Genomic DNA, 72,089 nt, shown 5'->3' with positions numbered 1-72,089 from the left:
GGTACGTACAGTAGCGATACTATTACTTATTCTTGTAGAAGGGTACAATAGTGTAGACAGTCTGCATGACGGTTGCGACGAGCAGGATAACTGCCGCGACAAGCGAGATGAACACCCATAGGTTGCTGAAGTACGTGTGTATAAAGCTAGCCCGCAACTTGTTCAATGGTTTTTTGTAGTAGGCATTCACGTCACTTAGCACGTCCCATAGACTAGAGTCTTCGCTTAGAACTACACCTTTAGTTAGGGTCTTATTGATCAAATCTGCCGCCGTCTTATCGCTACCCAAATCATTCTTGATGATCTCTTTAGATCTCAACAGTGCCACATCATTGGCGGTGTCGATGAGAAGGTCCATGAAGAACACGAACGCCGTCACATCATTCCGGCCGCCTGGGTGTAGCTGCTCAAATGCCATTAAGTTGAGGAATATGCACTCGGCATCGTCGTCCAAGAAGATATTGGGGATGTTTAGCACACCACTTTCAAATGTGACACCCCCTCCGAACCCCACTTCCGCACTCAACTTAAAATGAATTCCTGCCTCGTGGAGTTCTGCAGCACAAGGCATGAAAGTAACTGTGATAGGCCTTTGGCGATGCCGACGCATACCAGTCATGCTTTTATGAAGAACATCAAGGGGATGGAGACCCAAATCATCATTAACAGGAGTTTCGCTCGTGACAATCAAGCAAAGGAAACGTAGCACCCAATTGTTAAGTTTTGCTCCATCATCCTGTGGCCATCAATCATAGAGCAACAAAGCAGGTAGCATTATTAAACTTTTCCAACATGTACACCGCATTCTCTTTCAGTTTAAATTGATATATAGAAATATTAATTATTGTGCCTAAATATTTATATACGTACTAATTGGAGGCTCTCTCGAAAACAACCCCTCTCTCTCTCTCCACATAAGTACATAACTAGCTAGGCTTCTTACCATCTTATCTATGGAGCGCACATCTTAAATTATTGATTACATATGGAATATATATGGTATTCCATCCGTCCTAAATATATTCACTTGTGGTGTTCAAATTTATCTTAAATATAACAATATAGTATTGGTAAAAGATGATTTTTATAACTAAACTACCTATATTGCCACTTGGCTTCATTACCATCTAATTAGTTCAGGCCCACGCCAAACCCACCCCCAAGGAGTCAAATAACTAGTCTTTTGAATTACTTTATTAGTCACCCCAAGGGCTAGATCTTATATTTAGCGATGGATATAGAATATTTTGGGTGTAGCTATATTTATGACGCCATATTTTTCATCAAAAAATAGTCGGCATGTATTTACATTGTAAGTCCCTAAATTACATATGCAATTTTAGTGTATTTACAATGTACATTGTAACATTGTAAATATACTAAAATTACATATGTAAATTCGAAAATTACATACTAATTACATATGTAAGTGGGGTGTAAATGAGGTGTAACTACCGTGTAAATGGCTGAAAAAATTGACTGTAGCATATGGCGCCATATTTCTAGCAACTCCGAATATTTTTACCATTTCAATCCGATCGATATGTATTAATTTTACATCTTAGATAACTTCAAATAAGAACGGTAACTATAAATTAAAGTTTTAGTAGATTGGTCTAATCGAACTCTCACCATCCGAAGTTTTTTTTCAAAAAATTCTTAATTTTATTGAAATATCGAAGTACAAAGTATTCGAACACATACATACAAACATATATATATATATATATATATATATATATATATATATATATATATATATATATATATATATATATATATATATATATATATATATATAAACAATCTCGAAGTACATAGTAATCGAACTACAAAAAAGTAGAGCTTCATATTTTGGATAAAAACCTTATCTTCATTCAACTTCATTTGAAATTCTTTTTACCGTTTTCCAATATATAAAAAAAAAGCTGCCATGAGTATCACCGGCAGTTTGACACAAACTGGCAATGATACTTACGACCTATACATCTCAGCAATTATCACTACCGGTTGTCCATATCAAGAACCAGCTATTTATAATTTGTTATCACTGCGAGCAACAAGTTACTCCAGCTCATGAATATGTACCTTAAAATCGTCGGGATATGCAGTACGCATAAGTTTCTGGAGAAGGAGAAGAGGTAGTTGATTCTCCATCAAGACCACGTCAGATTTGATACCGCTGAACAAGTACAAACGGCCGTGCTCGCTGAAGACAGGGTCATCGGGTTCATAGTCCTCAACTTTCCCATCTAACTAAAACACCCTCGCCATCCCTAACAAGAAGCAGCCATCCTTGAGCATCATCTCCACGAAGCGTGTACCTTGGTACCATTTGTCTTCTATATTTTCGTACACGTCCTGAAGCTGCAACTTCATCTCCTCGACGGCAGCGATGAACTCCTACAGAGGCTTCCCACTCCGCTTGACCAAGTTCGCCACCGCGCGGCACTTGTGCTTCTCCATCGGCAGCAGGGCTAGATCGCCGTGGTGGAAAGGTCCCAGCGACACCACCCGAGGCCGGTAGGCGTTGGGGTTCGTCATATTCTTGATGTACTCTGGCACCCGGTAGATGGAGTGCCCCGGCTTCGATCCTCGCGCCATCGCTCCAGACGTGTCGCCGCTGATGTATCTCTCGATCTCTACCAAACAGCTGGCCATCTCTTCGACAGTCATGGCTGAACTCTCGATTTGATTGGTCTGTCGCCCTTTATATACTGTGTCCAGCAGCAGCGTACGTAGCTACGGCTATATACTAGCCTATAATATACTCTCTCCGTTTCTAAATATTTAACGCCGTTGACTTTTTTAAATATGTTTGACCGTTCGTTTTATTAAAAAAAATAAATAATTATTAATTCTTTTTCTATCATTTGATTCATTGTTAAATATATTTATATGTATACATATAGTTTTATATATTTCACAAAAGTTTTTAAATAAGACAAACAGTTAAACATGTGCTTAAAAAAAGCAAACAGTGTCAAACCGAGGGAGTATACCAGTTGTTGACCCATCCAAGTCGTCGCTGTCCCACAGTCATTTCTCATGGCAACTAGCCCATGCATCCAGGACAACTCGAGAAATCAACATTGTTAGTAGACTAATTAAGAGCGCACAGCGCAGCAATCTGTGTCTCAGGACTAGACATAGCGGCCCAAATGGCGACGGCGACGGCAACAGCTAGCAACTCAAGAGGGAAGCTGCTGGTTAAACCAGTTACAAAAGGAAAACCGCCACACACGCGCGCGCGCTACAAGCGCACGTAACGCTGGACTGGCGGCGTGGCGGGCGTAGACCTGGTTTTGCGGTTAATTTCCATTAAACAACGGGAACGACTAATTCGCGCGCTCAGATGCGCTTGTATAGTTGTATTTAATCCCGCACAGACGACACTACTATAAAACAATTTTAGTATTTTTGCGTGCGGACCTCCAATTCATCCGCAACAAAATCTGCAAAATTTGATTTTTTTTCATATAGGTAACACCCGCACGTAAAAATCCGATTTTCACGTGCGGAGGCTTAAGCGAGCCATATGCGAAAATAAAAAATCACAAAAATATTCTAAAAATCCCCCGGACCCTAGATTTGCTTGGTGGCCGCCGCCCGAGCCATCAAAGTCGTCATGGGAGAGGACGGCCGCCCCTGGATCTGTGCAGGGAAAATGAGGAAAGGGTAGAGGAGGAGTGGCAGAGAAGAGGCGGAAGGCCGAGACGCATTCTGTCGTCGCCGCCCTCGCCACCGCCGCCACGGGAGCCAACTGCTGGGAGGGAGGAGAGGGGAGAGGAGGAGCCTGACAATGGAGTGGGCAGTAGGAGAGAGAGAGGATGGGAGAATAAAAAAGGAAGGGGGATTTTTGCACGTGGCTGAGTTAAGAGGTCCATGTGTGAAAATATTCTTTATTTTCGTATGCGTATCTTTTAAGAGATATGCTTGGAATTAAAAATTGATTTCTGGATTCGGGTCAGTTGAGGAGTCGTATGTAGAAATGGGGGTTGTTGCAATTACGTGTGAGGCTTTTATAGGACAGAACGCAACGATAAAACCCTCACAGACGATAACTGATTCAGGTCATGATGAATGTTGGCGTGCGCCTGTTAGCCCCACGCCGTTACACGATCGGACAACAATCATACGACAGCGTACAGTATGGTTCGTTTCATGAGGTGAAACCATTACCTTTTTTTTTTCAAATCCTGTTACAATGCACAGGCCCCTTTTCTAAGTACTCCCTCTGGTTATAATGGTTATAAGATGTTTTGACTTTGGTTAAAGTCAAATTATTTAAAATTTGACTAAGTTTATAAACAAATATATTAATATTTATAATACCAAATTAGTTTCATTAAATCAATAATTTAATATATTTTCATAATAATTTTGTCTTGGGTTGAAAATGTTTTTTTTTTTACAAACTTGGTCAAAGTTAAGTTGAAGTAGTTTGACTTTAACCAGAATTAAAACGTCTCGTAATCTGAAACGGAGGGAGTAGTAGATACATAGGGGTTAGTGGGGTGGAGGAGACAAGAGGGGGGATTTTCGTGGGCTTAGGGGTTGGCCGTGGGCTGGCCAACAGGAAGGAGAGGACACAAGTGGATGGCAAGGCGTGTAATTAGGAGAGTTTTTGCTATCATATATGTAAAAATTTTTTGTTTAATGGGAAACTATTTTTTGAACAACATGCACAAGATCTTGTGCAACGTTCAGCATTGATAGAGCGGAAAAAAATTAAAAGTCTATAGCCTTCCAAAAAAGAATAAAAAAACAATCACACCAAGCGTCTACCACCAGAACCAGCTACTAATAAAAGACAGGGAAACAACATCCCAAAGGGAAAGGATCTTCTAAACGACACCTTCATGAAGGGTACAACACCAAGAGTGTCGCCGCCGCTCATCCTAGGGTTCAGGATATGGTTTTCATCTAGAGGATCCATCAGAGGATAGGAGAGGACACTCATTCATGAGTCATTACATGGTTAATTTTCATCTAGAGGATCGATGAGCAGGCAGGAGAGATCACTCAGCAACGCCCCAGGGGAAAATGACACCAGTAGGTGTCACCATTGTTGGCCTGAAGAGGCTAGGTTTTTGGCCGTAGTCCTCCCGCACCCCTGTGTCGAGTTTCTTGCTGGACATTGAAGCGACCATCAACCACACGTAATGGCAAACTATGTATTATCTAACATATGTAATGTCTTTGTCGTAAAGCATTATTATATTACCGAGCGCATCTCTTAATCGCAAAACATCCGACTCAGGCTAGCAGCACTATCTTTACCCTGACTTGCGTGTGTATTGCTTATTCGAAATGGTATATGAAGTCGCGTGGACCACCAAGAAAAAGCATTTTTCTGATGTGGGGGTCTTTATTTCTAGGTGGACATGACCCTCGGAGCTAAACAGCCGTCTACAAAAATATAAACCGGGGCGAAGTTCATTGTCTCAGGTTAAGTGGTCCGCCTATAAAATACCCTTTAGTTTATAGGCAGACCTCTTATGAGATCCGCTTGCGAAAATTGGTGTGCAATATAAATAGATGTGAATCGGTTAGATTTTTTCTAAGTCCATTAGGCCTCACCTCTCCTCTCCTCTCCTCTCCCTCAGTGTGCGACAGAGATGCGTTCGGTAGCGGGGGCGGTGGCAACCGTCAACGGCGACATCGACGCACAGGGACAACGGGGTCGGCAGCGGCAAGGGGAAAGCACAGGGACGACGACGACTGGGGTCGGCAACGGCGACACTCGAGGGCAGCGGCATGCACCCCCGACGCAGCTCCCCTCCCCTCCCTCCTAGATCCGAACAAAGGGGGGAGGGGGGAGGCCGGTGGCCAGCAGCGGGGCGCGGCCATGCTGCGGCGGCGCTCCCACCTCCCACATCCGGCTTCGGCGGCGCTCCTCTCCCCTCGTGGATCCAGCTGTGTCGTGGGGAGGGTGGCGGTGGCCGCATGCAACTGCTGAGGCGGCGCGGAGGCGGAAGCTCGTCGGTGGTGGCGGCGGCGCTCCCACTCCCAGATCCGGACGGCGACTTCCTTCTCCTCCCGGATCCAGCTACGTCATGGGGAGGCCAGCCGCGGTGACCTGCAGCGGCAGCGGCGGCGGGCCGGCGCGTGAGCTCATGGTGGCGGGCGGAGGGTGCGGCGGACCGGCGTTAGGGCTGGGGGCTGCCATTTTTTTACGCTAAAAAATATTTTCGTATGCGGGTGGATTTAGCCGTCTGCAAAATCCATTGATTTTCGCAGGTGCTTGGATGCATGCGGAGGTTATGGTCGCTTGCAAAAATATGTTTTTTCTAGTAGTAATTATGCTACGCGTTCTTTTTTTTTTTTAGAAAAGGAAAAAAACTTACCTCGAGTGTTATATTGGAAACACTGCGCGTACGTGATCTCGTATGTGAGTACGACGGCCACTTAATCTCGTAACACTGCGCGTACGCGAGTAACTTCGTGGGTACGTACGACGGTCACTTGATCTCGTAACACTGCGCGTACGCGAGTACTACCTCTGTATGTGACTACGTGTACGGGCGTACGTGAGTACGATGGCCACTTGATCTCGTAACACTGCGCGTACGCGAGTAAATTAAGGGACCGACTTGGTTCAGGAAAACGACGCAATCACGCGATTTTATATTCACTAGCATAGCCTGTGCATTTCAATGTATTCTAATAATACACATAAATTAAATTCCTAAACAATATATTATAATTGGAGATATGACATAGGACATAAATGATGAAGGAAATTATAAATAATAGAAATAACAACATGAAACTATAAACAACTTTAGCCAGAACGATAATTCAATATAATAAAAATCATATAACTAAATCCTCATTTTTTAATTTAGCTATAAATAAATCAATACAGAGGAAAATTATAAGCTTCAAAAAATTTAATGGATCAAATAGTGCTAAAACTAATATTGTAAATAGAAAAACAGCAAAAATTAGCTAGAAATTTAAAATAAACTTATTTTAGTCCATGAATGAAATTTTGATCCATTAGTTTTGAACGGATACCTGTTTTATTGACATAAATTAGAATTTTCATGTTTTACTCATATTCTGTGGTATCAATATTATATGAATGTTGCAAAAGTATGGTTCGGCCAAACAAAAAAGAATAGTGCCGAGCATGCACTGTTTATCGTCTTCCCGAGCCGAAGGTGAGAAATTAACAAAAGAGAAAAGATAGGCGTCGGTGCTCCCGCGACCAAATGGCTGTAAGGAAGGTGGTAGGGCGTGTCCCATGATGTGACTCATCTATAGATGGTGAAGGTTGGCTACGAAAAAACCAAACAGCAGGAACACAGCCGATGCAGTCTCGATAGGGTTTAGGGTTAGAGTTTAGAGAGAGAAACAATAACGGCGAGCTCTGGTGGTGAATACGACTAGAGGAATACGTAAAAACGCGTTCCCAGACAATGGGTTATGTTTTCCTTAAACACATAGGAGAAACAAAAGACTAACACTGTTTATTGTCTTCCTTAGCCGAAATGAGAAATGGCAGAAGTGGAAAGATAAGCGTTAGTGCTCCGGCAACTAAACGACGGAGAGGACGGTGGCCGGACGTGTGCCACGATGTTACTCGTCCATAGATGGTAACAGTTGGTGACAAAGAAAACCAGAATAGAGGGCCGACAGGAGGAGGGAGGGAGCGTAGGGTAGAAGAAGGAGCGTAGGGGAGAAGAGGGGCGCTGGGTCCTAGGAAAAGGGGGCGATGGGGAGGAGTGCCAGGGAGAAGAGAGGCCGCGGGGGGAGGGAGAACGTGTGCAGTGGAGCCGGATACGAACGGACGGAAAAAAAAACGAAGCTCCGCATATTTTTTATTATGTACGATATAGATTAAACACAATCCATGGAAAATATGGGTAATCCAATTTTATAGAGGTCTCTGTATTGAATACAAAGCTCACGATAAAAGTTTGACTTTTATCTTAAATGTACATCTCCATGTCTTAGGAGTACATTTGTAACCAACTTTATAGAGGTATTCAACACAAACGATACTAAACTCCACCTTAATAAATATGCCGCAATAATCTAAATATTCTTGGTGCACAAATCGTCAAATATGGACTTAAAATGTTTCCTTTTTCCACTTGCCAAGCCACTTGACGAGCCTACTCTAGGCCCGCCATTCTTATGGATAGAAACACCAAGGCTGTGTTTAGTTGCATCCAAAGTTTGGATTTTGGTTAAAATTAAAGATGATGTGACTGAAAAGTTGTGTGTGTATGACAGGTTGATGTGATGGAAAAGGACTGAAGTTTGGATCCAAACTTTGGATCTAAACACAGCCCAACAAGCCTATCTTCCAATGTCTTCACCTACAAGCTAATAGTAAAGTCGTGACTACCTTGTAACTTGAATAAACATACCATCATCTTACAGGTCATAGTTTGCAATCTTCTCATCCTTTATGGTACTCACGACTTTACTATTAGCAAATACTTGCAACCAAACAAAGTCAAACCCCTTCTTAATTAGTTCTGTCATAAATCTCACATCTCAATTCAGACTAGCATACCTCTGGATCCAGTTTCACATGTGCTCAATTCACTGCCAGAGAGTGGGAGACTACCGTGTACCTTAGTTAGTTATCGAGAGTGTTATATGGAACACGGTAACATTTAAAGCATACTGTGTGTGAACAAGGAAAAACTCGGGAAGTGGCTAATAATGCCGTGTGACGAATCGAGAAACACGGTAAGCGTGGGACCCACAGTTTCTACCGTTACGCGCGCGGGATCGCCGTTGGCGCAGGCGGATGGCGCGCCTCATTTTCGTTGCCGCGCAAGTAACAGGTGAATCCCGCGCGAGTTACAGCCGAAGGCCCACATGTCAGCCCAAAATAGAGACCAACAAAACCCTAGCCCTTTTAATCGATCCCCTCACTTCCCCACCCCCTGCCGCCTCATTCTCCTCGCCACTTTTCCCCTTTCTGATTTTTCCTCTCTCTTCTTCGCACATGGCAGGATAGCTGTGCACCCCAGCGTCAGTCCGCCGCACGGCCGCCGAGCAACGCTGTGCATTCCTGGCCGTACGCGCTCCCTGCATGTCCACGTCCATCTGCTAGGCTCCCCTTCGTTGTCCAGCTTGAGCACACCTCATCTTCCATCTAGTTGGTGGTATGTATATGTTGAGTTTTTTCTTGAATTGTATGTAAAGTTGGGTCTTGGTTCTAGAAAACCCATCCATTTTCTCCCAGGATCTAGAAATAGTTTGGTGTATGATTTCTAGGAACTGTATATTACGGAACGGCCGGAACGGCCTAAAGTCCTGTATTGGTTAAGGTTTCTATCTTATAATTCTACCCCCCTCTATGTAAGACGGGCAGGAGGCCCTCTAGGGCATAAGATTCACAACCAGATCGTCAGATCAATACTACATCCGGTGGATTCAAATCCTTAAACAGTAGTAAGGTATTACCTTTTATTGAGAGGGCCTAAACCTGTCTAAATTTTTGTCTCCGCATCCATCCACTTTTAAACATCGTGTGCTATCCTTTGAAAGTTGGCGCGTCAGGTAGGGGTTGCGTTGAGAGTATTGTTGGTAAGTGCGATGGAACAGTCTGAAGAGTCACTGGCGCATCGTCATTGCTTCAAGATCCAATCTAGACAATGACATCAATTTCAGAATCTGATAGTTCTAGTCTTTGATGTCGCCGGATTTTTTTTTCCTTCCAATCTATTGTTGTTTATTAGATCAATTTTTAATCACAGATTGATCTTGTTCTCCTTTTTTCTGTATTACAGGCGACCAAGGTGCTCAGTTGGGCACTGTTCAGGCGCCGCTACGCGCAGGATGAAACACCTCCGTCCACTCAGTGTGAACCCGAGTCCCAGTCAAAGCGAGTCCGACTCGGGGGCTTGCTAGGCTTGCAAGAAAGTTCACATGAGGAAAGCACTGGAAGCATACCCGACGTGTTGGTTCAATTAGCAGCATGGATTAACTAATTATCCTGCTATGCATCATTAATCACATATAAAATATTTATTTTTATGTTTCCTAACAGATTGATCAAACTTTGCTGCTTGTTTTTGTATGCATGCTGGAGCGATGGTTGTTCGCATGGACAGGATGGCAATCGAGATCAATCGGTCGCTGCTGGACGATGGGATTTGGTCATGCTGCCGGTTCCTAGCTTCCTCCCTAACATATAGGAGTATTAAATTTCTCTGATTTTTTTGTTGCATGTACGGGTGTCGGTGTGTTCTCCCTAACGCCACCGCGTCGCTATGAGCGCCCATCTAAGACAATCACATTTACATGAAAACATGCACGCTTATGACATGCACATATTTTTTCTATATATTTTGTAATTACTAATTAAATTAGATTGTTGTGTTGTCTCGCACGCATGTCGAGTTACGGATTTGCTTGATCAGCTCTAGCAACACGCTGTACAAGACCAAAGTGCCAAGTCACCTTGCCTTACGATTGGTGGACTCCGCCGCCGTTGATGGGCATCCTCGCTTTTACCGTCGACCGCATCTGCCACTACTGACTAGTGTCATTGTCTATATGGTTGGTTGGTCACAGCACTGTTGTTGGGCGTTCACGTCTTCATCGACAGGTTGCCTTCGCTGCCGCTGACTGGTGTCGTCGTCTACACGGCTGGCCTACTATGCCACCGTTATTGGGCGTCTATGTCTTCACCGACCGGCCGCCTCGTCTGCTACCGACTGGTGTTCTCGCCTACACGGTTGGCCTACTATGCCACCGTTGTTGGGCGTCCACATCTTCACCGATCATCTCACCTTCGTCGCTACCGATTGGTGTTCTCGCCTTCAAGGCTGGCCTATTATGCCGCTGCTGCTGGGCATCATCGTCTTTACCAACGGCCACATCGTATGCCGCCGATCGGTGACATTGCCTTCACGGTTGGCCTGCGCTGCCGCCGATGATAGGAATCTTTGTTTTCACCATCGGCTTGCCATTATTGCTGACGATTGGTGTTTTTTGCTTATACGGTTGTGGACTCGGCCATTGTTGATGGGCCTCGTCATCTTCACCAACGGCTTGCTCTCGCCGCCATCGACTGGTATCTTCGTTGCTATTGATGGACTATTCTCTTTCTTTACTTCTATCTCCTTCATTTTGATCTGGATTCTTTTGTAGTCTGTTGACTAATTTAATTTATTATACATGCTCTAATACCATGTGGTTCGCGTTGATCCGTACTGTCATGCGAACCATAGGAGGAAGAACGTCTAAGGATAAACGATGATTCAGTGCTTTCCTTTCTTTTCTCATCGTCTGACGACGCGCCGGCGATCGACGGCCCACTGGGGCTCCACCCCGTGGATGTTGTTCAGAGAAGCATCCGTGGTACCTGCCACCAAAACAGTGAAGGACGATCAAACGGAGTTTTCATGATTCCATGTGCTGCGGAGCTCCAAGAAGCAGGAATCCGTTTCAAGGTGGCCGCCGCCGATGCTGGTGGTGGATTTGCAGGGGCGATCACCTTCAGAGGCGGCGTGCTAACCATTCCGTTGCTTCATGTGATGGATTCCACGGAGAGCATGTTCCTCAACCTGATGGCGTTCGAGCGGATGCACCCTGGCGCTGGCAACGACGCGATGGCGGTTGTCATCTTTCATGGACAACATCATCGACACGGCCAAGGACGTGGCGCTGCTGAAATCGAGAGGGGTCATCAGCAACCTGTTCGGCAGCGACGAGGCTGTGGCGGCGCTGTTCAACGACCTGAGCAGGGGAGCGGTGATGAGCCCGCACAGCAGCCTCTACGGCGTGCAGCAGCAGGTGATCGCCCACTGCAGGAAGAGGAGGAACAGGTGGCGAGCCAGCCTGGTGCACAACTACTTCAGGAACCCGTGGGTGTTCATCTCCCTCATCGCCGCTTTCATCCTGCTCGCTGCCATTGTCATGCAGAATATCTACACTGTAATCCCATTCTACACCAAGAGCTAATTAATTTGCTCCATGGTGGGGCCAAAACAAAAGCAGAGGGAAGCTACATATTGATTATTACATCCACTACATGCTTAATAACAGACATGAAGACTGCCTTTTATAACTATCTAGTTATTACAGAGAAGCATTTGGTAGCTCCAAAGTAAGCTATTACCTATGTTGGGAAGCATTATAATCTCAGGTACAAGAATTGTACACCAACACTGATTGAGTTCAACTGATGGCACATTATAATCCTTACAGTGTCTCAAGTTAATAAGCCGACAGTGATAAGTGTTTCTGTGGTAGTTAATCATATCTGTAATTGTCAAAAGGCATATGATCACTTACAATCTCGTGCATGGCCAGACGCCCCAGGCAGAGGTAAGGGAATACTCTACTGATTTCACGTATGTCTATTTAGCTAGCTTAGCTATTACGGAGAAGACATAAATAGATAGATTTTATTGCCGTCAGAGACTATCATTCAAATATTCATTGTCGATCTCCCCACGTACAGGTGATCCGTGCAGTCATACTGACAGTTTGGAGGGGAAACTGAAGGTGGAGCTCAGGAAGCAAATTTTCAGGATTACATGCATGCATAAAAATTCAGAAAACCAAACACAGTACACACATAATGATACCTCTAGTCACACGATGCAAGACGCCGTTCGTATAATTAACATGGTACAGTACCGGTATTATTACTTATTCTTGTAGAAGGGCACAATAGTGTAGACAGTCTGCATGACGGTGGCGACGAGCAGGATCACTGCCCCGATAAGCGAGAAGAACACCCATGGGTTGCTGAAGTAGGTATGTATAAAGCTAGCCCTCAACTTGTTCAATGGCTTTTTGTAGTAGGCATTCACGTCAGTTAGCACGTCGATTATACTAGAGTCTTCTTTTAGAACTGCACCTTTAGCCAAGGTCTTATTGATCAGATCTGCCACCGCTTTATCGCTACCCAAATCATTCTTGATGATCTCTTTGGATCTTAATAGTGCCACATCATTGGCGGTGGTGATGAGATAGTCCAAGAAGAACACGAATGCCGTCACATCATTCCCTGCGCCTGGGTGTAGCCGCTCAAATGCCATTAAGTTGAGGAATATGCGCTCGGCATTGTCATCCAAGTATATCTTGGGGATGTTTAGCACACCGCCTATGAAGGTGATGCCCCCTCCCAATCCCTCTGTAGCACTCAACTGGAAATGAATTCCCGTCTCATGGATTCTGCAGCAGAAGGCATGCTACAAAATGTGTTTGGCCTTTGACGGTGCAGACGAATACCAGTCATGCTTTTCTGTAGAACATCAAGGGGATGGAGACCCAAATGATCATTAACTGGCGTGACGCTCGTGACAATGTCGCAAAGAAAACATACCACCCAATTGTTAATAAGACTTGCTCCATCTGCCTGTGGCCATCAATCGTCGAGCAACAAAGCAGGTAGCATTATTAAACTTTTCCAGCATGTACACCTCATTCTCTTTCAGTTTAAATTCATATATAGAAATACTAATTATTGTGCCCAAATTTTTATACGGAAAGGCTAAATGGCTGTCGAATGATTTTTTATAGCTAAATCATTCATGCTTCAATATATTTAGAACCGTTGTTTCATACGTTGTAGCAAAATGTTTCATGAGATGATTTGATTGTGTTTCAGCTTTTTAAATGATTGAAACATTTTCAATCTACTTGGTAAAACAACAAATCTGTATGATGGAAGCCTAAAAAATCATGTGAATCCCATATAGACTTTTTCTCGATGTACTCGTATTTGTTTCATGCATGTTTCAATATATTCGGAACCGTTGTTTCATACATTGCAGCAAAATATTTCATTGGGTGATTTGATTGTGTTCTAGCTTTTTTAAAAGATTGAAACATTTTCGATCTACTTAGTGAAACATAGCATGATTGAAGCCTAAAACATCATACGAATCCCATATAGACAACCGCACTTATATATATACACACACACACACTAATTAGAGGTTCTCCCAAAAACAACCTCTCGCTCCCCATAACTAGGTAGCCTTCTTACCATCTTGTCTATAGAGCACATCTTAAATTCTTGACTAAATATGTCCATTCATCCTAAAATATATTCACTTGTGCTGTTCAAATTTGTCCTAAATGTAACAATATAGTATTGGTAAAAGATGATTTTTCTAACTAAACTACATATATATTGCTCCTTGGCTTCATTACCATCTAATTAGTTCAGGCCCACGCCACACCCACTCCAAGGATTCAAACTAGTCTTTTGAATTAAGGTTAATTGGATCCATGCCACTGCAAATGTGTCAAATTAGAAAAAAGGCACTACTATTCGCGACATCGGCTGGGTGCCTCTAAAATTTTGGGAAATTGGATCCATGCCACCCCGTCGCGTTTTCCGTCCTTCCTGTCACACTTTCTGTCCTTCCCGTCACTCTTTCTAGGAGGCCGAGGGCATGGAGGCCGGTGTCGTGGGCGGCAGATGGCGGAGCTGACGGGTCAAGAAGGCGGAGTGGCAGAGTTGCCGGCCGGCGTCGTGGCCAGCGGATGGCGGAGACGAGTGGTCGAGGAGGCAGAGTGGCGGAGTTGCCGGCCGGCGTCAAGTAAAAAATTGAACTAAATTTGAACAAAATTGCAAAGCTCACAATATTTTATTGAGTGGGATTTCTCGTTCGGATTTTGATCGTATTTCACATCTCCAAACCGCCAATGAGATTTGGATTGCTTTGTGAAATTTTCATCAAGGAACTACCAATATTAAAGAACTTCATCGGGATCTTATAAAAAAGGAGTACATAAAATTTGAGATGAAATCTGGACAAGCTTTGGATGGCTATCTTTCTAGATTTAACAAAATTTTGAGTGATCTTAGATTTGTTGATTCTTCTTATGACACAAATTACACACAATCTGAGGTTTCTTGTCACTTTTTGAATGGTCTTCACATGTCTATTTGGGAGATGAAAGTTACATCAATTCAAGAGTCTATTGATATGCCTACTTTGACTTCGGATTCGCTTTACACAAAACTTAAAACACATGAAATCGATGTTGGTTCTAAATCGATGTTGATTCTTCTTCATCAAATTCGAGTGTTCTTGCTTTGATTTATGCCATGTCCGATGAGCAACTTGAACAGTTCGAGGAGGAGGACTTAGCTTTGGCCGCTAACAAGATTTCTTGAGATATGAACAATGTCAGGTACAGGAAAAGAGGTGGTCCAACTCGTTGCTTTGAATGTGGTGCTCTTGATCACATTTGTTCACATTGTCCTAAGCTTGGGAGAGGCAAGAAGGAAGACAATGGTGGAGAGAAGACCAAGGACAACAAGCCCAAGAGCACGTTCAAGGGGAAGAAGACCAAGGAGAATCTCAAGAAGATGTTTGATCAAGTCTATTCCGCTTTTGAGCCGCTAAGCGATGTAGATGGTGAGAGTGAAGATGAAGATAAGGGAAAGAACATCTCCGGTATTTGCTTCATGGCACGTGGTGAATCGGATTCAGAGTGTGAAGACAATGTGGTGAGTTCTTTTGAGGAAGCTATTCTTATTTTAAGTGCAAAAAATAAGAAGTGTGAGAAGATGTATAGAAAATAGGAATTTATTATTGAATCTCTGAATTCTGAAATTGCTAGATTAAAATCTCTTATTCCTAATGATGATGATTGCAAAAATTGTCAGGTTTTAATGGATGAAATTTCAAAAATTAGAGATGTCAATGTTGCACATGATTTGAAAAATGGAAAAAGTACGAATTACACCCCCGAACTATCGCGGTCGTCTGAATTACCCCCCCCCCCCCCGAACCACAAAACCGGACATTCTTCACCCCAACTATGAATACCGGACGAATTACCCCCCTCGACCCAATCCGCGGTGGTTTTGGTCTACATGGCGTACACGTGACAGTCCAGTCAGCATTCTATTTATAAAAAAAATTGTGGGACCCACCTATCATACACAACTCTCTCTTCTCTCTCACTTCTCTATCTTTCCCTCTTCCTCTCTCTCTCCCTCTCTCTCACAGGGTCAGCGACGGCGGGGGACACGGAGCGGCGGCGGCGGCGCGTGGTGCGGAGGCCGCGGTGGTGGTGGCTGCCGGGAGGCGGAGGCGGTAGCAGCCAGCGCGTGGAGGAGCGGCGGTGGACGTCGGCGTCGCGGCGACAGCTGAGCGGAGGAGGGCGGATGGCGGCGTCGCGGCGACGGCCGAGCGGAGGAGGAGAGCGGCGGCAGCGGGCGCTTTGCACGGGGGCGAGCGGCGGACGGCGGCTGCGGGCGCGGCGCACGGGGGCGGGCGGCGGACAAGAGCTGCGGGCGCGGAGCACGGGGACGGCTGTGACGCCACGCTCCCTCACGCCACCACGCCGCGCCCGCGCCTCCTCCCCGTCGCCGCCGCCGCCCTCCTCGTCGCCTCCTCCTACCTCACTCTCACCCGCCTCCCTGCCGCCGCGCCGCTCGCCGCCCTCATCGCCCCTGCTACTGCACCGCACCGCCGTCCGCCGCCGCCCCTCGTGCGCAGTGCCCGCAGCCGCCGCCCTCCTCCTCCGCTCAGCCGTCGCCGCGACGCCGCCGTCCGCCACCCGCCCCCGTGCGCCGCCTCCGCTCGGCCGTCGCCGCGACGCCGCCGTCCGCCCTGCTCCTCCGCTCGGCCGTCGCCGCGACGCCGCTGTCCGCCCTGCTCCTCCGCTCGGCCGTCGCCGCGACGCCGCCGTCCGCCGCCGCTCCTCCACGCGCCGGCTGCTACTGCCTCCGCCTCCCGGCAGCCCCCACCGCCGCGGCCTCCGCTCCACGCGCCGCCACCGCCGCCGCCGCCGCCGCCGCGTCACACGCCGTGGCTGCCGTCGCTCTGTGTCCCCCGCCGCCGCTCCGTGTCCCCCGCCGCCGCTGACCCTGTGAGAGAGAGATGGAGAGAGAGAGGAAGAGGGAGAGATAGAGAAGTGAGAGAGAGTGTGTGAGAGAGAAGAGAGAATTGTTGACTGGACTGCCACGTGTACGCCACGTAGACCAAAACCACCGCGGATTGAGTCGACGGGGGTAATTCGTCCGGTATTCATAGTTGGGGGTGAAGAATGTCCGGTTTTGTGGTTCGGGGGGTAATTCGGACGACCGCGATAGTTCGGGGGTGTAATTCGTACTTTTTCCTTGAAAAATATATCTTCTCTTGCTCTTGGTTTTGCCTTGCACACACGCACTTTGGATGAGTTGTTTTTGAGTAAAAAATTGTTAAAAAAATATCAAATTGCTTTTCATGCTAGTTTGATGTTTAACATAATTTGTACCAAAAAGTTAAAACAACAACATGGTGTTTTGGATTGCTCAACTTGCACACTTAACAAGATGAAACTAAAAGATACTTTAGGTCGTGTTGAGTACATGGAGGATATTGTGAAAACCAATGAAGTGCTTTCTTGCCCCAGATGTCGTAAGAGCAAAGGAGTGATGGTAGATTGTGAAAATTGTGCTAATTTGAAATATGATGTTTCTTATTTGAAAAGTTCTTTGCAAAGATTTTCTAATGGTAAGAAACAACTTAACATGGTTTTGGATCAATCTAAAGTGACTAGTTACAATATGGGTGTTGGTTTTGATGTTCATGACTATTTCACCAAAAATCAACCTAATGTTTTGAGTGAGACTGAACATAGTGAAATTATGATAAAACCAAGGGCTAAGAAAATAGTTTTCAAGTCTGCTGGAATTATGCCCTCTCTTTCTGCAACTCTAAAAGAAACAAAAACAAATCTATCAAAACCATCTTCTTCTAAAGAAAAGTATACTTGTTCTTTTTTTTTTGGTAAAGATGGACATCTTGTTGGTTTTTGTTTCAGATTAGCTCGTAAACAGAAAAAAGAGAGGGAAATTGCTTTTGCAAAATCAAAATGTCAAAAATCTGGTTTTCCCTCGAGGAAACCGGTCAGACCGCAGTGGGCCCCGTGGTTAGGCCGGCGACCGGTCAAACCGGCGGCTGTGCTTTGGTCAGACCGTGCACCGGTCGTACTGGTGGTACAGAAGCGGTCAAACCGGCCCCCGGTCAGACCGGCTATTGTACTTCGGTCAAACTGGCCTTGGAGAAATTTTTCTGAAAATTATCAAACTATTTTTGCACGAGGATATATGCCTATTGGATCTACTGCTCGTGTGTCTCAGTACTGGATTCATAAATTTCTTTTATCTAACCCCAGTACTGAGGCTTCGACATCTTCTTGTGTGTAGGCTTTGGTGGCGAGGAAGGAGAACATGTGGATCGTGGATTCCGGTTGTTTGCGGCACATGACAGGTGATAAAAATTGGTTCTCCTCCCTCAAACAGGCATCCAAGACGGAATTGATTATCTTTGATGATGCTTTTGCTAGTGCCTTTCTTGCTACAGGTTTGGTCAAGGTAAATGAAAAGTTTAAATTGAAAAACGTGGCTTTGGTTGAAGAATTAAAGTATAATTTGCTTTCAGATTCACAAATTGTTGATGAAAATTTTATGGTTCAATTTAAGAAAACTGAAAGTAAAGTATTTGATTCTCGTGGTGATTCTGTGCTGAATATTTCTCGCTATGGAAGAGTGTTTAAAGCCGATTTTGAAAATCCTGTTTCACCTGTGATAACATGTTTGGTTGCTAAGTTTAATAGGGATGTGATGTTTTGGCATCGTAAACTTGGACATGTTGGTTTTGATCATCTCACGAGGTTAAGTAGTTTGGATCTTGTTCGTGGTTTGCCTAAACTTAAGAAAGATCTTGATTTGATTTGTACACCGTGTTTTCATGCTAAGATGGTTGCTTTTTCACATGCTCCTATTGTTTTTGTGATGACCGATGCACCGCGACAGCTATTACACATGAACTCTGTTGGTCCAGCTAGAGTGCAATGTGTTGGTTATTGTTGACGATTTTTCTCGATATTCTTGGGTTTTCTTCATGTCAACTAAGGATGAGGCTTTTCAACACTTTCATGGTCTCTATCTTCGATTGGATCTTGAATTTTCTGGTTCTTTGAAAATAATTTGAATTGATAATGGTGGGGAGTTTAAAAATGCTTCATTTGAACAATTTTGCAACAAAAAAGGTCTTGAACATGAATTTTCTTCTCCTCGTGTTCCGCAACAAAACAGTGTTGTTGAAACAAAGAATCGGGTTTTGGTTGAGATGGCTAGAATGATGTTGGATGAGTATCACACTCCTAGAAAATTTTGGACTGAGGCGGTTAATACTGCATGTTATATTTCAAATCGGGTATTCTTGAGGTCAAAACTTGGAATAGCTTCTTATGTGCTTCAACCCAAAGTTTCACATTTGCGTGTTTTGGATTGCAAGTGCTTTGCCTTGAAATCTAGAAATTTGGATAAGTTTGAGGCACGCTCTACCGATGGAATGTTTCTTGGTTACCCCGCACATTCACGTGGCTATCGTGTACTTGTTTTGGAAACTAACAAAATTGTTGAGACTTGCGAAGTTACTTTTGATGAGGCTAGTCCAGGTACTAGACCAGAAATTACATGTACATTGTCACAGGTTTAGGGGGAGGATGGTCGTATTTTTGAAGGCGAGAGCGACGACGATGAGGTCGGTCAGACCGGGTGCCAGACCAGTCAGACCGCCGGCACACCTCCGGTCAGACCGGCACATGACGTGTAGTCAGACCGGCTAGGGTCGTCAGGTTCCGGTTCTGTTGATACTGATTGTGATGGTCCTCCAGAAGCTACAACTTCGACCAGCACTGGTACAGAACATGAAACAATTTCAGAAGTCGCAGCTCCTTTGTATATTCAACGACGACATCTGCCGGAACAAACAATTGGTAATCTAGGTGAGCGGACTACAAGGTTTAAGGTAACGACTCATGATGTTTGTGCAAATTCTGCATTTGTTGCTTCTTTTGAACCAAAGATGTTACTCATGCATTAACCGATGAATCGTGGATTAACGCCATGCATGAAGAACTTGAAAATTTTGAGAGAAAAAATTTTTTGGAATTTAGTTGAATTACCTGCTGGACAAAATATTATTGGAACCAAGTGGGTTTTCAAAAATAAACAAAATGAGGATGGTTTGATTGTGAGAAATAAAGCTAGACTTGTTGCTCAAGGTTTTACCTAGCTAGACACCGGCTGACAGACCGGCAGCTTCGCGGCGGTCAGACCAGTGGGTTAGTGGAGGTCAGACTGGCGGCAACTTCAGGCGTGGCAGCTGATCTCAGCGGTCCGACCGGAGAATCAATCTCGGTCAGACCGACGGCTTCCAGGCAGTCAGACCGGCGCATCACATTCGGTTAGACTGCGATCCGTCGAATTTGAGGGTAACTTTTATTTCCGCTAAAAGTTTTGGTTCTTGGGTACACCAACCATTCACCCTCTCTGGTTGGCTTAATTTTTAGAGAGAATCCATTAAATGCCACTAACTTTGTCACACGTCTATGATCTGCCACTGACTTTGTCAAGTTCTACGATATGCCATTGACTTTTGCTTAACTTCTACAATTTACCATCACCGTCCGGTTAGCCTCCGTTAGTACTGTACAATTTTATCCAAATAACCAAAATACCCCTAGGACAAAAACTTCCAAAAATTGGATAAAAAATTTAAAATATCATGTTATAAACATAAGATTGTAAACATCCAAAATTTAGCCAAAAACTTTAAATCTGATATTTCAGAATTTTTATCCAAATTTTAAAAGTTTCTGTCCCAGGGGTATTTTGGTTATTTGGACAAATTTGTACAGTACTAACGGAGGCTAACCGGACGATGATGGTAAATCGTAGAAGTTAAGTAAAAATCGATGGCATATTGTATAACGTGACAAAGTCGGTGGCAAATCGTAGACATGTGACAAAGTCAGCGGCATATAATGGATTATCTTTAATTTTTAATATTCGATCCTACACAAAGGTTCCTCAATTATCACGAAATAAAACTACAAAAGTATGGTTGTTAATCCTCCTTAATTAGCAACTAATTAAAAGATGCTCATGAAGAAAAATGCGTGCATGCATGCACGTATGGCAATTACTCGAGCTCATGAATACGTACCAGCTGAAAATCGTGGTTATATGCAGCACCGATAAGTTTCTGGAGAAGGAGAAGAGGTAGCTGGTTCTCCATCAAGATCACGTCGGATTTTATACCGCCGAACAAGTACAAGCAGCCGTGCTCGCTGAAGACAGGGTCATCAGGTTCATAGTCCTCGACTCTCCCATTTTGCTCAAACGCCCTCGCCATCTCTAGCAAGAAGCAGCCGTCCTTGAGCATCATCTCCACGAAATCTGTACCTTGGTACCATTTGTCCTCTAAATTTTCGTACGTATCCTGAAGCTGCAACTTTATCTCCTCAACGATAGCGACGAAATCATCAAGAGGCCTCCCACTCCTGTTGACCAAGTGTGCCACCGCGCGGCACTTGTGCTTCTCCATCGGCATCAACGCAGGATCACCGTGATGGAAAGGCCCCAGCGACACCACCTGAGGCCGGTAGGCGTCGGGGTTCGTCATGTTCTTGATGTACTGCGGCACCCGGTAGATGGAGTGCCCCGGCATTGATCCTCGCGGGCTGCCGTCGCCGGCGTCACCGCGGATGTACCTCTCGATCTCTGCCACCCAGCGAGAGCTCATGGCCATCAGCTTGTTGCCATTTGATTTGGCTGTTTGTTGTTCATGGGACTCGGACTCAACTCAACAGTAGGGGCCGTCGCGCCAGGCCTCTATGTATACTGTGTCCAGCCTATACCAGTCGTTGACCCAGCCAAGTCGTCACGGTCCCACAGTGATCTTCTCATATGGCCGGCAACAACTTGAGGGATCAACATATTGTTAGACTAATTAAGAGCGCAGTCATCTGTGTCTCAGCAACTTGATCAAGAGAGAGGCCGGTTAACTAGTTACCAAAGGAAAACCACACCCGCGAGCGCACGCACGCTACCAGCGCCAAGTACGCTGGGCTGGCGCGGGCCTAGCTATACACATGGTTTTGCCGTTTCCATTAAAAAACCGGGACGGCTAATTCACGCAGACCCGCAAGTACTCTCTCCATTCCCTAATATAAGGGATTTTAATATTTTACTTATACTATTTGACCAATCGTCTTATTTAATAAAATTTAGAATTATTATGACTTATTTTATTACCCAAAGTACTTTAAACATAATTTTTTGTTTCTTATATTTGTATAAATTTTTTTATTAAGACGAGTGATCAAACAGTGTAAGTAAAATATTAAAATTCTTTGTATTAGATAACGCAGCGAGTATTTGATTCCGCACAGACGACTAATTCCGACCGCCCGCAGCATGCATGTATATGACAGTCGGGGGCCCCACCTTTGTGTATTTTTACTCTTAACTTGGGCATTTGGGCAAGCATTCTCATTGATTGTTTTATAAGAACAATGTCAAAAGAAGTCACATCTCACTGTTTCTATTTAAATGATACTAAATGATAAGAATATATTTCAGATTTAAAATAACACTTTGACCAATTAACATATAAATTCTTCTATTGTCACCCTTACTTATTACTATGTTTTAAAAGCCGAGTCACTTGCATATGTACCAATAAAATAATAAAATAAGCTTAACACATCACTAATATACTAAAATATTCACTACTTGCGTTTCATGTCATACTTATTTCTAAATCCATATATAAATATTGTAAAAATACAACCACTTCATTCCATTAATAAGATAGCACCATTAAAGTTAAATACGAATGCTACTCTAATGGCTAAAAGCCAATAGTAGCAGATTTAGCATATTTTCTTTCTCTGTTGCTTGAAACATAGGACCCGTATCGATGTAGCAATGCTCTTCAAGACCAGCTTGTAGCACAATTTTAATGACTAATTTATTATCGAACGCTCATATAATATTGCATTGGTAAGTAGGAAGTTAAACACTATTAGCGATGATGATCTTCATTGGGCCTGTCTTAAGTCTTAACATAGCCATATGTTACATACTATACTTATAGTACCGTGGCAAACTCTGTCGTCCATGTTTGGTGTCCTTTAGGAAAGGACAAAGACAAGATGGAGGTGATCAAAATAGTTTTTTTAAATGTTTTAAGAATATTTGTGGTATATTGTAGACACAGTTTATTCGTGGTGTTGATCATTACTACTTAATTTTTTATGATACAGATAGAACACCCTTTCTTAAAATCAGTGAGGTTAGTCATTCGAGGATACTTAAAAAAGTATACCTAAAGAGCATACCACTAAGATAATATCCAGAACACCCTATTATTGTTTATATTTTAACAAATATCTTAGTTTTGACCTTCCTACTCAAAGGATTATTACTTTTTGCACCCTACCCGCTAGCTTCAAAGCGGCCTAGTTTGTTTTGAAGACCTATTCATAATCAAATCAGACACTTTACTAATTTGAAGAATGTATTTAATTTTCTAAACTTATTCACAACATTTGGTCTGTTGGAGTACACTTATAGTCACATCATCAGAGTTTATGATATATATCCATCAATTATATCTCACATATTGAAATTCCTTTAAGTATAAGAAAATATATCATGAGTAATTTATTGGGCATGTTACTTCATTGTTCATTTGTGTCAACTATTTCCAAAGAAAAAAATATGACCATAAATCTCATGCAGGATTAATTAAGGGGTTACATTATATATAGAAGATTTTGATAAATCTCATGGCTGGAATTATTTTGATAATTTGTTTTCCTATCTATGTACTAGTTATGCTGCTCACTTCTCGAATACCAATCAAATAGTTATGAAAATATCAAAAAAAAATTGGAAAATCTTAATCTCAAACAAATTATTACTAAATTAGATCTACTTGAAAAAACACAACTAAATCGTATTGTTTTCAATTTTAACAGATGTTGATTTAAATTAGTGTTGCATATCTGTGAGGTGATATTTCACACTCTAAAATATGATATGATTTAAAAATTATCATACAACTAACTATTGTATGTCGGCCCCATGTGACCTGATGTATTTAGGATCACGATCTAAGTTGTATAATTTAATTAAAGGAATACACAACGGGATCACAAATTGGATATATAATTTCAAAATAATTTAGAAAATGGTTTAAAGAAAGTTAATTTTGGATATTTTATATTTTTATTATAGATCTTAGTTTAACTACATATATTTATTTTGGTGAAGTAATATATTTTATCATTATATTGTTGAAAATCATATTTTAAAGATGTATGTTTTTTTTGCTGTCTTTCACCTGTAGGCTCTTAATGACCTCTATCCCTTATCATTCCTCTTTGTGATACCTCGGTAACTGTGCTCCTTTAGCTTAGAGTCTGATCCATTAGTGACTAATGGTCCCACCTAATCACATTTGCTAGCCACTTAGGCCCTGTTTGGTTCATGGGACTAATCCATTAGTCACTCTATTTAGTCCCTTTTAGTCCCGAATAATTCAGACAGGAGTGACTAAAAGTGACTAAAAGTGCATATTGGTACTAAAATCCACTAGTCCCTCTTGGGGGTACTTATAGGGACTAAAGTGGTAGCATCTATCTTCTCTCTCGATCGACGTGCCTTTAGTCCCAGGATCCAAACAGTAGGGGACTAAAATTTTTAGTCCAGGGACTAATTTTAGTCTAGGGACAAAAAGATCCAAACATGACCTTAATCATGTAGGCTTGATTAGGGTTCTCATCAACATATTATAATCGGTGTGATTAACCCAGCAATACATAAACATGATTAATATGAGTAGGCCTATTAGTATCACTACTGGAGAATGCCTCTTCTCTCCTGGTTCGTAACCCCTGTAGTCTTGGGTTGCCAACCAGAAGAGGAATCCAGGACTAAAGATGGCGATCTTTAGTCCCGGTTTATATGCCCAGGAGTAAAGATGCATCTCTACAACCGGGAGTAGAGATTTTTTTTTCTTTTTTTTATTTGCTTGTGGATTATTGTTTTTAGCTATGTGCACTTGTTTTTCAGTTGAACTCATCCATAGATCATCTCCCATCATCCCAAATCATTCACACAACAAAATCATCATCCACAACAACATATATAGTCAACAAAAAATCATCCACAAATTAAGAGGGGTAAAAAGGGGGGAAAATAAAAACATTTGGCCAGTCGGCCCTCCGCATGCGCCCGGCTGCCTACCGCCCGACGGCCGCTGCGGCCCTCCACCATGCCCCTCTGCGCCGGCCGCTCGCCGCGCCTCCCCACAAGCCCACCCTGCTCGCTCGCCCTCTGCCGCAAGCACGTGAGAGGATAAGAACAGAGAGAGGAAAGGGAGAAGATTAGAAAAGAGAGGAGAAGGATAAGGGAAGAGGTGGTTGTTAGAGGATAAGTGTACGGGATTATATAATATGCGCCGGTTTTTAGTCTCGGTTGGTGTTTCCAACCGGGAATAAAAAGAGTAGGGGGCGGACACTTTTTTAACTGGGACTAAAAATGATCTTTAGTACCACTAAAGATCATAAAATGGCTAACTTTTCAATCGGGGCTAAAGATGATTTTTAATTCCTGTTCTTTTTGGAACCAGGCTATTATAGTTTTCGGCTATCCCAGCAAATATCAGTTCTCTAGTACTGTCTATTACCTACACTGGTGATCCGAACTTGTCTAAATTCTTATCCCTGTTTATGTTTATATTATTTATGCTCTCATGAAATTATTGATGTATCTCTTGACCCAAACGAATCCTTGTCTTGACATGAACAACCCCAAGATATACATTGTACTATATTGTCAGATATTTATAAATGACACAGATACTGTAAAAAACACGAGGGAACTTCCAAGAGAAGTTTATTTGCTGCGTATGGAAGGCAGTGGAAGGAGGTAGAGTGGCTATAAATAGAGGTTTGAGGAAAGGAGATCCTCTATCTCCAATTAAGTTCCCCAATAGAGCTTGAGCTTTTAAAACTGGAAAAAAAGAACACCTTAGGACAAATTGTTTTGAGTTGTTTTGTTTGAATGGGTGGCTTTTCAACTCCATATCCTTATTATTTATATTTTGTTCATGTAAATGTCACTTAGTTCCATAATCATAAAACCTAACTCTGGGTTAGGTTATGCTCATGCAACCTAATGGGAAACTACCGTCTCATATGAACCGAAACGAAAACCACTGTAAAACACAGTTCACACTGTTGGGATTTGGGATGTAAGTCGGGTGGGCTGTTTTTGCTGGCAAGGAAACCCACCTTTCAATTGAAAAAAAAAGCATTCTTTGACTCCCTTATCTATGTTCAGAGTTTCGTTCTTACCCTCCAAATGTAAAATCGGGTAGATCGACCTCCATTTATCATTAAAAAAATCATGGGACCCACATGTCATCCTCTCTCTTGCTCCTACTCTTATATATATATATATATATATATATATATATATATATATATATATCTCTCTTTGTCTTTCTCTCCCTTTCTCTTCCCCTTCGGTCTTCCGCGGGGAGCGAGGGCTGGAGCGGTGGCGGAGGCTGGCAGGTGAGGGATAGAGCAGCGGCAGCAGAGGTCCAGGAGATTCAGGGCGATGATGGTGTCGGCGGCGACGGAAGCCTCTTGAGCTCGGTGGTCATGCCATCCTTCTTCTCTCTATTTTCTCCCCACCCTAACCCTTCTTCCTCTTTCTTCTCCCGGTCATCACGGCTCCCTCTCCTCCTCCCATGTTGGCAAGAGGCATGGCGCCGCGAGCCTCTGGTGGTCGGCGGATAACACGGGAATGCTCTTGGAGTCTGGCCAGAGATTCACCAGCGACGGCGACGACACGCACCTTGTGGCGACTTGGAGCACGCGGGACTGGGAGAGGGGCCTCCCTGGAGGATGGGAGCAAATTGGAGAGGAGAAGGTGGGGGTGGTTTGTGGTGGCGAGAGTCAGTTCTCCATTACCATCGCCATCAGGGTTTGAAATTTTGAAAGGGTTTCTGCCGGAGGGGAGCGAAAGAACCGAAATTTCGGATTTTTTTCATACGAAATTTTTAGAAATTTTGACTGATTTTGAATGGATTTGAATAAAATTTGACCAAATTCACAAAACTTTGCAAAAAACCGAAAGTTTCGGGCGAGATATGAGCATTTCGGTGGGGGGCAAAATTTCCAAAATTTTAGAAATTTCAAACCCTGATCGCCATCTCAACTCCCCCAACGTTAAGCTGGTCTGCGTGCTTCTACAGTCCAAGAGGATATGGCCGATGACGTCCCCTGCGCAAAGCTGCGTTACACCTCCATATCTAGTGGTCGTGGGGAATGGGATCAGCAAAATTAATGCTGCAACCCCGAATGATGCCGGGAAGAGGAAGAAGAAGGCGGTCGAGGTCGAGTCGAGGACTCGAGAGGTCGCGATCACCGTGGCCGGCGTCGCCGTGCGGTGCTCGCGGTGGCTGGGCTGGTGTTCTACCTCGCCATCGTGAGGAAGCGCGGCGGGAAGACGCACGCCACCGTGCAGCTTCGGTGAGTCGTCAACGCTGAGCCTCTGCCATGACTTGGAGGGGACGGTGAATCGGTGATGATGCTGGTGCCGGAGGCTTCTCCGTTGCTGCCGCCGCTGCTCGGATGCGAGGAGTTCATCATGAAGGAGCTGTCTTGGCTGACGAACGAGTTCTCCGAGGAGAGGAAGATCGGTAGCGGCAGCCTTCGGGTCGGTGTACCACGCGAAGCTCCCCGACGGCCACGAGGTCGCCATCAAGCAGGCGGAGCGCGTGGCGCGTTCCTGGCGGAGCTCCCGGCTGCTATCACGCATCAACCACCGCAACCTGCTGCAGCTGCTGGGCTTCTGCGAGGAGCACGACGAGCGCATCCTGGTGTTCGAGTTCATGCCGCACGACCTTCCATGGCCACGTGCCGACGCCGCCCTGCTTAATTAGCTCGGCCCTCGACTATCGCTAGCCGCACGGTGCGCAACCGCTCCCGACCACCTTGGCGACGCCGCCACCACCAACTCACCCTCGCGCACCTAGGTGCTAGGGAGGTCTTTTTTTCTCTTCTATGAGACTTATGTGTGGGTCTCGTGTTGGATAAATACTAGTCAACTGCCACATCATCTAGAACCACTTCTCAAATCACCAGGGAGTATAGTTTGTATAGTTGAGTGATTTGATATACCTGATTTTACACTGGTTTAGGGTTTTTTTTTCCTCCTTTCGAAATATATAGTTCACCAAATAGTTTGTGGGCTGGCTTGCATTAGCTATGCTCTTTATTAGCTGGCCTGTATTAGCTCGCCCACCGCCGCCGGGTTTCTCGTCCGACGTCGCCCCGCCCGTCTCGGCCTCGTCGTCGCCTACCCGCTAAAGAAGACAAGAGAAGAGAATAAAATAAAACAGAAAAGAGAAAAAAAAGGAAGAAAGAAGAGATGAGGGGCCCACATTATTTTCTCTCACTTACATGTGGGCCCTACATACTTTATTTACTTGTTGCTGACTAGGTGTCTGTACTGCTATAGGATTTAAATTAAATGGTTTTGTATAGTTTTGGGGTGAAGATTTTGATATTGACGATTAGGGATGCCAAATAAACTCGGTGTAAAGTTTAGGGATGGCAGGTGAACTTATTCCTTTATTAGGCCCACCCTACACGGCCCATTGGGCGTTGTGGATTTTGTAAGGCATACATGGCGCTGGACGATGCGCGACTACTCTTCCTCCATATCATTCGCGTTAACTGCGTTGCGTAGCCACTTCTTCCGGCCACATTTCTTCTGCTGCTGTGGTGACAGAACCACCTTCCCCATCCCCATCACCCAGCTTCCACCGAAGTCCCTCCGCCGCTCTTGCCGCCGGCCGATCGTACTAGTCTCCAATTGCCCGTCGTCATCTGAGTTCGTCGCTTTCTTCGATCCCCTGCCTCCGGGCATGGTGAATATGCTTCACTCGTAGGATTTTCTCAGAGAAGGTATTTTTCACCCGGTCTCTACATCTAATCGAATATATGTAGCTTTTTAAAATTAGGAATTTAGCTTATCAAACAAGGAACTTAGCCATCAAATAACCCAATCTAAAATTCACTCCTATGAAGATTTAAACTCAGGACCTTGAGGTGCTTCTCAGTAGGATAGCAAGCTTTGTTGTATTTTGTATGCGCTTGGATCGCCAGATGAAAAGCATGGTGTGCCGTTATTGCATGTAGGGTTGATTTGGAAGAGTGAGCTGTCACTACCAAAGAAAAGGTCATTGGTGCCGTTGGGAACCCCACAAAGGTCGCAGTTTTCTCAACTGACACCACCAAGGCGGCACTGACTAGAACACTCACAGGTACCGGTTTTGGAACCGGCAATTTTGAGGTATACGATTTGCAAAAAAAAATCTAGCTCTGCTCAAATTGAGCCAAACCAATGCATCAAAGCAACCCAAAAAACATCCAAAATCTACAACAATCAACAATCAACAACAACACATGGGAGTCCACGGGATCTGGCGGAGGGGAACCCGCCGCAGTCGTCCATGGGAGCCCGCTGCCGCCGCCGCCGCCGGATCTGGCGGAGGGGAGCCTGTCACCGCTGCACGTGGAGCGTTGCCGCTGCTGCTGCCTCCCCTCCCGCTAGATCTGGCGGAGGGGAGGGTGCCGCCCGCCGCTGCCACCTCTCCTCCCACCGCTGCCCGCTGCTGTAGCCGCCTCCCTCCCACCACCGTCCACTGCTACCGCCGCCTAAGAGAGAGAGAGTCGAGCGAGCGAGCAAGAGAGAGAGAAGGTGTGAGCGTGAGAGAGGAGGAGAGGGGTTGGTCCGAGTGGATAAGGACACTCCCTCACCTCCCACTCAACGTTTTATCCCCATGCGAAAAAAGAAAAAAACCGCCCGTCTCTCAGCTTGGCTCGGCTCGTTTGATAGGGTGTCAGTTTTTCTAAAATACCAGCACCAATAATGTATTATAGGTGTCGGTTTTTAATTAGCCGACACTTATCATATATTAAAGATACCCTTTTTTTTTAAAAAAAAAGGCACTATAGTATAGGTGGTGGTTCTTCTGTAGAACCGACACCTATAGTGTATTAAAGGTGTCGGTTTTATTTTTTTCAGCTTTTAAAGGATGAAAAGCACTATAGGTGCTGGTTTTAGCTGTTCCGGCACCTATAGTGCCGACTTGTATGTACCTTTATTAGCAGTGTGTACTGCTGTAGGGTTGTTCTTGCACGTTCTTGTGTGCGTGTTTTTGTTGCTCTCTTTCCTGCTCTATGCAATCTTTCTTTGCGGCAATATTTTACTTCCATTCCTCTTCGTTATGTTGGTAGGATTACCTGCCGGATTATTTTGTTCCATGCAATTATGTGAAATTGTCATGTAGAACCTGTTGCTGATGGATCCAAAGAACCTGTTCCTCATGAACCTGCGTTCGATGGATCAAGGTATTTTGCCATTGCGGCAGGGATTGCCCCTTGTGTGCTAGTGAATATATAGCGCCATAAATGTAAACACTTCCATTCGGCGATTAATTAACGTGAGAACTTAGCCTTTTATGTTGATGTTGGCGCCACCAACCCCACTGCAGCCGTCACTCGACCCCAACGCTGAGGGATGTGCAGACTATGCATCTTCCTTTATTCAGATTACATAACCCAAACAGGAACAAGTGCACACTGAAGCTCTCTGTATTGTGCTGCTGAAAGCCTGAAACTGAACCAATTTCCATGCAGATTCCAGTTCTTCAAGCTGCCATTCTCACCTAGTATATCTTCTACCACATCGCATGGAAAATTGTTGCCAATTTCATATATGTACACTCCCATAAACAACCAAATATGTTTATAGCATACACAATACATGAACCAGTACATCCAAATATGAACTAGTACTGCCCAATTCTCTGTCTTGTAAATACAAGGTCCCAGGGGCTGGCTAGGGCAGCTGGGGACGGTGGAGGCGCCGTCCTAGCTGGGGCCCCCAACGGCAGCGGCAGCACTTGGTGGCGGCGCACGGCGGCGGGGTTGGCGGCGCCCGGCGGCTAGGTGGCGCCCGGCTTGGTGGCGACGCCTGGAGACTGGTGGAGGAAATCGATCGATCCAGAGAACAGAGGAGAGGAAATCGATTCTTTTGATCTGACAATGGGCCCAGATCCAAAACAGTCCACAAAGCTTGAAAAGAATACAAATGGGATTAACAAATGAGAAATACATGAAAAACATAGATAGTGGTACCAAATAGACTAATTAGCAGTCCTAATGATATATTATAGAGGGAATGTGGATTGGGTGGTAAAAAAGTTGAGGTACGCAAATTAAATGATAAATAGTCTAAATTCTCTATAAAATATGGGTTGCTCAGAGAATGCCAAGATCATTAGTCCATAGAAAACATAGATGGGCATATTTTATTAGGAGTACAAACAAGAAAATAGGAATGCTGATATATATCCCCATATAGTACATACAGAAACACAGATGTGTGACCCGGAAGGGAAATTTGAATCAACAAACAAACAGTAACAGATAAGAGTCCAGGGGTACCAAAGTTCAGATGATCACACACCCATAATGATTCAGAGAACAAATTAACATATACATGATACAACACTTTACGGCCGGTGCAAGACGATCATGTATAAAGTATAGATGCGGCAGCAGACCTAGGGATTATTTATTGTAGAAGGGCACGACGGTGTAGATGGTCTGCATAAGAGTGGCGAGAAGCAGTATGATGGCCGCCAAGAGCGAGATGAATACCCATGGATTGCTGAAGTACGTATGCATAAGGGTCGCTCGCCACTTGTTCCACGGCTTCTTGCAGTGCGCGTTTATCTCCGTAGCACATCACGTATACAGCTGTCTGGGCTCATCACAGCTCCTTTGGTTAGGATCTTGTTTATCAGCTTTGCTACAGCCTCGTCGCTGCCTAGACCGCTCGTGATGATCCCTTTGGACCTCAGCAGTGCCACATCCTTAGCAGTGTCAATGAGATTATCCATAAAGTAGACAAACGCCATGACTTCATTTCCGGCGCCTGGGTGCAGCCGCTCAAATGCCATCAGGATGAGAAACACGCGCTCGGCATTGTCCCAGAAGAGGACCCGAGGAATACTGAGTACACCTCCTTCAAAGCTGACCCCCCCCCCTGCAAATCCCTTTCTATCACTCAACTTGAAATGAATTCCTGCCTCGTGGAGTTCTGCCGCACAAGGCATGACAAAATTTGTGGCCAACCCTCGGCGGTGCCGACGGGCACCACTGGTGCCTTTCTGGAGAGCATGGAGGGGATGGAGGCACAGGGGATTATCATCTTCCACGAGGCACAGAGGATCATTATCAACTAGCACAGTATACGTGACAGCATAGCAAAGACAACAGATCATCAAATTGTTTATCGATTCATCGTCCTGCGCGCGACCATCAATCGTCAAGCAACAAGCAAGCAAGATTATCAAACTTTTCCAATTATTGTGTGTGTATAATATATATATATGTGTGTGTGTATATATATATATATGTATATATATGTATATATATATATATATAAATGTATATGTATATATATATATGTATATATATATAGTTAAATAGCCTTTTTCTTTTAGATTAATCTATTTTTATATACTAAATTAAGGTCCTTCAAGAATCCTGATCAGCGTTCATAATTAAGCTGCCATGTGGCATGTCTCTGAAATTAGCAAAAAACCATACAGATTTTGAAAAGGAAGATGAGTATCTAATCATCGCTTTTCATTTAAATTAGTGGAACCAATAATTTTATTCATTAGCTCTATCTTAGATAACAAAATCCCCTACCCCTCCCTCTCCCCTCCATTCCACTCAAGTACCACGTATGTATGTACACTTACCCCTCCCCCAACTCTCTTTCTCTTCTCCTCTCCATATGGGTGAGCATTTGGCGTGTTCATGAGTTGGGAATTGTAATCAGAATCAGTCTGTGTGATTGATGGATGAACTTAGTGGTCTCAAATAGGAGAGTGCGACATAGGATGTCGGAAAGACATAATAGACTAGCCTTCCGGGAGGAAGCACTTTGTTGTTTATTTATGGACGGCTCGAGGAGCCAAAGTGAGGGGTTGTTGAGAATAGGAAATATGAATGGAAACAGAAACCTGATATGTGGTAATAAGCCGGCGAATGGCGAATGTAAACAAGAGAAGATTTCAAGATGACGAACTAAATCTTGATCTTTCAGCTTGAATTTTTCCAAAGCAATTCTTGGATAGATCAAAAAGAAAGTCTCCTTTAATTTACCAAAACCTTTTACATAACCCACACTCAGTGTTTTTGGGAGAATGTTTTCGATCACAAAGATTTGCGAAATAAACTAAGCCTTTTTTTAAGCTTGCATTTTTCACATTTTCCAGTGGCTTGTAGAGTACAAAAGTATTCACGCTCCGATTGTTGTTGTTTTCCTCCTCGTCTGATTGCACAAAGATTAGGGTTTCATCCCTCGATCCCAAACCATTTGCTATGATTTAGTGTTCTAGCTGCGGCCTCTTTGTGTAGTTGCTATTTGTTTTTTCTAGAGGTTGTGCACCCATGGATTACCCAATGTGGTAACACATAAAGGTATACTTTATTTTTGTTTCCATTAAGTATTGTAATAATGATTCATCTTTTGTTACCGTCGATACCAGGGTTTGCATTCTAGGATTGATATTGGTATCACGATTCCACTGTTGTCTCCTGTCACACTACCTCTCTAGTGGCGTCCCTACATCAGTATTAGAGCGGGGTGTGACATGGCAAGATATACAATTTTGTTGTTGATGTAATTTTCATTTCAAATAATTTTGAGTGCCAAACAAGTATTACATGTTTTGAAGAGGTGAAATAAAAAATAGCAACTTCAGCCTATACAACATTTCGCTGGTGGTGATGTGGTAAGAGGACAACGTGTAGTGATAGGAGGAACCTATATACCACACGCACAAATATTTTGCAAAAAAGATCGATTGTTTATTCCACTGGCGTTTAGTGATAGGAGGACCCTCCTGCCCTCCTCTACCTATGAATATAAATTTAGCTGCATGTAGAAATAGTTTTTTAGTAGCGCAATCTCTATGTGATTTTTGTTTTATATTTTTTAATAAAAACTTTTGATTCTGATCAGGTAAGCTATGGTTAATTGATAAAAAAACCGAGTGGATCAACAAAAATAATATATAGGTAAAAAAATTATATATGTATTATTAGTATGACGAAAGCCAAGGTTAACATAGTAAAAAAACAATTCAAAAAATTAAATTTTGGTTATATGACTAATCCCATATATCTATAAAGTTTATATCCACTAAGTATAGTTAATATTAATTATCTTTTCTCTCATAAAGCCACATCACCTTAATTCTTTTTAGACTTCAATTGCATCTCTTCTCCCCAAAAGCCACATCATACAACTCAATCATTTATAAATTTTGGATAATTGATCAAGGTACAAAATATATAACCACATGAAAGAAAATCATATAATAAGTAAGAAAGAAAATTTCACAAGTCATATATATTATCTTATCATGTAATTTTCCCGAAGCAATGCGTGGGGTACCCATCTAGTAAACCCATAGAGAAATCTGGCCATCCCATAAGTCACTTGAAGTTTGACATTTCATTATATAAGTCATTTTGTTGCAGATGTCTACCCACCAACTCAATTTTATTGCAAAAACCACCTTAGTGCGCACGTATTTAACCGAATCAACATGTTTTAGCCATCAATAATGGTCTTTACCAAAAATTAAATACTTTTAGAATATAGTATTACACTTTCTTTTTTGGAAATTCCACACATACAAATGTTGATCAGAGCTTAAATATTGTCACACTAATTACACTATATCCAAAAAAGTTGAATGAAACATGAATAATAAATCTAATGCAAGTACTTGGACAAGATCGATTCGGCTAGCTTAGCCTATGGTAGCTCTGTATCAGTGATAACAAGTTGATTCAATTAAGCAAGTGTGCTCTGGGGTGTTTTTTACAACAAGAGTAGGGGATGGCTATTTGCAACAAAATGACTTATGGGGTGGAATGTTAAACTTTTGACTTATGGAGTACTTTTTGCAATTTTCCGAAACCAATAAGTAGACAAGGAGAGAGTCTTTAATTATATTGTATATTTTGGTTAATCTATTTTCTAATACTGTGTTTGATATGGTTGTAATTTAGGCCATTTGTTACTAATCAAGAGTATTAAAAACTTTGCTGGTTTTGACTTAGAAAAGATGTCGAATGAAATAAAAAATGCGTGAACGAAAATTACTCGAGCTCATGAATACGTACCAAACATTCGTGGCCATATGCAACATTGATAAGTCTGCGGAGAAGGATAAGGGGTAGCTCAAACACCCTCGCCATCTCAAGCAAGAAGCAGCCATCCTTGAGCATCATCTCCACGAAGAGTGTATCTTGGTACCATATGTCTTCTAAATTTTCGTACGCCTCTTGAAGCTGCACCTTTATCTCCTCAACGGCAACGATGAACTCCTGTAGAGGCTTCCCACTCCGCTTGACTAAGTGTGCCACTGCACGCCACTTGTGCTTCTCCATCTGCAGCAGGGCAGGATCGCCGTGGTGGAAAGGTCCCAGCGATACTACCTCTGGCCTGTAGGCGTTGGGGTTTGTCATGTTCTTGATGTACTCCGGCACCCGGTAGATGGAGTGATGTGACTTTGATCCTCGCGCCATCGCTTCAGATGTGACGCCGCCAGCATCACCGCTGATGTACCTCTCGATCTCTACCACCCAGCTAGAGTTCATGGCAGAACTTTCCATTTGATTGGGCTGTTTATTGTTTATGGAACCCGGACTCAACTCAACAGGCCGTCGCCAGGCCTCTCTATGTACTGTGACTGTGTGACAGTGTGTGTGCAGCAGCAGCTTATTAGCTACTAGCATTAGCATTTAGCATGTACCACCTACCAGTCCTTGACCCAGATCGACAGTCGGCGCGGTCCAACAGTAATCTCTCATGGCAACTAGCCTTACAATTTCAGAAATACATATTGTTAAGTGCTAAGGGCCAACGTGCCCTCCCAAGTGGTGACGTACGGCAACAGAGGCCGGTTAACAAGTTACAAAAGGAAAACCACACGCCTGCAGCGCACGCTACCACACGCCAGATCTAGTGTTGCCCGTTTCCATTAAACAACGGTTGATATGGTTTGCGTTTCAAGACAAACGTCCAGAGGCCTTTGTTTGACGATGCTTGGTGAATACTCCCTCCGTTTTAAAATGTTTGACACCGTTGATTTTTTAACACATCTCCGTTCGTCTTATTAAAAAAATTTGTGAAATATGAAAAACTATATGTGTACATGAAAGTATATTTAACAATAAATCAAATGATATGAAAAAATAAATAATTACTTAAATTTTTTTAATAAGACTAATGGTCAAACACGTACTAAAAAGTCAACGGTGTCAAACATTTTGAAACGGAGGGTACCATTCGTCTTATTCAAAAAAATTTATGTAATTATTTTACATATTTCACAAATTCTTTTAATAAGACAAACGGTCAAACACGAGCTAAAAATTCAACGGTGTCAAACATTTTGAAACGGAGGGAGTATATTGTAAACAGACGTGGGAGACGGCATGAGCCGACAGCCATGGCGGTGGCTGCAACGATGACTTCAATCGAGGTGGTAGGAGGCCAAACTGCGGCAATCGTCGAGGTGATGTGGCGTCGGCGCTCGCGGGCATCAGTCGTCAAAACTGCGGCGGCAAGTGTCGCCGCCTTCCGCCATGGAGCTGACGAGAACGGCCGGTTGTCCGCTCAGCTTGAGGAACAGCCGAGAACCAACCCTGCAAGCTTCCTAGCACAAAAAACCTGAAACCTCCAGGCTTTAATCGGGGAATGGAAGGCATGATCGTTTCGTGATTGAACTACCATCCAGCTTCCTGCGAGGAATACTACCAGACTCGAGGCTGCCACTTGCACAGTACGAAATTAATCATCTTTCAGGTTTGTGCTTAATTGTCATTTGGCTTCTTCCTAATGCCATCCCTCATCAATTCGACAGGGAGAGTCCAAGGACCAAATATGACAGGATTACACATGCATCAAGTTCGATGAAATGAACTAGTATGCAGACGTATATATGGCACTTAAATTGGCCGCTACGATATATGACTTCACTTTTGTTTGGTTTATGTCACCAAAATCGCTCGCTCTCGTCTCGCTCACTAAATCCGAAAGAAAATGAACTCTGAAAAATTTCGGAATTTGAACAGTATCTGAAGAACAGAGTTTCAGCATAGCAGAGAACAAGAGTGATTGTTTTGGCGCTGCGTAGGCCCTCTTTATTTAGGCTTAGATTTATTGGCCTAGACTTTTAAGTCATCTTATTGGCTTATATGATTTATAAGCCGGTGGATTTAATGTCTTAGGTTTAGTGGTTGAGTTATACATCTACCTCACATAAGCCAAAAAAAGTTTCTCCAACCTAGTTTTTGGCTTAATAGTGTTAGAGTGGCTTATGGCTTCAAAAAAGCTAAACGGAAAAGCTGCTTATTTGTTTAGGCTTAGACTTTTCGACTTATAAGTTGGCTTATAAGCCTAAACAAAGAGGGCCGTAGCCTTACAGCTTTTCTATTTTCTCTCCTTTTATTCTTCCTCGAAACGAGGTTGCGACATGCAGTGTGGCCGTCTAAAATGCAACATCTACAACAGCCGTGCCATCCCACGACCTGGTACCTTGCCGGGCACTGAAAACTGAATTCAGTAAGCCGTTACATGCATACAGAGTCCCGAAAAGAAATTAAACGTGCAGTGCAGCTACTTGTGCAACTAGCAAAGTAAAATGCAAAGCAAAAATGTTCTGTCACACAAAGATAGTCTGTCAGTTTAGACAGGTGGAAGGTGGTACGCAAGCATAGTGTAGGTAGTCTGCAGGAGGGTGGCAACAAGGAGGATGAAGGCAACGAGACTAGGGAGGCGAACACATTTAAGTGCAGACTAATGATTTTCCGTGCTCAAGTTTGATCGTCTAGGAGGAGAAATAAAATTTCATCACAGTTGCAAAAATCACCCCATAAGTCACATGAAGTTTGCCATTTCATCATAGTTGCAAATTATGTCCTCACTTTCCTCTCTCTTTGGCTGTTCTCCTGCAGGCTGGTGCCCAGCGAAGGTTATACTGGCGGTCCCGAAGGTGGCAGCTATGAATGATAGAGAGAGAACCACCATCCTCGTCGAATTTGGGTTCTTCCTCACCTTCACCGACCCTCCATGCACCTCCCTCCTTGCTGTGCACCGTGCTCACTGGTTGGGTCATCTTCGTCATCCCCTGGTGGCTCAGGCGTAATGCTCGTCTCGTCGTGATGGCAAGAATTCATGGAGGCCCCTACAACCCACCGCCTATAATTTTTTCAATTCTATAATTACAGTTTTTCAGAATATGAACGAAAATTGGGAACTTTTCATTCGAAGAAAAGTTGAAGCTGCTAGAAGAAAATATGGTAGAAAGCATCACACTGGTGGCCTTTAGAAGTACAGTTTTTATCACCATGGGTATTTTACCGGTGGGCGCGGGCTAGAAATTTCGAAAAATTAGGAAAAAAATGAAATTAAAACTGGAAACAATTAATGAGCTAAAATTTCAGAAAAGGAAGTTAACACATATGCATATACATATCATTTTGCAATGTGTCCACGATGCAACACCGGCACTAGCTATTACTTATTCTGGTAGAAGGGCACAACAGTGTACGCTGTCTGCAAGAGGGTGGCGACCAGCAGGATGATCGCCGCAACGAGCGAGATGAACACCCACGGGTTGCTGAAGTAGGTGTGTATGAGGCTAGCCCTCCACTTGTTCCACGTCCTGTCGCGGTGCGCGTTGGCGTCCTGCAGCACGTCCCGGAGGCTGCTGTCTCTGCTCATCACCGCCCCTCTGGTCAGGACCATGTTTATCAGGTTCACCACGGCCTCGTCGCTGCCCAGCCCGCTCTTGATGATCCCTTTGGACTTGAGCAGCGCCACGTCCCCGGTGGTGTCGACGAGGTTGTCCATGAGATACACGAACTCCGTCACGTCGTTCCCGGCGCCCGGGTGGAGCCGCTCGAATGCCATCAGGTTGAGGAACACGCGCTCGGCGTTGTCGTACAGGGTCATCCGCGGGATGCTTAGCACGCCGCGTCCAAACCTGACCGCCTCTACGAATCCGTTAGGAGCGGGACTCAACTTGAAGTAGATTCCTGCCTCGTGGAGATCCGAGGCACAGGGCATGACAGAGTACTCCTTGGCCGACTCCCGGCACTGCCGACGATTACCACCCACGCTTCTCTGAACAACATCCAGAGGGTGGATCCCCTCGTTCCCCTGGAGGGGGTCCTTGACTTCCGCGACCAACGGGCCGAAAAATTCTAGCACGCGCTTGCTTATCAGTCATCTTCCTGTGACATGACGAGATCATTAGTAAAATTTCAAAATTTGTATAACCATCTATCTTGATTTATATTCATGAAATCATGAAAATGTCATTACGTACGTCAGAGAGTACGCAGCTAGGTAATATAGATTTGGACATCGAAAATACTGCTACCCACATGAATCTAGCTACTAACTAGCTAGCTAGTAGCTAGATTCAACATGTACTGCTCCGCACAGGGGTTAGTGGCTGTGCAAAACACGTTTGTTTAAGTAACATATGATAAAATATGTCAACTTAGTATCGCCAGTTGTAATTAAGTCATTGCCGTTTCTTTGTTTAATGGAAAGGGGATTAGCTTGTCTTTCTTTTTGTTGTATTTAATCCACTTGTCATTTTCAAAGCTCTTTGTGTATTAACTGAACTATCCCACGGCTAGCAAAGCGTGATATAATCTACTCCCTCTGTTCCATATTATAAATCATTTTGGCTTTTTTCCTAGTCAAACTGAGTTTAAAATTTTTCAAACAAAACAAATTATTATCAAATATATTCAATGTTAGATTTAATAAAACTAATTTAGTGTTTTAGATATTGCTAATTTTATCCAGGTGTGTCATCTAGGTCCCTAAAGTCTAATATATTTTTGGATCCCTGACATATCATGGATGTCATATAGGTCAAAACAGGCTCCAACCCGCTTCATGAGCAAACGTGTCATGCAACGGTGGTGCTTACACGTTAGTGTGATAGGCACATAGAAAAAATAAAATTTAAAAAGAGAGGAGATAATTTTTTAAAAAAAATAAGAAAAACGAGAGGAGAAAAAATATGTTCTTAATTTTGTTATATATGATTAACATATACTAGGTTCCACTGATACGTAGGCGCCACCATTCATGACATACCACATCAGTATACGGAGCAGGTTTTGGAGCCTGTTTGGACCTATATGATACTCAGGACAAATTCAGGAAAAAAAATACATTTTAAGAGTTCAAGTAACTAAACGACATATATATACTCGCACAAGTTTAGGGGCCATCCGTGCACTTTACTCTTTTGTGTATAATTTTTGTCAAACTAAACAAAGTTTAAATAGGAAAAGAAAAGTCAAAACAACCTATAATATGAAACGGAGGAAGTAGTTTTAGAAATGATTGTTTTCTGGCTCTAGTTCAGGGATAGTACTCGATCTCAATCCTAAATTCCTAATTGAATACCCCAAAGAAAATATATATGGAGAGAAATATGTAGTGCTTTGTTCTTCGACTGGGATTGTTGGGTGTACCTGAATTAGTTTTTCAGGATCCATAACATGCCAGAGCGTCTGGAGGAGGAGCAGGGGCACCTGATTCTCCAGTGTGAGCATATCGGACATAATATCACAGCGCAAGTATAGGTAGCCGTGTTTGCTGAAGATAGGTTCGTCAGGACCGTAATCGTCATAATCTACTACTTCCCCTCCACGACGGAAAGCCCTAAATGTCCTCATAATCTCCAGCAAGAAGCAGCCGTCGATGGCCATCAACTCGACGAACCGCTCTCCGTGCCACTTCTTATCTAGGTTCTCGTAAGCGCTTCGCAGCTGTTGTGCTACCTCTTTGACGGCAGCCATGAACTCCCGCAGTGGCTTCCCGCTCCGCTTGACCATGTGCGCCACCGCCCGGTGCTTGTGCGCCTCCATGCCGAGCAATGCCTTGTCGCCGTGGTGAAAGGGCCCCAATGACACCAGATGCGGCCGGTAGGCATCGGGGTTGGTCGTCTTCTTGATGTAATCCGGAACCCGGTAGATGGAGGGCCCCTTCGTCGTCTTGGATCGCCGCGCCGTCGTCGTCTTCTCAAGCAGGGCATTGGCGTTGTTTGTAGCAATCAACTTCTCTATCTCTACTGTCACCTTGCCAATCTCCTCCGCTCTAACAGCTGATTCCTCACCCTTTTTTTATTGGCTATTTACCAACAAACGTACCGTCCAATATAATTGAACCGAGCACTTGAGGTACGGTGTACGTTATGAGTGGCCAGCATGGATGTGGCATTGATGTATATATAGCGTCGTAGTGGCACCCTAGCTAGTTCCCAAGTCATGTGCAGAAATATGAAAGACGAAGACTAACGATCCATATATTAGTCTGACGACTACATTAATTGGATACTATACTACAGGTACGTTCATGGAATTTTAATTTGAGAACTCAGCTCACCTGATTTCTTAATTAGTAGCATCAGTCGGTCACTCGGTCTGGATTCTTTATTAAGTTCATGAATCCTATAATCACTCATAAGAGTATGGTGATAATTCAATTTGCAAGGACGTAGAAAAATAGTGAACAAGACTACAACAGAGCTAGTTACATAATCTATCTATCTATCTATCTATCTATCTATCTATCTATCTATCTATCTATATTAAAAGTCCATTAAACATATTATACAAACGCACTCATGCCACTATGTATACTATATTAGAAACATCTAAACCTTGATTTTCAATTAAATTGGTGAGTCCTTTATTTTAGACCAATGGATTAAATCTATTATATTATTAAAACAGTTTTGAAAGGAGGCACCACGTTCGCTGTGGTGGCTAGAAATTCTCACATTAATCGGAGAAAAAGAAAAAAAAAAGAAAAGGAGAGTCCAAGTAGAAATACAATATAAAAATAGCTAAAATTCGGAATTAAAAATAAGCAATATTAAAAGAAGTTTCCATATAAGTACCCAATACGAGAATAATCAAAATTCAAAATAAAAATAAAATAAAATCCGAAATTAGAAAAAGAAAAGGATAATCCAAGTAGGAATACAATTTTAAAATAGCTGAAATTCGGAATTAAAAATAAGCAATATTAAAAGAAGAGTCCATATAATAACCCAATACGAGATTAATCAAAATTCAGAATAAAAATAAAGTAAAATCTAAAATTAGAAAACAAAATGAGAGTTCAAGTAGAAATACAATTTAAAAATAGCTGAAATTTGGAATTAAAATAAGCAATATTGAAAGAAGTTTTCATACAAGAACCCAATACGAGATTAATCAAAATTCGAAATAAAAATAAAATAAAATCTAAAATTAGAAAAATAAAAGGATAGTCCAAGTAGGAATACAATTTTAAAATAGCTGAAATTCGGAATTAAAAATAAAAAATATTAAAAGAAGAGTCCATATAAGAACCCAATACAAGATTAATTAAAATTGGGAATAAAAATAAAAATAAAGTCCAAAATTAGAAAAAAATAAAAGAAGAGTTTAAGTAGGAATACAATTTAAAATTAGCTAAAATTCGAAATTGAAAATAAGCAATATTGAAAGAAGAATTCATATAAGAATCCAATACGAGATTAATTAAAATTCAGAATAAAAAATAAAATAATATCCAAAATTAGAAAAATTAAAAGAGAGTTTAAGTAGGAATAAAATTTTGAAACAACTGAAATTAAAAATAAAAAATAAAAATATTAAAAGAACACAATACGGTATTAATTAAAATTTGGAAAAAAATTCTGAAATTATAAAAAGAAATATAAGATTTCAATTAGGAATATAATTTATAAATAACTAAAATTTGTGATAAAAATAATGACTATTGAGAGAAAAGACCATCTAATACACATGACTAGATAAATTAAGTAACAGGCTTATAAAGGAGTAGAGTGGTGGCGGTTGATACGACATATAAAAACTGTTAATAAAACACCAAATAGAATCCTAATGACAACTAAAAGGAGGGACGACAGGCAGGCTGTGAAACAAACAAGCAAGGCAGTTGCCGGGACTTCTAGAAAGTTAAAAAAAACCATTGATAATCAATGACAATAAAAAGAAGAAGGAGCGGGCGGGGTGTATAGGAGTATAGTTGCAGAGCCGCCGATGCTTGACGGGTCTTCTAGAAAATAAAAAATGAATTTCAACGATAGTTATGTTTGATTTTTAGAATCACAATGACAATAAAGAGTAGGCGGCAAACGGGCCATAGAGGAGCATAGTGATATCGTTTGATGGGACTTCTAAAAATTATAAAAAATGGAACCCAACAAGACAATAAATTCTAAAAACTACAAGGTCTAATTTTTAAAGGTTCGGAACTTCTAAAAAAGTAAAAAAAACCAATGATAATCATGTTCGATTTTAAAATCTCAATGGCAATAAAGAAGGGAGGGAGCGGGCGAGCCGTAGTGGAGTACAATGGCAAAGCCGCTGACGGTTTGGCGAAACTTCTTGAAAAGTAGGAAGTAAAAATGAACCCAAACGATAATTATGTTCGAATTTTAAATCTCAATGACAATAAAGAGAAGAGACAGTGGACGGGCCGTAGAGGAGTATAATGGCAATATTTGACGAGACATCTAGAAATTATAAAAACGAAACCCAACGTGACTATAAACTTTAAAAAATATAAGATTTAATTTTTAAAGGTTCCAAGAAGAATGAATAGAATAGCGGTAGATCTAGCAAGTAAATAAAGAAGGAGATGACATAAGAGGTAGTAGCTGGTGTGACTTTTAAAAACTATATAATTAGAAACACAGGGATGATAAGGTTTGGACTTTCGAAGTCTTAAGACAACGAGATAGCTATTTAATAAATTTTAAGTAAAATCATAGTAAAAAATATATGTTTTGTTTAGGTGCTAGCCGCGCAATTGCGCGGGCCACCCAGCTAGTTAGATTAAAAACATAATTTAGTCCCTCCCTCTCCTCTCCCTCACATGTATGCGCACCTCGCACATTCGTACACATGTACTGTATGTACCCGAATTTTCTATTGACGCTCCTAAACCGTCACGGGGCGTTCTAATAGATTAGCCCTTAATTTTTAATTAAAGTGGTGTGTCTATTATTATTATTATTTTAGACCATTAGATTTGGATTAAAAACAGAATTTAATACATCCCTCTCCTGTCCCTCACGTGTACCAACTCCTCTTTCTCCTCCCCATTCAACCCTTTTAATTTTTTACTTGAGATACCGCCACAATATATTTATAGGGAGTACCTATATTTATGTCACCATATTTTTTTATGAAAATATAGTAAACATGTATTTGCATTTTTAAGTTCCTAAATTACAAATATAATTTTATTGTATTTACAATGTAAGTCTCAAATTACATATGTAAGTCCCTAAATTATAGATGTAATTTTAGTATATTTATAATGTAATTCAACATTACAACCGTTGTGGACATAATAGGAAAATGATGGACACATAATAGGAGAAGAAAAAACGAATTTATTATCAATTGTAGCTTGATCACATAATAGGAGTCCACGAAGTGCTAACGAGAATAGAGGCGTTGGAGTTTGATCAGGTGTCCCGGTTTTTTGTGCTTTTGGATAGCTTTGATCTCACGCCAAAAAGGCTGATTGTAGTCAGGCCCAAACTATGTTGCCACACGTTTAGTAAAACCATATTTATATTACCTTCAGTTTTTATACTATTATTGACTTTTGATCATATGTTCTATCGTTCGTTTGACTAAAAGAAAATACATAATTAACTAAAAAAAGTTGTTGTGATTCTACATTGATGAATTATGTTGGCTATATTTAAGTACATAATACAATGTGGCAGGTGACGTTTGACATGTAATTATTAATTCCATAACAACTTCTTTAAAGAATCCCATCATATTTTGGTGGTTGCAAATATTAATTAACAAATATAAAACACTAATTAGAATCTACATATGTAAAAATACAAACAACGTAATTTAATTGTGTTATTTATTCAAGTTGATCTACTCTAAATTTTAATTCGTATGAGATTAAGATTCTGAAATTTGGAATTTTTTGAAACTATTTGGTTTGTACTTCAACCATGATAAGCCTACATGATACATATATATGAAAGAAAAATCAACAAAAATATTTTCAGCTGGTAAAATCTATTATCATTTTTCACATTTTTAATATTTGTTTAAATGATATAAAAAATCAGAATATAATTCAAAATAACACATTTCTTTCAGAAGTCGGAATATAGTTAATATGGGTCTTTAACTGTAAATTAGTTATAATAAACCAATGACGTCAGCTGATAAAAAGTAGCTATTTATTCTAAAAGATTATCATAAACTATGGTTTCTCACTAATATAGCATGAAAATAGTGATAATTATGGCGAGTGGATAGACATTGTAAGCATCATACGTATGATAATATAATCTCATTGTACTTAATTCAAGCCCGGTGTAGCCTAGCTAAACAAAATATTTATAGAGAGGTTGGCTTCAAGTACATACTCTCTCCGTTCCACAGAAAATGAATCTAGGATTGGATGTGACACATCATAGTACAATGAATTTGGACAAAGGTATGTCCAGATTCGTAGTATTAGGATATGTCACATCCAGTACTATGTTGGTTTTTTATGTGTCACATCCACATGTGGAAAAGAATCATGCGTGCCTCAACCACTGCATCTTGTACATGAAAGAGTACACTTCGTTGGACAAATGCCGAACATGCGATGCTAGCCGGTATAAATCAGCTAACAACATTTCCTCATATGTTGATTTTGTCAAGAAAAAAGAGGATGACACATTCTCAAGAAATAATAGAAAAATCCCTAGTTGGTGAAGTGGTACTTTCATGTGAAAGATCGCATCAAACGTTTGTACTCAAACCCTCAAGATATAGAACTAATACGTTGGCATCAAGAAGAGCGCAAGAAAGATGGGATGCTCTGACATCCAGCAGATGCTCGTCAATGGAAAGCCTTTGATGCAAAGTACCCAGAATTTGCTAAAGACCCACAAAACATTAGATTGGCTCTGAGTACGAATGGAATGAACCCATTTGGAGACATGAGTAACTCACATAGCACATGCCAGTGCTTCTTAACCATGTACAATGTTTTTACCTGGCTTTGTCAGAAGCGAAAGTACGTTCTACTTTGTGTCTTGATATGAGGCCCTCAGCAGCCTGGTATTGATATTGATCTATTTCATGAGCCATTGATGAAAAATATGGAAGATTTATGGAGTGCTGGGATAAATGTGTGGGACGAGTACCTAAGACAATACTCCATGGTGAAGGCCATCATTTTTGTTACCATTAACAATTACCCAGCCATGTTTTCAATTTCTGGGCAGATTAAAGGGAAAACATGAAATGTGATCTACTTCAATGGAACGTACTACAGGTACCTCCCAGGTTCGAACATGCTTGTGTACATGTGGCACCAATGTTTCTTACGCACAGATCACAAGTACCGCAAGATGACATCAAAATTCAACCGTACCGAAGAGAATGATCCTCCACCAAAACCTACAACCGAGGAGAAAATATGTGCGATGACAGAGAAAATACAGTGCGTGTTCGGAAAATGCCCTAAGAAATGTTCAAAGGGAACAATGCATAAGAAACCAGATGATGAGTTGCCTCCCCCATTCAAGAAGCATTTGATTTTCGTTAAGTACCTGCCATACTGGAAAGATCTGAAGAGTCACCATGCCATAGATGTCATGCATATAGAAAAGAATGTGTTCGACAACACCATCGGAACATTGTTGGACGTACCAAGCAAGACAAAGGATAGTCTACAATCATGGGCCGACCTAGGAGAAATGGGAATTAGGGAAGAGCTATATCCGACAGAAGGAAAGAAGAATGGAAATGTATATCTTCCTCTAGCCTGTTTCACACTAATACTTGAGGAGAAGAAGGCAATTTGCAAGTCCCTTCGCGATGTTAAAGTGCCTATAGGTTTATCATCGAACATTAGGCTACTAGTCTCCATAAAAAAATTTATCGGTATCCGGTTATAATTCACATGACTGTCATGTCATACTCGCCGTGTTTCTCACCATTTCTATAAGGGCCATTAAACCAGAGCATGTAAACTCATAAGTCTCCAAGAAAACTCGTAGCAGCTACAGGATAAGACGCTTGAAGAAATAGCTGAATATAAGAAGGGCTTGCACAAGGCCAAGTTGCTTAATGTGTCACAATATATATGACGAGTGTTCCTGAAATTTCAAAATAAAAGAGTTACAATGGCCGCATATAACTTCAAGTTCGACAGAACTCTATATATATGTATTATTTGATCAGTGACTACTGAACTGTCATTGTAGGGTAGCTATCATTACATTTGCTTCCTACTCTACCCAAAGGACAGGACCGATGTAGTCCTGGACCCCCTCGATTATCCTCACAACTCATGCATGTGTACAGTTCGTTAAGTGTTCATGATTATTAAATTTCATTCAGTAATATGACTACAGTGCCTACAACTACTACAATGTAAAAGGCGGGAAACGATTGCGAACGAGAGAGAGGTTGCTAATGCGTACATACTGGCCGGTAATAAATTACTAAACATACTCTCCGCACAGACTTAATTATTTAAATTCTTTAAGCTGCATGTCTAGCTAATTCCTTCTATGTGTATCAGTGTATGCCATAATGAATTGTCCCAAGCACCCTAGAGGCATAATGACTGTGGATATTACACATGTGAGTTCCTCAGAGTTAATGGGATGTACAGTAGTAACCAAGAGGATACAAGACTCTCAACTCAAAATATAAAGTTCAATGAAGGAATGCACGTATATTTGATATTGTAATATATTATCCTCTGTCACTGCATTCACCGCGAGTGCTGCATGAATAAGGACTTTTCTTCGACCCTGAAAGCTTCCTAGAGACGAACGAAGAATACAAGTCTCTTCGGAATTGGATCCGCGTGATTGTGTATTGAACAATTAAATTAAAAATGACGTGCTTTTGTGTAATTATGTATATATAAGACCGTTTCACTGATGATGCAATATATGATGATTATATCTGCATTATATGTTTGTTACCGGCTAAATGTCTTTATGGACTAATATATTATTTAGTTGCAACATTATTGATTAAAAAATAATATTAAAAAATTTGGAGGGAAAATTTATATTTTAGCACGAACATTTTTTCCAGCGGCATATGCTCCATTTTCCCAAGCGGTTTGTTGGGGCTCTCTTGCCTGGAAAACATTTTTCAAAGGCGGACTGATTAAGAGGTCCGCCTACGAAGAGCAGTCGGCCGCCTGTGAAGATCGCCCGATTTTCGCAGGCCTTTGCCAATAGGCAGAACGGGCGTCCGCCTAAAAAATGCCTTTTGGCCGCTGCAAAGATGACTTTCTTAGTAGTGATATATATTTGCTACTTTTAAAGAACAGGTAAATTAAACTGTGATATGAACAATAAAAATATATACTCACGTTTCAGGAAAACACATAATGGCATGATGTCAGACAAAGTCCTAATTTAATTTAATATATGGTTTAGATAAATAATGTTAAAAGGTACTTCATTTCGAAATTACCAAACATACATATTCAAAATAATAAAATATTGTTGTATAATTTTATACAACATTAATATCGATGCCCGCGCCAGCACGTGGACTAACATCCTAGTTAATTAAACTGTTATTAATTCTGGCGTCCATATACACATAGCGCCATATATAGCTGCACCCCATATATATATAACACACCGAGCTGCAATATTAATTAGAAGAGATGCACGCTTACACGGAATACATGTGCACGCGCAGAGTAAAATCTATAAATATCTGAAGACCAACGATCTAATTAAATAAGTCTGAAGTTTGCATTCAATAAAATAGCTGCTTAGATTCTACTTCTAGAACGAGCACATGGTTTACTAGCATGTGATACAGATATAACAGTCTTGATCGATCCGATCAATGAGTACAACTATAAATTAAAGATCCTGACAGGATTCGGAAAAGCGTTCAAAATGGAAAACAAATTAAATTATCCACTGGTTTCGCATTTCTCCTTTCTGTTGTTGCATAGCTGCTCACGCGCGCCCATCTAATTAATTAATTAATTAATTAAACTGTTGCAAATCAGACTAGCATTTGTAGCTCTCACTCTTGTAAGGTAAATAGGGCATCGTTAGGCTGAGTTCAGTATTGTAGGTTACCAACTCTTACTCGCTCGTTTTTCACGCGCACGCTTTAGAAACGGTTAAGTGATGTGTCTTTTTTTTAAAAAAAAATCTATGCGACTGTTGATTTAAAAATCATACTAATTCATTCAGAAATTTTTTAAGCTAATATATACTTAATTAATCTTGTGTAGATGAGTTGCTCCGTTTTACGTGTAAGGGGATTAGTTTTAAACAACAATCTTACGAACACAGCCTTAGTTGAAATGTGAGCATATGCATGCATAACCACTCTCGGCAAATACATATACACTAGTACAGATCTGGACATCCTTCACTAGCCATCCGTGTTGGCCTAATGGGATTCGTTTGGGATGACACATCTCTAACAGTTTAAAAGGTATACCGTTTAAGATATAACTCTTGTAAACCAACGCGTCTATTAGCGGATCACCGGATCCGTTCCCTCTCCCTCCCACAACAGTAGAGGCGTGAGATGATGTAGAACACCCGCGCCTATCCTTTTGCCCTCAAGAACATAGCAGAAATAGACAATAAATACAGATATAGGGAGTAGCTCTCTCTTCGTTATAGATCTCATGTGGAGTATAAGCCAACCATAGATGTCACACCCTGCCCCTGTATATGTAGGGGTCTTAGGAGGAGATAGGTCTTATCTCTACTCCGGTTCGGATTGGTCCACAAGAAAGGATCTTATCTCCCCGGTAGATAATATTCCGTAACACTTCCCCTTGGACCTATCCTTGACCAACTCATGCCTCGTCAAAATTTCTACCAAAACCCAGTGGGAAAAAGGCTAGAAGAAAGAGTACATAGTTACTGCTCATGCATTGCACGTTGTTGCCTCATTAAAAACCTTATGTGAGGAACAACGGCTCCACTCACTAAGGGAAAAAGAGTACAACACTATGGACTAACCTGTCCATATTGTGGGTTATATTCTAGAGTGCTCTCCCCCAGAACTTGGCAAACCTCAAGTCTTCTCCATCACAATTATCTAGACAAGCTTCCGAGAACTAATAGTTAGTAGAGACTAGGTGATCAATCCGCTAGATTATCACTCAACTCGATCGAATTGCTACTCACCTCACCTCTGTCGCACCCAAAGATTGGACAACCCGAATCACCGGCTATCTGTGCATTTAACCTCTGTCCAGACATCAACCAGATTACACAGATGATAATTTGATACAGTTCCACGTTTTACAAAAATATAAAATAAACTCGGAAAAGCAGCGAAAAAACTAAAGACCAACTAAACTTAATCTTCTCAGCAAAGCGAAGCTTCCTCGATAATCCACAGGCAAAACCTCGACGTCTGGCACAAGCCTAATCTTCACAGAACTCACCATCCGACAAATTCTCTGCTTCTGGGGGATTGGGAAAAATAAAGCAAGACTGAGTAGTACAACCACCGTACTCAACAAGTTATACCAATGGGAAAGTATGATACAAGAATAATCAAAGGATTGGCTCATAGGATATTTGCAGTAAAAAAGTGATCAGTCGGCTTTGCTTCGTGGCAACAGGGACGCCGGACGCGGACTCGGCTCCCAACAAAAGAACCTTTTTTCGGCTTATTCTTCTTGCACCACATCATCGCCATGCGCACCGCAGCAGACAGGAGGAGCTAGGAAGCCAGGAGAAGAACCTAGCCGCCGGGATTCCGGTGTTTTCTTTGCCTGCCTTAGTGGACGTACGACATGGCCGGACAGCCGCTTCTGTCACCTGTGAATGCAGATGACGCAGTCGCCGGGGATCGTGGAGCTCATGAGGAGCAAAAAAACACATGTACTCTCGCCTTGTTATTTGATAGTCATGTTTCTCCGTATTGGTTGATCTGTGACTGTGACCATATATATGCTATAGATTGCACAGGACTTCAAGACGATGACCATGGTTGTGAATGAAGAAGTTGCACAAGCTTTGGTCGTTCCTCAAGTTGGGATGGGTTTCAATTTTATTTCCATCTACTATGTTGCACTATGTTCTTCCACTGTACTGTTTTACTAAATTGCACTATATTTTACTTCCATTTGCAGTGTGTTACACTTCTGATCAGCTATATAGTTTAAGAATGATTGGCTTCTAGACATTATATACCAAATTTGACCTTCAAGATTTCAGATTACACAGTTTTCCAGTTTTCGTTTTTGAAAGGAACCATATGAACAATCACAATCTTTTTTACACATTAATCCATCACATTCTAGATTTCAAAACACCAAAGATGCCATATACTGTATAATTCATAAACTATTGTCATTGCTGGAAGCCTGGAACTACCTACATGAGCAGCAGATGCTTTGCACATTAATAATGCTTCTCAGGATGCAGTAAACCATCTGAATATCCCCAATTTGGCATTGGCTTCTGGCGGCGCGTTGCAGTGCAAATCCTGGTGCTTCCATCGCCTTCTGCTCGTCCTTGCCAACCCAGCCGCTGCAGCCTTCACCAAAGGGCCCGGTGCCCATGGCCAGGAGGGAGGCGGAGGGGAACACGCCTCGTGCTCGCCGTGCTCGCCTTAGCTGAAGCGACCACTACTACACTAACGATTTTTCTGTACGGCCAAAACTCATTTTGCATGCGGTTGTTTCCCCCATCTAGAACGAAGCATCTGCGAAAATCGATTTTCGCGTAAGCCGCCCGCACGGGAAAATAAAAAATCGAAAAAAAAAATCAAAACCAAAACCCTAACCCTAATCCAGCCGCCGCCCACTCCCGTCGCCGGCGGTCTCCCAGAGGCCGGATCCACCGCTCGCACTAGTCGCCGACATTGGATCCGCCGCCCACTCTCGTCGCCGACGCCGGCTGAAGACCCCCCGTCGGCGCCGCCGCTCCCGGCATCCGCGCCACTCGCCGCCGACGGAAGGAAGGAAGGGGAGGGGAGGGAAGCCGGATCCCGCGCGGGGGTAGGACGGCCGGCCAGCAGATCCGTGCAGGGATGACCGCTGCTGCCGGATCCGTGCGGGGACGGCCGCCACCAGCCTGATCCTGCGCCTCCACCGCCGCCGCGTGCAGGAGGCCGCCGTCGATATCGCTGGCCTCCTCGTTGTCGGCGCCCGCCTCCCGCCGGCCTTGTCGTCGTCGGCGTCCACCTCCCACTGGCCTCCCGTCGGCGCCGCTATGTTCACCGGTACCCTCCCCGTCGCTGGCGTGCACGATGGGAAGGGGAGGAGGGGAGGAGTTAAGTCAGGGAGGAGGTGGGAAGCCGGTGGTTGAGGGAGATAAGGTAGAGAGAGAAGGGAGTGGTTGAGGGAGAATAAAAGGGAGGAAAAAGGAAGAGAGACGATGTGAAAAATTTGAAGTGGGTGGGAGGGAAAGGAGGAAGGTAGTTTCTTGTGCGGTCCACGTAAAAAGCCCGCACGTGAAAATCGATTTTTCCGTGCAGTCCTCTTAAGTCGACCATACGGGATAATGAGGATTATCCCGTGCGGTCGGATTAATACGCCTGCACGGGAAAATGCAGGCGACAACTTGGCGCCAGTCCCCCTATTTTTCCGTGCGGTTTTACTTACGCACCGAATGGAAACAAAAAGGGTAGCGTCTAGAAAAATCTATCCTGTAGTAGTGGACGGGACCCATGGCTAGGAGGAATGTTGGGGTGGGGGGGGGGAGAGGCAGAGGTGGCCACATCAGTTGTTGGACGGAGGGGATTATGGGCTAGCTGACAGCGTCGAGGAGAGGTAACCCAAATAGATGGAGGTGAGATGGGGAAGGAACCGGTGATCGTAGCGGCAGAAAGAAAAGGACGTGAGCGAACCGCTGAGCAATCAAGCTCGGCTCGATGCGGGAGTTGATGCTAGCGAGCAGACCTGAGCCTTTTCTCTTGGTGCGGGATGGAGCTGTGCGGGCCGGGGGCACTGTCAGATCGCTCGCTCATCCACGTGTCGCCCATCTAAGTTAGGTATGCATGGCATGGGTTTGCAGCCAGTCTGCACAAATTTTTTTTCCATACTTGGAGCTAGTTTTCTTATAATAAATTTAATTTTGCAGGCAATCCATATATAAATTTTGCAAAGTATCATTTGTTAAATTATTTTGTGTTAAAGATGTAAACTATAAATTTGCTAACTTACTTATATATCACTTAGACATCTTTCTCTGTTTACCGTTCATAATCAATATGCACGTCCTTGAATGTATTATGACAAAAAAATGTCATTGAATTACTCTATTTTTTTTAATAAAACAAAGAAGCCGTACATTTAAGATGCTTTTTAATTTTTGTGTATGTAAATGATAGTAATATATATACTCCCTCCATTTCAAAATGTATAATGTCATTGATTTTCCGCATAACATTTGACTATTAATTTGCTAGATAACACTTTCAGCTCAATTGGATAGAGAAATTCTTTAAAAAAACAAGAATGTCCCTAGGGCCAAAAGCTTTTGAGCTGAGACTGGAACGAAGATGGAATATAATATATACTAGTGATGTACTTGGGGTGATGGCAAATTTAAAGTTGCATAATTTCTAAATTTTTACTCTAACATTATGTTTGAAGCATTTGGTCTCAGGGGCATTCTCGTCTTTCTTAAAAATTTATCAATCCAATTGAGTCGAAAGTGCCCTCTACTAAATTACCATTTTTTAAATTTACTCTTTTTTAAATGTCTTTCAGCCGTGACATGTTTTTACGATGTCTATCACCAAATTACACAAAATTTGGATGTCCTATAGCAAAATTTGCCCTTTTTTTTCTAGATTATGATAAAAGCAAGGTTTCAAGGTTTTATACTTCCACCATTCCGAAATATAGGAAATTCAAGATTATTTAGCAAGGATTAAGAAAAATAATCCTTAATTAGTAGTGGAATAGTGCTAGAAATCTTTATATTACTAAATTAATGTGGATAGTGCTAGAAATTTAATTGATGTGGAATGAAATTTAATTGAAAAATAATTGTCGTGACAATTAGTAGTGTGAATAGTGCTAGAAATCTTTATATTACTAAACAAGATTTGAAATCTAAAAATCTTTATATAAATTTTCAAATGGATGGATCGGAGTAGTTACCAAGCATCCTACTTACTGTGACAATATAATAGTATAATATAAAATGTTTAATACTCCCTCCGTTTCAAAATATTTGACACCGTTGACTTTTTAGTGCGTGTTTGACCATTCGTCTTATTCAAAAAATTTAATTATTTATTTATTCTTTTCATATCATTTGATTCATTGTTAAATATATTTTCATGTACACATATAGTTTTACATATTTCACAAAATTTTTTGAATAAGACGAACGGTCAAACATGTGCTAAAAAGTCAACGGTGTCAAATATTTTGAAATGGAGGAGTAGTAAAAAAGAATAATCATAGTTTAAATATTGTGTGGGTATATATACAGAAGTGGATGGCTACCGATGGAGTACAAATATTTGCCAAAATGCCAAGTGCCACGGAGCTCCGTGAGGCAGGAATCCATTTGAAGGTGAACGAGGCAGCTGGTCGATTATTCCTAGAGGCCGTCAGCTTCGAGGGAGGCATAACCATCCCCTTCATCTGGCGGTACATCAGCGCCGAGCACACATTCTTTAGATATTTACTCCGATCTAATAAAAAGTATCTTAAGATATTAGTATCTCATGGTACTAAATCGTTTCCGATCGATCGTTGGATCTAACAATGTCCATCCTGTCCAACTAGATCCAACGATTAAAAACGATTTAGTACCGTGAGATATCGGTATCTCGATATACTTTTTGTTGGACCATACCAAATCTCCATTCCTTAACCAGATGTCCAGATGGCGTTCGAGTGGCTTCACCCAGGCGGCACAGGGAACAACAACAACAACGTGATCGCGTTCGTGTGCTTCATGGACCAGCTCATCAACGCGACCGACGACGTGGCGCTAGCTGCAGAGGTCCAAGGGGGATCATCGTCCAGAGCGGTTTGGGCAGCGACGACGTGAAGAAGGCCCTCGACTCGAGAGAGAGACGCGGTGCTGATGAGCCCCAAGACAAGAGCGGCCTCTGCAGGGACGTGATACGGGAGGTGAACGCGCGCACCGCGAGAAGCCGTGGAACAGGGTGCCGATCGAGATGGTCTCGTGCACACCTACTTCACTTCAGCAACCCCGTGGTTGTTCAGCCCTGCTCTGATCCTGTTCGTCGTCATCATCGTGCGGACCATCTACACTACACTGTACAGCTGTACTGCCATTCTACAGCAATCCAAAGCGGTACGTGTGTGTGCGTGTGTGGGTGTTAATTTGGGCTATATGATTCTACTCCAAAGGTACTCAAGCCGCTGTGTTTAATTAATTAGCCTCTATATCCAGTCATTGTCGAACCTTCTTATATGTATATCCTCATTAGAAATTTGGTCCCTGGACACCCGATTTCTACACGCTGAGAAAGTTGGATTATGTAATGGAGTTTGTAATATATTATCCATTGAATAGATTTAAATTTGCATTAAAGAACATCAAGAGTATTTTTGGGTTGCCTGTAGTGGATTTTTGAAATTCTTTAACTCCCTCAAAGAGATAAAAGGAAAACTCAGTGTAACTCGGCTCATAAGGTCTCTTGTGGTAGAACCTATCTACCCGGATTCAAATCCTAGACTTGCACCGTACTTGCATTTACGGCTAAATGTTGACTATGCAATTTGGCTGTCAACTATAATCGGTTGGTCAGTTACTTTATTTAATATTAACCTACTTTTTTGTTATTTGGGTACATAAAACCTTTTACATGTGCATTGCATTTCATGTTTCATGCAAAAAAATCCCCTTACGAACAGAATAAAGTCCGTGCGATCCCTAGAGATGGTTTTTCCCATCCTAACCGACTCTCATTTTTTAATCTTCACCAAAATTCTGTATAAATTTCTAAAAGTTACATACTTTGCTGCTAGCTAGTCTTGCCTTCAAGTTTCATTCAGATTGGAGTAAGTTTTCCCGTTTGAACATTTAGTCAAACCCTCTACAGGAATTGGAAAATTCTGGGCACTGTTCACTCAGGAGGAGTCCTTTCCTTCTTCCTCTCGTATCCTCTTGTTTCGTTGAACTGTTCACCCCATCTTTTGACTTGGCAAGGTATGTATCCATGTAGGAGTCAGGATCGGACACACTTTTAATGGTGAGCCCCATCTCCAACTCGGACCCCCTCTCCCAGCCAAGCCTAGGCCAACTTGGGTAGGCCTTTTTCTCGACCTCCCACGTGAAAACATGAGGGTTTCATGTGTGCGACACACCAAACGCGCGCTAGGCATGCCTAACAGCATCTCTTGCCTTGGAACCTTGCGCCATCTCATATCACCTGACTGGGATCCTTGCCTATGCGGCTCGACCATGTGGCTATATCTCTACACGCAATAGACCATGCGAGAGAGAGAGGGGCAAAGCCACCTTCGGACCTCGCGAGATGCCTCCTAACAACCTCGCTGCAATGCCTTGCCCTATCTCGCCTGTCTGCCGCATGCTACCGACGCACACGCCATCGCGAGACCAAGGGAGTAGAGTAGCGTGCGGCGCTCTCCCTTACTTTGTATGTCTTCCTTTATAACCAAGCCCATGTCCTCCTGGCTCCCTAGCTTGCCTTCATTCTCACGCACCCAATGACCCAGGGGATTGCTTCTTGGTTTGCCGAGAACGTGAGGTGCCGCTCATGGCACCGGCAAGCATGCATCTTCCGTCCGGGAGCTCCTATGAGTTTCACCTTGTCCCAACAGCGTCACCATATAGTACTGCTCGACCTAACTCTATTATTTCCCTCAGCATGTAGCAGGCATCACCGCAGCTCCTTCGTGTTTTCCGACGCCAATCGGGTATCGTGGTGACCTTGCAGCCACTAAACTCCATCCTAGTGAGTTTCATGCTGTCCTAGAGGCATCACCATCTTCCCTCCACTCATTGAACTCATTGCAGCCCTTGTCTGCAGCCTCTATAGCCAACAACCCTGCCGCCAAGCCAACCACCGCAAAACTGTTTGCATCTCACCGCCTACACTTTTCAGCGAGCTCTTGTGTTCTATTTCGCTTTCTTTTTCTTCATGGGAGGCCACTAGTACTCCCCATGTCCTAGAGTTCGGTTGATCTTTACCTTTTTCACTGGAAAATGGATGGTTCTCCTTCATGAAAGTAAGGATCTTTGTTGCTTGCTCGGAAAGCAATCGTCCATCATCACGTAAACACGATAGTTATCTTATTTGCTAGTTTGCTCATAAATTGCTCGTTTTGATTCATTGGCTCTACTAGCTAGTTAATTCTGATTTGTCGAATTTGCTGACTTTGTTGATTACAACGCAAATCATTACGTGATCTTGTGTTGGTCACGAAAAGACGTCAACACTAACTAATCTTTCAGTGGTAGACAACATACCTATCAACAACAATTTACCAGCCTAGTCTTTGGATGCTCTCATAGAGATGGGGTGAGTATGTGCGCAAGTATATGAGCGTCTGCAACTATTAAAAAAAGAGTAAAAAATATATTTACTTTTCATACGTGAAATCAACAATGAATATATTTGTGCGGTTGGGAAGATGGCTTACCAGCGATCCGATGAGCGGAGTGCGGTGATAGGCTAGGCTAAGGTGCAAATGAGATATAAGAACCGGGAACGATGGGATGACACTTGGTGTGGAGAATATGAAGGAGGCAGACATGCCCATGCATGTCGAGGGGGATGCAGTGGATCGGTGTAGACAGACTAGGGGGTACATGAGAACAACGGTCGTGTAGGGACACAAGCGCATCATGGAGCGAAGTGAACGTAGCTCAGCTGGTTAGGTTTATTATGATAGAACCAACCCACTTGAGTTCAAGTCCTAGATTTGATACGGATGCTTATATCTACAGTTAATTTTTCTTTCAGTGAGAGGTGACATACCCATCGACAGTGATTAGCCTGTGGTGATTTCGTCAATTTGAAGATATATTTGCGCGGCTCAGTCTTTTAGAGATGTTCATAGTGATAGGGTGTGCCTGTATACGTGTGTATGAGGGTATGAGTACAAGTACTATATTCATTCTATCTTTCAAATGACAGTCACAGACCGTGCAGAATTGCAGACCGGGGAGTAGCAGTGGGCCAGTGGCAGTGAGAGTGGTTTGTGTGAACGAGATGAGTAGGCGAGAGAGACATAGAGAGACGGGGGACAGAAGGTTTGTGTGAACAAGTGAATAGGGAGACCACTGTCCTGGTTCCTACGCTATGACTGTCATGCGAACTCATTCAATGTAGCACAAATTGATTTTGTTGGGACAAACACACTTCTTTCTGTGATGGAGGGAGTACACACTTGAATCATCAACTAATAATGGCTTTGGTTTTGGTACCAGTGACAAGTAGTTTTAAAGTTTAAGAAACGTGCGTGTGAAAAAAGAGAGAGGTGAGTTGGGAACCTCGACTATAAAACTCAGCCTTAGGTGGACGATACAAACTGGCACTGTCCAATTCCCCGGTCAATATTGCTATTCACTGGTGCCCACGTTTTTGTCTAGTATATGCAAGCTAACGCCATTGACCTGTGGTCATCAAGTCGTTGTTATGGGCTGGCCCTGCACTCCCTCTACACAATTAATCCCAGCTAGCAGGGCTTTCAGCAATAAGGAAGACTTGTCTACAACTGTTTTTTTCTGTCTGTTTGGTGATATTTCTATACACAGAAAAAAAATCGTCATTTCCACGTTTGACCATAAATTTAACATATGCCACCATGCATATGGCTGATGTGTGTGTGTCTATATATATATACCCCTCTCCATCAATGTATATGCAGCAAACCAAAGCTACTTACAAGAGTGAATGTAGTTGACAGCACTATGGTCGGAGGAATGATAGGTATAAGTAGGCCGTAGTCGAACAAATGAAATGTGATTTACACAATAATGTACACCACCAAATTGTGATGTGTTACATTTCATCTTATCCGATCCACATATGTACGTAATTAAGCCAGAGATTTCACCAAATTGCAAGTAAAATCCAGGATCATACACATGTGGATGGGATATGATTTTTTTTTATCAATCGAAGGGCAGCATTAAGGGCTCAAGGAGGCTGAGCCCGGGTTTTCTAAGGATCAAAATATGTTCCGGCGAAAATACTTCCATAAATTTATTAAACTCTAGCCCATTATAGTAGCTTTCTTTTACTTAATGTGAATTATTTTATGGCCGTATTAAATTATGGGAGTAGCTATACAACATTCGTTTTTTTTATCAAAAGCTTTGTTTGCACTCACGAATTTTTTTCCACCCATATGAATCTCGAGGGGATCCTAAAAGTTTTCGAAGAATAAAACTGCTGAATATTTAATAGCAATTCCGATATGCGCAGGAGAACAAGTGTGAGCTGCCATAGGGACGGGGGCGGCGAGCTAAGCGGTGATGGCGCCCAGTGGAGTGGAGAAGGGATATCGGCCATCGCCCTAGCTAGAGTGGTCTGAAGAAGTTATATATGGGCTGTGGCCCTGGGACCTTCCAAGTTTCACTTAATTAGCAGGAGGAAGCAAATTATAGAGGAACGTACTGAATCTGAATTTTCGACATTTTAGTCCTTTCCAAAAATATATTTTACAAAGAGACCTCTAAAATTGCGAATACGAATCCTTCACTAGGGGTGAAAACGGTACGGAAACGGACGGAGACAACCTTTATCGTTTTCGTTTCCATATTTTTTTCGGAATCGGAAACCCCGGAAACGAAAACGGAAACGAATATTATCGAAACCGAAAACGGAGCGAAAACGAACCGGCGCGGATACGGTAACGAAAATTTATCGGAATACAAAAACCCCTCAAACTAAGCTTCAAACTTTTGTCAAGTTCAATTCTCAAGTATTAACAGTCTACAATTCATCATAAAACACAATTATATGAAGTCTAATTGTTAAGTCTCAATAGCAAAATATATTCTTCTATAACTTCATATAATTTGCATAACAAATATTCTAAAAAAATTACAGCAAAACACCATGGTATAAGGTATAAAGTATACACTATTAGCCCGCAGCCCGCAGCCTCTCTCTCCCTCCACGGGCCGGCTTCCCCTTCCCCTCCTCCCTCTTCGGGCCGCCGGCCCAGCCCTTTTGCTCCTCCCTCGCCGAGAAGTCTATAATGCCTCCTTCCTCTCAATTCAAATATTTTTTAGGGTAGTAAATGATTTCAAATGAAAAAATTGCCAATAACAAAGTTGTATAACTTATCAAGATCAACAACTTTTGTTTTGGTCATTTTGCTGTATGACTTTGTTTCAATAATTTGAATTTGAATTTCAAATTATGACAACTTCAAACAACATTTTCAAATACTAAATGATTTCAGATGAAAATTCATCAACAAAAAAGTTGTATAACTCATCAATATCTACAACTTTTGTTTTGATCATTTTGCTATATGACTTTGTTTCTATAATTTGAATTTGAATTTCAAATAATGACAACTTCAGACAATATTTTCAATTACTAAATGATTTCAACTGAAAAAGTCATCAACAATAAAGTTGTATAACTCATCAATATCTATAACTTTTATTTTGGTCATTTCTTCATCCGATAAAGTGATAGTAACATTGTTCACAAAATTTACATATATCTCCTATAGTTTATAAACTATATAAGAGTATATACATTTTGTGAACGATCTTATAAATCACTTTATCGAATCAAGAAATGACCCAAATAAAAGTTATAGATATTGATGAGTTATACCACTTTGTTATTGATGACTTGTTCAGTTAAAATCATTTAGTACTTGAAAATGTTGTTTAAAGTTATCATAATTTGAAATTCAAATTCAAACAGTTCAAATAAAGTCATATAGAAAAATGACCAATACGAAAGTTGTAGATCTTGATGAGTTATACAACTTTGTTGTTGACAACTTTCCCATTTGAAATCATTTACTACCCGAAAATTTTTTTGAATTTCTTATATTTTAAAATTCAAACTTTATATAGTCCAATCCAACTCGGATGGAGAAATGACCAAAAGAAAATTGGTAGATCTTAACGAGTTCTACAACTTTATTTTTGACAACTTTTTCACCCGAGTTCACTTAATATCATAAAATTTGATTCAAAGTTTTAATATTTTGAAATTAATTGTTTTTCCCTCCTCCTCTCTTCAATTTTTTTTCATCTCCTCTTCTCTCCCTATCCTGATATTTTTACCTCCACTCACTCTCTCTCTTTCTATCCTCTCCCCTCACTCTTTCTTTCCTTAACTCTCTTTCTCTCCTCTCCACTCCTCCTAGGGCGGCGGTGGCGGGAGCTGGCGGCGGCGGCGGCACGGCTCGGACGCCTTGCGCTCTGGCCTGGAGCTGGCGGTGGCGGGGGCGGCTCGGCCTGGAACTAGCGGCGGCGGGGGCGGCGACCTCGGGCGGCGGCACCACCGCTCTCCTCCTCACCGCCGCCGCCGGCGACGACGAGGAGGCGACGGGCCAGATCCGGCGGCGACGGTTCTCGTCCCGCCCGGATCCGCCGGCGGCGGGCCTCGTCCCGCCCGAATCCGACGGCGGCCTCGGGCGAAGAGTAGTGGCAACCTCGGGCGGCGGCGCCACCGCCATCTCCTCCTCACCTCCGCCGCCAACGACGACGAGGAGGCGGGGGCAAGTGGCGGCGAGAGCGACCGGCGAGCTCGGGCGACGGCTAGGGTTTCTTTTTTTGAATTCTTTTTGGAATTTTATTTTTTTCACGATTTAGTGGGTGGCCGGCATCGACGGTGTGGCCAGTGGCCGGCGTCGTCCGCGTCGGCGGCGTCGTCTGTGGTGGTGGCGGCGGCGAAAATGGTGGGGGCGAGGACGGAGCAAGAGAGGAAGGGCGGCGAGACGGCGGGGGCGAGGTCGCGAGGAGCCGACTAGCCAAGGACGGCGGCCAGCGGTGGCGCGCTCGACCCCTGGATGTGCCGCTCCGCCGCCGCCTCTCTCGATCTCTCTCTCTCCTCTCTAGGGTTAGCCAGTTAGGGACTTGGGTTGGGCTGGGAACTTGGGGAGGAATTATGGACTACTTGGATGGGCCTTTTTAACTTTGGAAATTCCGACAAACGTTCCGGAATTTTTCCGACCGATTCCGAGTTCCGACGGAAACTGATATTATCATATTTGATTCCGTTTCCGAAAAAATATTTCCGTTTTCGATTCCGTTTCCGAGAAATTCCGAAAAAATTCCGACCAGCTGATTCCGTTTCCGAAAACAGGTCCGGAATCCGGAAAAATTCCGAACCGTTTTCACCCCTATCCTTCACAGGAACGCTAGTGCTGAGGGGGAGGTCTCTGCGATAGTGTTGGTGCCGTGCTAGTCTATATGTTCAATTTGTGTCATGATGCCCAACCAGTAGCAAAACAATATTCATGTATCCTGAATGGACCACTAGATACTTTCCATGGCATATGGAACTAATCTTCCCCTTTAGTTTGCCTCTTGATCGGCTCGGCCGACTTTTTGGTGTCGGTTCACTAATAAACCAGCATTGATAATTATTTTCATTTCTTAGGTTAAAATCCCGGAGTATTCTGTTCTTAGTCTGAATTCCCCGTGTGGCTGGAAATGTCTCATATGTGTTGGTTTCAAGTCAACTGGTACATATATATGAGGCATCATATATTTGGTGTTCTACAGCATTGAACCAAACTAATTAATGAGGGTGAATGCATACATAACGGGAGGATGGTTTTGGAAGGTTTTTTTTTTAAGATAATAGAATAGAATATCCCGGCTTTTGCTCAAAATAAGCTACAGCTAATTATTATAAAGTTGCACTCAAAAAAGAGTGTAGTGCAACAAAACATTGAGAACACACACTTAAAATAAAAAATAACCCATCTAAGATAAGAAGAACACGTTATTGAAGTCTATTTGTAAATCTCCAACCATAATTTAAAAAAAGTCGCATAACTATCATCTCAAGCCTACGGCATGCAACCTTCATAAACTCGCCATCTTCATCACACCTTTGTAGCTAAGCCCAACACCGGAGCCAATATGTTGCCCTGAAAATTACCTGCATATATGTAATAGATGGTGATTTGTCAAAAATCAAATCATTCCTGCTCAACCACAGAGCGAACATATTGCAGAGGCTCTCACAAGTATAAGCTTATTCTTTTTCTTGTCCACCCCCAAAAGCCAACCATCAAAAATATGTGATATACTACTAGGAGGGCATAGACCAAAAGTATAAGGTTACTCCTGTTGGAAGGTTTGATTGGGATTAGATATAGAGACAGAATATTACATGGTGGGATAAAAGCAAGAGTACTTCGGATAATTCTTGGCTAAAATATACTAACTATTATTAAGCTGCGAGGCCTGAAGATGAATATATATATGTTCATGGAGTTTACCATGGTGCAAGGTTTTAATTAGGTCTTGCTGTTGAAGGACATGATAGCGTAGACAGTCTGGATGACAGTGGCAATGAGCAGGACAGTAGCAGTGACGAGGGAGATGAACACCCAAGGGTTACTGAAGTAGGTGTGTAGGAGGATGGCCCTCCAGTTGTTCCGCCGCTTCTTGCTGTAGGCATCCACTTTCACAATCACGTTGTAGAGGCTGGTCTCCGGGTCAATCGCTGCGCCTTTCGTCAGCGTGTTGTTGATCAGATTCGCCACCGCCTCGTCGCTGCCCAAGCCGTGTTTGATGATCCCCTTGGCCCTCAGCAGCCGCACGTCCTTGGCCGTGTTGATGAGCTCATCCATGAAGAACACGAACGCGGTCACCTCGTTCCCAGCGCCCGGGTGCAGCTTCTCGAAGGCCATCAGGTTGAGGAACATGCGCTCGGCGCTGTCGTACAGCAGAATCTTTGGGACAGACAGTACGCCTCGTTCGAAGCTGACCGTGCCTGCGAATCCTTCACCTGTGCTCACCTCGAAATGGATTCCAGCCTCACGGAGCTCTGCAGCGGATGGCATGTGAACGTCGTCATCTATTGGCATTTGGTTGTTTCGACTAGTACCACGGATGCTTTTCTGAAAAAGGTCCAGTGGGTGGAGGCCCTGCAGGTCATCGACAGGCGTGCTAGGCGTGATGGTATAGGAAAGAAGATAACGCACCCAGCGGCCTATCCATCTTTTATCCTGCATATGAGTATATGACCATCAATCGAGATTACAGTAAGGGGGTATTCGATCGGCACGGCTTCAGATCTAAGATATTTTGAAGCTGATAATCATGGCTCTATAAATCTACGGATCCGAATCTGCAATTATATTGATAACATTTGAATGAATCATTTTACTTCAATAAAATATAAAATTTGAACCACTATATTTTAGCATACAATCTTCAAATCCAACGCGGATCTATAATCTGGAGATGTGTAAATGAGAAAATTCCTTGGGTATGTCATGCTCCTAAACTTTTCATTATCCTTTATTCACATCCTTCTACACTTATCCTGTTGACTTTGATTTACCCATTATATTATTAGAAACACAATATTTTTTAGATAACTATATATTGCCCCTCACTTGTTTGACCTAATTTTGAAAGCTTAAAAAAAATTAATTTCCAAATGAATTGCAATAAAGGGAGGGGAATGCACAAATCACCATTTTCTTTTTTTTCTCTCCTTCAAATCAAATTTTATATTTTCAGTAAATTGGCTTTGGGCTATGTATAGCTCAACATGCAACAATGTCAAATCATTATCTCACATAACTTGTATAATATTTTATATATTCATCATTTCTATAATCTATACCTTCTATAAAGTTACAACCCACTGTATTCTAAAGCTTAACATGTAAACATATCACATCATCATCCACTAGTAATTATTACATCTTAACATGCAAATCTACAATTTACTTCATTCAAGAGCTCAACATGCAAGCATATCGAATCATCCTCACATTATTTTCACAATATATCTATATTTCTTCATCTTCATTCAGTTTGATTGGGATTTGTGTGTTTTTTCAAATAGAGAAACTTGATTGAATAGTACTTGATTTATTAGTTTTTCCATTGCATTATATGCTCTAATGTCTGTCGATTTATCTTTTTCTATATTAAAAATATTATTCTATATTAGTTCCCCTATTAGACCATGGGATATTTATTCCTTTGCATTACTTCTACTAATCTTTAAAAAACTGACCCCAAAAAACATTTTTCTACCTTCAGTTTTTATCATACATACTACTGGAGAAATGTTTTGTAGTCCCGGTTTTTATTGTAATCGGGACTATTGTAGAATTTGGTCGACTGACAAAAGATGGTTTCTCAAGTAGTGACAAATATATGTTATTTTACGCTACACTAAAATAAAACCGCCATTTTTAACACATCATATGTCTTAGCTATCTAACGCTTGAGATATCGACTAATATATAATATACATATGTGCATACATTCCACAGCAAACCGCGGAGCATCTACTATTATTTTATATACCACAACCACGAGTGCTCCCCATTAAGCCACCCAACAATAAATAGCTGATCTCACACTAAATTCGTATTAAAAATGAGAGCACCAATATTTAGATCCCGACGAATTGCAGTCATGCACCCTTTAATATGTTAATATTGATATGTATACTTTCTATATATTTCAATATAGTTAGAACATAGTAGATTCTAAACATGATACATTATTATCAACTAGCAATTATTACATCATAAACCTCATGCAAGCACACCATATCATTTAAAATTTGTCTCATTCTAAAAGTCAACATATATACATGCATATCAAACCATGCATCATCCTCACATCATTTTCACAATATTTTGACATGTATTCATCTATCTATAATATTTAGCATACATTCATCGACATATTCTGTAGCAAAACAAAGGGCATTATCTAGTTTGTACAATTTCGCTTCCCTACAAAGGCACGATGTCAGTTATGGATGGAAAAATGCCATCCTACTAATTTCACCATTTTATTTTACCTATGGTATTTTGTGTGCCCTTTTCATTCAAATAGTAATTTTGCAACATGGCATAATTAGCGAGGCACCGCAATGCCTCTAAATCGGTACAGCCCAACCCTTCCCGAAGGGTGCATGGGCCCAATAATGCACATAGCCGCACCTCACATAAATTTTCATCTTTACTTTTCACAATTGAGATCCTCTCTGCAGTACTCCTTCCGTCCCAAAATAATAATCACATATGTTTATGCACCATGATCAATGATAATTTAAATAGGATCAATCAAGACATCATGCACACATTCTCGATTAAAACACCATGTTAATTACACCCTAGCATACACACATTCTCCCATGATGCATTAATTGTATTCCGATGAAATCCGTGTCCATGCAGCTATATGATTATCACTTTAAGAAATTTTGGATTTCATTATATGATGATCAATTTGAGAAGAATAGAGTACTTCATATGTAGTACTGCTCACTGATATGTGAATCGGATTTGTAGGTCTACATATCAATGAGCATTATTACATGACCGATGACGGCCTACATACACACACTAAAAAAGATATCCGTGCGTTGCAACAGGTGAATGCTATTTTAATCTTAATATTATTATTGTTGTATGGTTTAGCTAGGGTGAAGTTTAATGTGAGAATTCGCTTGAATAATTTTTTAGAACATCATGAGCTGCAATTAGGAGTCCGACTTTAATCTCAAGTTAGCATACAAGTTTTTTTTAAAAGAGATTTTCTTATACGACTCATTTTGTATTTCCAAAAGCAAACGAACTTAAAATCTCAATCACGGATGACATACTAAAATACCGGCAAAAAACATATTCAATTTTTATAATAGTACATATACATATATATATATATGTATATATACATATATGTATATGTACATATATATATATATTATATATATATGTATATATATGTGTGTGTATATATATATATATGGAAAAATGATTATATACTCTCGGGTGTACGTACTCCTGGTTCCATCCACCGTCCATTTGTAGCAGGCGACGATCGAGGCATCGAGCCAATTATCGGATCCATCCACCGAACCCGTTTTGATTTTTTTCGCGAAAAATATTCAGTAATTGTTAATTTTTCCAGACTAATCGGAGAAATACGGCAAGAAACCGATATAAATCCCTGATTCCCAGCAACGGCGACTCGTTCTCCCCCACCCAATTTACGGATCTGGCGCGATTTACCGGCGACTCGGAGGTGGCAGCGTAATCCATTGGTGATTCGACGACTGCGGCGGCCGGCCGGATGCCTAGAGCCATTAACGATTTGGTGGTATACGGCGATCCATTGGCAGGGACAACAAATCTACCTCGATTGTGGGTGCCATCGCCCATCACGTCTCTTCCTCATCGGCGAAAGACGCGCCCATATACTACTAACGACGGTGTTCCACAAAGCGCGACTGCAAGACGTCTCCGGCGCGGATGAAGAACGGTGGTCGGCCCGTTCCCACATCCCACGGCGTCTTCAGATTTGGTTTCTCCGTCAGCTATTCAGGAATCCATGCATGTAACAGTTACGCAAGGTGTTTTTTCACCGTTCTTAATTCTTTATTCATTGTGTAATCACTTTTCTTAATCACACCGTCCCATCTTAATTGCCTTTGATGCAGATCAATGATTCTCTTGTATATTTCTTATGATCCCTATGAGTGGTCTGCTGCATTTTTTTTTTGATAATTCTGTATATTCTTTAGTCTGTGGAATGATGAAGCTCCCTAACTCCTTGTAAAAGCGACACGTATATAATGGTTGAGCTTTGTTTTTCTATGTATAGATGTTGCCTGTGGTCTGATGGCCGGCCGGTGGCTGTTCATGCCGACCCAAAAGAGCAACCCGGCGGCATCAGTAAATGGTGAATATTAGGGAAGGGTATTTGTTTAGAAACTGTAATTAGGATTATACGTTCTTTTTTAATCAGCGTATAATGTTTCAATTTTAGCCTAAATTACTACACATCTGTCATGGAAATTCTGTTCTTACTAATGTCAATGACGCCTAGTTCTTCTGTTGGAAATGTACATGTTGCCTTCTCGTATCTTTGAGAATATACTGATACTTGAATCATCATACTTGCATGTAGCAGCTGTTATATGTTATGTATATTCTGTAAAAGGAAGTATATACTGCTACTAATTGAAAAAGACAGTAGATACTTGTACGAACTAATTAAAATAAGTACATATACTATCTACTAACTTAAAAAATAAGTATGCACTACTAAGTAAAAATAAGTATGTACTACTAACGAAAAATCAGTATATACTACTAACTAAAAAAGATAAGATAAGTATGTAGTACTAGCTAAAATTCAGTATATACTACTATCTAAAAAAATATATACTGCTATTGACTGAAAATAAGTATATACCACTCCTAACTGAAAAATAAGTATATACTGCTATTGACTGAAAATAAGTATATACCACTCCTAACTAAAAAATATATATACTACTACTAAGCAAAAAGGTATATTCTAGTACTAACTGAAAATATATACTACTATACTGGATCCTTAAAATAAGTACATGTAACATGTCTCACGGATTGCATGCTACAATGTGCACATGCACCTTGAATTTTAGGGATGTGTCGTTCAGTACCTACATGGTAATCTTAAGTGGTATATACTGAACTAGTAGTATATGCTTTCGTTCATATCTAGATTAGAACGGCTCATTCAAAGATTTTTCTATTCTAGATATTCTCATCTCAATATATGATACCTTCTGCATCTTATAGAATGTATTGATACTTTTGGATCATCATATGATCAAGTCCCCTCAACAAAAACACAATTTAAAAAAAAGTATATACTGCTACTGGCTTAAAAAAGGTATATACTGCTCTCTTAATTTACAAAGGTATATATATATACTGTTACTAACTTAAAAAAAGTATATGCCATACTAAAAAAAATATCAAGTATGTACATACTGGGTATTACAAAAAAAACGCATATAGTTCAACAACCAAAAAATCTAATAAGTAGCACATACTAAGTCATACAAAAAAACACAGTATGTGCCGTATACTGAAAAAGGAAAGGCATATGCTCTTTCAATGTTGGTTCTGGTACATACCGAATATTATGAAGAAAAAAAATCACACTGCATATCTAACTACTTTGCATGCAACAGGCGGACTAATTTTCAAATTACGAGTTGCATGCATGCATGGATTGTTACATCATCTATTTATTAATCATTTTGTTTTTTCAATCCGGTTAATTGGATCCTATTGGATGATCCACTATCAGGGGAGGGTGTATGTACTCTATATATATGAAAAAGCAAAAAGCATATTTGCACTCGGGTTCACATGTACCCACAATCTACACCGTTGATGTGTTCCAATATTCGTGCAGCAAAATGTACCTAACCTTAACAAAATGAATGCTTACTATAGGGAGAAAAGATTAGGATTAGATTGGTTTACAATATGTATAACATGTATGTTGCATTTTTTACCAAATAATTTCTTTCAATAACAATCATATATGACATTTATATATCTAGTGCATTGTATTTCTCAAACCCTTACTTTGTTTATAACATGATGTTTAGTCAAAATGAGAAAACAATATATCTACTATATCACCAAATTGTCATCTTGCAAAAATGATACTTCCAAAATGATATATATCCTACTATTAAAACCTACATAAACAAGGTAATTTATATAAACAAGGTAAACTACATAAACAAGTTTTGCATACAAAAAATACAAAAATTACATAAACAAGATATTTTACACTTATAAAAAATATAATATAGCGTAAACGTCATACATGGTATATTTTATTACCACCTAATATACTTGCTCTAAGATTCGTGCAAGCTACATATAGGGTGTAGATTGTGGGTACATGTGAACTCGCGTGCAAAAAATCCAACTCCTATATATATATAGTATTAAAATATAATACGAAGGACATCTGAGTGAGCTGGGATATAAACTAGCACAAAACCATCTAGGCATTTCATATTTTAATACAATAGATCCATCATACGTCCTCGTGGGATTGATAAAAGATAAAGGTATGATTACAAGAGGATCCATCCTAATGGATGGCTTGAAAACGGATGGAAACCACCTTTACCATCCATGTTCCCATAAGTTTTGTTCAGAATCGAAAATCCCAGACACGAAAATGGAATCGAATATTATACAATACGAAAACATAGCAAATACATAATATAAAAACCCCTCGAACTAAACTGCTCAAATCAATAAAGAGATGTAGCTCATTATTATTTTAAAATAACAAATCGACTTTTCTTTTTTTGTTTACAGTTAATAATAATACAACTAGTTGTATACTTTAGTTTTAAAGAGAAAAAACTATATTTATCTATAACTGTAAATAGTATACCTCATGGCCTAATAAAATTAAAAATAGTCATTAGGCAAAAGAAATAAAAGATCTAAAGCATCGGACTAGAAAAAAAAAATCATTCAACTAATCACCTCAATACTCTGTACTTATCTAAACATCTCTAGAGTAATGAAGTCTGAAACTAGTCAGCTGTAAAGGGGGTGCAAAGGAGTAAGGGGTAGTGGTTTTATGTGACTTTTAAAAACTATAAAATTAAAAATAAGTCAATGACGATAATGTTTGATTTTTTAAAAAAAAATTCTAAAGCAACAAAATGACTATTTAACAAATGTTAAAGAAAATAATGTGTAAAAAATAGATAAATTTGTATAGGTTCTAGACGGGAAATTATGTGGCCACCTTACTAGGGGTGTGTTTAGTTCACGTCAAAATTAGAAGTTTGGTTGAAATTGGAACGATGTGACGAGAAAGTTGGAAGTTTGTGTGTGTAGAAAAGTTTTGATGTGATGAAAAAGTTTGAAGTTTGAAGAAAAATTTCGGAACTAAACTCAGCCTAGTTTTATGATAAATTGAAAAATAGTTATATACTACTATATGAGAAATCAATATTTAACGTAAGAAGACCACTTTAAATTAAAGTACACCCTATTAATTGATGGAGGAGCTAGTAATTGAGTACCTGAAAATTGTCAGGATCTACAACAAACATGAGCGTTTGGAGCAGTTGCAAAGGCAGCTGGTTCTCAATCACGAGCATGTCAGAGATGATACAGTCGCTCAAATATAGGGCGCCATGCTTACTGAAAACAGGGTCATCGGGCGCATAACCTTCTACCTCCCCTTCATAAATAAACGTCGCCATCATCTCCAGCAAAAAGCAGCCGTCAGTGACCATCAGCTCCACGAACCGCTCTCCGCTCCACTCCTCGCCTAGGTTCTCATAAGCGCCCCGCAGTTGTTCGGCTATCTTCTCCACGGCAGCGGTGAATTCCTGCAAAGGCTTCCCACTTCGGATGAGCGATTGAGCCACCGCGCGTTTTTTGTGTGCCTCCATGGGCTGCAACGGGGCTTCGCCGTAGTGGAAGGGCCCCAGCGACACCATCTGCGGCTGATACGCGTTCGGGTTGGTCATGTCCTTGATGTACTTTGGCACCCGATAAATCGTGTGCCGGCTCTCCCGCTGTGGTCGCACCATCGATTTCTCCCCAGGAGACGGCTCGCTGCCGTCATCATGGCTGAGCGTCATATCCGTCGGTATCTCCACCACGCAGCTGCCAGAGTTGGCCATGGCCGTCGTCGGGGATGGTGGCGACTCCATCACATTCGCCTCGGCCGCGCCGGTCTCCTCCATTCAGTTCTAAGCTTGTGAAAGCCTTGATAATATGATATCTTACGTACTCTTTTATACATATATATAGGTCACCCAGCATACGAATACAATGGATATTTCTAGAGCAATGAATTTGAAGAGGATTTTCAGATTCAATGTACAAAGGTAGTAGTAGCCGCTTTTCACAATGTCCACTTGGAAGCTGGAAGCTGGCAACATATGGCAAGTTGAGGTTCGGCGGAAAAATGACTGGAGTGTGACATCCTGTACTAATTAAGATGAGTCCTGTGTAGCCCATAAAAACTGTGTGGACATGTTTGGTATCACCTTACTAGTTTAGCAAGAGAAAAATAAACTTATAAGGGCTTGTCCCTCTAACCATGTCACTCCCAGGTTAACCCTTTTAC

General features: G+C 41.7%; 3 protein-coding genes and 3 pseudogenes across 3 annotated transcripts; 1 reads left to right on the top strand and 5 right to left on the bottom strand.

The window, feature by feature from the left end:
• Positions 1 to 22: 22 nt before the first annotated feature.
• LOC127755753 (UPF0481 protein At3g47200-like) lies at positions 23 to 2,676 on the bottom strand (annotated as a pseudogene).
• A 7,979-nt stretch (positions 2,677 to 10,655) lies between these two features.
• Positions 10,656 to 11,940, top strand: LOC127755752 (uncharacterized; annotated as a pseudogene).
• Positions 11,941 to 20,930: 8,990 nt separating this feature from the next.
• On the bottom strand, positions 20,931 to 21,533 carry LOC127755751 (UPF0481 protein At3g47200-like). Its single transcript, XM_052281410.1, has one exon. The coding sequence runs from the start codon at positions 21,531 to 21,533 to the stop codon at positions 20,931 to 20,933; it is 603 nt and encodes a 200-aa protein (XP_052137370.1).
• A 9,770-nt stretch (positions 21,534 to 31,303) lies between these two features.
• Positions 31,304 to 35,571, bottom strand: LOC127755749 (UPF0481 protein At3g47200-like; annotated as a pseudogene).
• Positions 35,572 to 38,494: 2,923 nt separating this feature from the next.
• Positions 38,495 to 51,592, bottom strand: LOC127755748 (putative UPF0481 protein At3g02645). Its single transcript, XM_052281409.1, has 3 exons — positions 51,461 to 51,592; positions 40,480 to 41,124; positions 38,495 to 39,193 (listed from the first exon to the last, which is right to left on the bottom strand). The coding sequence occupies exons 1-3, from the start codon at positions 51,590 to 51,592 to the stop codon at positions 38,495 to 38,497; spliced, it is 1,476 nt and encodes a 491-aa protein (XP_052137369.1).
• An 11,188-nt stretch (positions 51,593 to 62,780) lies between these two features.
• On the bottom strand, positions 62,781 to 71,818 carry LOC127755214 (UPF0481 protein At3g47200-like). Its single transcript, XM_052280874.1, has 3 exons — positions 71,032 to 71,818; positions 63,425 to 64,156; positions 62,781 to 63,081 (listed from the first exon to the last, which is right to left on the bottom strand). The coding sequence occupies exons 1-2, from the start codon at positions 71,701 to 71,703 to the stop codon at positions 63,443 to 63,445; spliced, it is 1,386 nt and encodes a 461-aa protein (XP_052136834.1). The 5' UTR covers positions 71,704 to 71,818; the 3' UTR covers positions 62,781 to 63,081; positions 63,425 to 63,442.
• Between the last annotated feature and the right edge of the window lie 271 nt (positions 71,819 to 72,089).

Source organism: Oryza glaberrima, chromosome 11 (assembly GCF_000147395.1).
Source record: "Oryza glaberrima chromosome 11, OglaRS2, whole genome shotgun sequence".
NCBI lineage: Eukaryota > Viridiplantae > Streptophyta > Magnoliopsida > Poales > Poaceae > Oryza > Oryza glaberrima.
The sequence above is the reverse complement of the archived record's forward strand: the minus strand, read 5'-3'. Positions and strand labels throughout refer to the sequence as shown.

Excerpts from the sequence above, each read along its gene's own strand:
- LOC127755748 (XM_052281409.1), bottom strand. The coding sequence starts at position 51,592 with ATGGGCACCGGGCCCTTTGGTGAAGGCTGCAGCGGCTGGGTTGGCAAG. Across the intron at positions 41,125-51,460 it reads AAATTGGGGATATTCAGATG|GGTGAGGAATCAGCTGTTAG; the intron begins GTTTACTGCATC and ends CAATAAAAAAAG. Across the intron at positions 39,194-40,479 it reads ATCCTGAAAAACTAATTCAG|CGCGTGCTAGAATTTTTCGG; the intron begins GTACACCCAACA and ends CTGATAAGCAAG.
- LOC127755751 (XM_052281410.1), bottom strand. The coding sequence starts at position 21,533 with ATGAGCTCTCGCTGGGTGGCAGAGATCGAGAGGTACATCCGCGGTGAC.
- LOC127755214 (XM_052280874.1), bottom strand. The coding sequence starts at position 71,703 with ATGGAGGAGACCGGCGCGGCCGAGGCGAATGTGATGGAGTCGCCACCA. Across the intron at positions 64,157-71,031 it reads TAGATCCTGACAATTTTCAG|GATAAAAGATGGATAGGCCG; the intron begins GTACTCAATTAC and ends ACTCATATGCAG.